Genomic DNA, 71,729 nt, shown 5'->3' with positions numbered 1-71,729 from the left:
GTTATCACTACTATAAGAGCAGTTACTGAACTGGATTGGGCTCTCTATTGAGTGTAGCTTTGAAAGCTGCAATGTTTCTGGTGTTTTGTACTAAAGTATAATGACAACGATTTAATCATTATCTAAGCATAAGCATGTCTTCAAATAAAGAAAAACGATTTTTGCATCTCACTACCACTGAACTTAATCTGCAATATATCAGGAATGAGGAATCAGGAAACATTTATTACCAAAATATGTCAGACATACAAGGAATTGTTGATTATCATGAAAATTATTAAGATGTATTAACAACAGGACAACAGTCCCCAGCAAAACAAGCTATGAAACTCATCATCAAACACTATTTTCCTTTTTAAATTTCCTCACAGAACTTCAAGTATTTCGATCCATCAATGCAAATAACAGCCCGGCACTTAAAGCAGGAGTATATAGGGTAGGAGCCCTGGTGTATTTTAAGATGCTATATAAGATGGTATAAAATGCATGGCAGGATTCAGTATCTTTTCTCCCTGGCCCACTTAGAGTGTAATGTATGGCTTTGTCAAATGCTGTCGAGAGCCGATCAGCTCTGGCTTCTCAATACACTTGATCCCTCTGAAAGACACACAATTTCACATTTCAAAAGATTAGGGACCAGGGAACAAAGCCTTTTCTAGGGTGTCGGAGATAGAAAATTGCTTGAGACTGCTGTTGGAAAAACCCAGGAGGCTTCTCCTGTTCTGTACGTCTCCCTTGGAGAGAGCTTTCACACAGTATATGCTGTTTACACAGTGCTCGCACAATGCTTACAACGTCAAAGCCTCAATTTAAACTTGGAGGTGAGAGGGAGGACTTACTGGGGTGTTAAACTGGGCCAAGACTGCATTAACCGACAGTTGCTAAAGCCCTTTGTGTTAATCTAAAAACGGCATGTTCTTTTATTATCTACTTTCTCTTCCATAGTTAAATTTGGCTTTTTTTTGTGATTTTCATTAACACTTCCAAGTACAAGCTCACATGTGTGAGTGTCTTTGTATGCTAAACAACAGTGGTTGTTTAGTTGCCCCTCAGACCCTTGCTGGCATGGCTTTAATTGGGAATGGCAAGAGTATTTTTCGCGTTTTTTTAAAACTTACAGACCGGGTCAATTGCCCACTTTCAAAGCAGCAGTGGAGTGAGATCACTGTTGTTTTTGCCCTGGCACGCACGTTCTCCCGCCGCGTCTCTGTCTGGCTCTCTTGCTTTATCTCTGTGTGCCTGTGCCTTTCCTCATCTCTTCATCTCTGTCACTTGTTTGCAGAATGAAAAACACAGGATGCATTACAACAAGCTCCCCTGTGATACTGCAGCTCGTACTTACAAGTTTAGTCTTATCCCAAACGGATATGACATTCTGAGTTTACTATGTCAAAACTTTAGCTCAAGGGACCCATTCACATCAAGGTGCAAGGTGCACACGGAAGATCACATGACATTAGACATTAAAAGTAATTAGTGGCCAAAGGCTCTCTCCAAAGCAGGGGTGTCAAACTAATTTTAGGTCTGGGCCGGTTGGTGCACACTTTGATCTCAAATATTATTGTGCAGGCCAAAGATAACTCCACCGTGGGCCGGATTTGGCCTTGAGTTTGACATATGTGCTGTAGAGTGGCAGAGAACTGTAGGCCCGTGGTATCTGCCGATCAGCCCCACCATAATTACCAGGTAATAAAGAGTTGATGACAAATATGTGAATGAATTGTCGGTGTCCGGGGAAACAGTTGGTGGCATTGACGGGAAGAGCTGGAATTCAAAGAGATCAAAACATGATCACCCAAAAAAGAATAATCATTGAATCCCTCAGCAAAACTAGCAGTGTTATAAATTGAGTTATAAATGAAGTAGTAGACATAAAGTCTAAAAGATCCTTTGTTTTTTTGTATTCGAAGCAGATTTATACGGTTTCAGATTTGTCGGATTTGTAAGCACATTACTTCAAATGAATTACTTGTTGAAGTAAGCTTGGATGTTTTGTAAAAAGGCAGAATTACAATGTAGGTTGAGCAGTCTGTCCATCATTCTAGGTTTGCCCGACCTGGTTCCTGATCCCAACTATGTGCAGGCCTCCACATATATCCAGAGAGCCCACATGTACTCTCTCCGCTGTGCTGCTGAAGAAAAATGTCTTTCAAGGTAAGCCCACTTCTGGATGTCTTTTGCCGTCTTGGGGCCATTCTACGGTGGTATACCTGATTCATTTTGGGGTATATAATAACATCTAAAAGAAATAATGAAAAACGTTGATCAACAACACAATATATCTGAGTGGAATACCGGTCACCTAACAGGATGGACACTGTTGTTGTTGTTGTTGTTATGGATAGCGTCCCATGAGCCCTGAGCCTGGGCCCTTCCACTGCATCCTTACTAAAGGCACTATTTAAATGTTCTTCCCCAACACAAGCACAGCCATCCCTCAAAGCCTTTTCATATCCTGTCTGAGTTTGCAGCAATCACCGACAGATGGCCTCTTGTGATTTATAATACACTCCAATGTCAACAACGGCCACAAGATGAACCTATTAGATCCTTACTGGTGTTGTGAACTTGAGCTTGTTCCTCCTTTTTCACCCCAAAAAAGTTAATCGCGCAACAGCATGTTCCCTCTCACTGTGTTGAAACTATGTATGAGGAGAGATGGTTTTTATTTCTGTAGAATGAAATATTTAGTAGATACTCGAGTGCCTCCAGTCCTGTTTTTTTTTCTTTGGTGTTTCTTTGGACATTCTTTTTGCAGCTAGTTGTCCATTTTTGTCCACCATTCAGCTCTGCCTATGGCCCCGATATCACAGACTACGATCTAAGGGTCTTGCTGCGATTCCCTCAGAGGGTGAAGAACAGGGGGACTGCCGACTTCATGCCCAACAGGCCACGTCAGACCTGGGAGTGGCACAGCTGTCACCAGTAAGTACTTAATGCAAAACACATTTCACCCTCTCAGAAAATAATGCTGTGTTATCCGGTTTGGTAACCAGGGAGATAACGTAGCATCATTATCTGATTTATCTTACAGACTGTTTTGTTTATGTAATTAATATCTGAAAACATAAGCTGGTATACATGGATATCCACATAAGACGTTTGCAGCTATATCACAAATTAGCGGGATATTATTATTTATGATTTATGATTCGAAAAGTTGTAAAGGTCCCGATCAAGCGGAATTTGTGAGTCAAAATATTTCAGTGTATATTTATATACACTCACCTAAAGGATTATTAGGAACACCTGTTCAATTTCTCATTAATACAATTATTTAATCAACCAATCACATGGCAGTTGCTTCAATGCATTTAAGGGTGTGGTCCTGGTCAAGACTATCTCCTGAACTCCAAACTGAATGTCAGAATGGGAAAGAAAGGTGATTTAAGCAATTTTGAGCGTGGCATGGTTGTTGGTGCCAGATGGGCCGGTCTGAGTATTTCACAATCTGCTCAGTCACTGGGATTTTCATGTACAACCATTTCCAGGGTTTACAAAGAATGGTGTGAAAAGGGAAAAAAATCCAGTATGCGGCAGTCCTGTGGGCGAAAATGCCTTGTTGATGCTAGAGGTCAGAGGAGAATGGGCCGACTGATTCAAGCTGATAGAAGAGCAACTTTGACTGAAATAACCACTCGTTACAACCGAGGTGTGCAGCAAAGCATTTGTGAAGCCACAACACGCAAAACCTTGAGGCGGATGGGCTACAACAGCAGAAGACCCCACCGGGTACCACTCATCTCCACTACAAATAGGAAAAAGAGGCTACAATTTGCAAGAGCTCACCAAAATTGGACAGTTGAAGACTGGAAAAATGTTGCCTGGTCCGACGAGTCTCGATTTCTGTTGAGACGTTCAGATTGTAGAGTCAGAATTTGGGGTAAACAGATTGAGAACATGGATCCATCTTGCCTTGTTACCACTGTGCAGGCTGGTGGTGGTGATGTAATGGTGTGGGGGATGTTTTCTTGGCACACTTTAGGCCCCTTAGTGCCAATTGGGCATCGTTTACATGCCATGGCCTACCTGAGCATTGTTTCTGACCATGTCCATCCCTTTATGGCCACCGTGTACCCATCCTCTGATGGCTACTTCCAGCACGATGATGCACCATGCCACAAAGCTCGAATCATTTCAAATTGGTTTCTTGAACATGACAATGAGTTCACTGTACTAAAACGGCCCCCACAGTCACCAGATCTCAACCCAATAGAGCATCTTTGGGATGTGGTGGAACGGGAGCTTCGTGCCCTGGATGTGCATCCAACAAATCTCCATCCTATCAATATGGGCCAACATGTCCAAAGAATGCTTTCAGCACCTTGTTGAATCAATGCCACGTATAATTAAGGCAGTTCAGAAGGCGAAAGGGGGTCAAACACAGTATTAGTATGGTGTTCCTAATAATCTTTTCGGTGAGTGTATATAGACACGTATACATATGTGGGATGCATTATTAAAAAAAACAACAGGACAAAATACTCAACATTTCATGAAAATTAATTTTACACAGTTTTTGGGGTTTGAAACCGCCTCTTCGGGCAGATAATAGTTGATTTAGCAAGCCAGTTGTGGCTGTGGGGGACTGCTGATTAGAGGGTTTCGTCAGTGTTTTATGACAATTTATTCTATAGACTGGCTTTTATCTCAATTGTGGTGCCAGGCCCGACTTTACTATCCTCATCTTAGAAGAATGTTGACTGGCCGTTAGGAGATTGGCAGTGTTGTTTCTGTCTGGCATCAGTCTGCATCTACACTGTGGTTCCCAGGAGGCACAAAGCCAAGACAATCATTCCACCGGCTGTGTGATTGGAATGAAAAATCAATCCATTTCTCCTGTCGATGAGTGACACCAGATCACACAGCTGCTAAATTATGATGGCATGGATATGGGTTACTAGGACAGAGTGTTAACAAAGAATTCTCTTTAGTGGAAGAAAATCTCCAGTTCACATTCTCACAATAAACTTCCCTGGCCTACATTTCTGTTGAATAAGCTGTGTAGTTGACAGTTTTGCTTTTCATTACTTTCTCCCCCTTCTTTCTCACTGGAGTATTAGAAGAAGGGAAGGGAACAGCATCCTCTTGAGAATCATGGTGCTGTGAAAATGTTGGAATTCTATTTATTTTTTTACGCAAACAAGAACACAGAATTACATTAATCTGATTTTTCTATTCCCTTCCATGTGGGAAACAAGTGGAAGTCATTAAAACACTGCTTATTTGGCATAACTTCCTTGTCCGATGAAGAATAATGTTCTCTTATCTTTTTGTCCCTTATGTTACAACTTTATTGAAGTCCGGGACCTTAGCGGTCAGAGTTCATGGCCGCTAGTTGTTCAGGGGCTTAGAAGCATATCTTCATATCTTTTTTTTTTTTGTGGAGTGCAGATCTCGGGCCAGCGCTAAATAGTTCTCAAAGAACCTGCTTTAGTTCTTTGTGTTTTACAACACAGCACAGTATGTTTGTTGCTACAAGGGTGGAAAATGACTCACTACTTCAAAAAGGATTGGATTGTTTTGAATTGTATTGCAACCTACAATTGCAAATAAGTCTTGTTAAATCCCGTACTTGTCCTTCCAACACTACGTTCACTATAGTTGACATAGTCAGCGACGGGATCCAGGCAGGGGACTCTTCCAGGAACCTTCATAATCCAGCACCTCCCATTCTCACCCTTTCTCCTTGCTTCCCACACTGTTTCTTTTGATTTCCCACACACATACAGTATACTGGTGATAATCATCTCAAGACTGCAACTGAAACAAACGCCACTTCTGAGAATACAAAGACTGTGTTTCAACCTTTTGAGGCCCTCCTGCCCTGGTTCATGGTTTATGTATAGATGTGTGAATACATACTCATATGTGCCCCATATAGAATACGCCCCTGAACCCACTCAGTCGTGTTTATTTTCATGTTAATCAGAATGTAGATAGTGTTCTGCAGCAGATAAAAACCGACAGGTTTTAAATCTGAGAGGCGCTCATAATCGCTGGCCTCCGCTATGGAAAAAAGGAGTTCTCGAATGGCCATTTGCTCCATCAGTGCAAAGTACCCACGTTTCCTTCCAAGTCATCCTTCAATCTTTAATCACTGTTCCAGTAAAAGATGTTACGTTTTAAAATGGGCTATGAAGTAAGGCCGATATTTATATAATCTGAGTTTGTGTGAGTTCAGGAGATTCAGTGCTTACCTCGCCTGCTTCATCAACTAAAGTCAACACCTCTAAAATATACTGTATGGAGTAATCTAAGAAGCAGAGGATGAATAAATGGAAATAAATACTGTAATTGATTATTATATTAAGTGCTGAAATCTGATGGGATCACAATCCTACAGACAATCTTACATACCTGCATTCCACACTGAATACACACCTGCCTCAAGACCTCAAAATCATCCTTGTCCCCAAGAAAACAAGGTTCACAGGACTTAATGACTAAAGGCCCATCTCCCTGAGCTTTGTCTTTTGAACGCCTGGGCTTGTCCCGACTCAAAACCATCACCAACCCTGTCCTGGACCCCCTTCAGTTTTTCCACAAAGCCAAGAGGTCTGTAGATGATGTCAACCTGGCCCTTCCCTTCCTCCTCCAGCATCTGGACACCTCAACAACCCACGTCCTGCTTGTAGAATTCAGCTCAGCCTTCAACACGATTATCCCTTCTACGTGGCAGGAAAAACACCAAATTGAACGTGTCCAGCTCCACCGGCAAGTGGATCGCAGACTTCCTGCCTGACAGGAAACTATGCAAACATGTCTAAGTCTCTCAGACCATCAGCATTGGTTCTCCCGAGGCTGCATTCTTTCTCCGCTGCTCTTTTTCCCGTATACCAACATCAACAATTGCTGATAAAAGATGGACTGGTTTGAGCCAACCTTTTTCCTTCTCCATACCATCTGTTACGTATCATTCATTCTGCGTGATTGCAATCTGAGTTCAATCCGTAACCAAGAACCCACTCCACTAATACAGGTTCTTCCCATTTGCAGTTGGGGTCATCGATAAAGCCGGGGAACGCCACTGACTCACACACTTCCATACCCAGGCCGACTCATTACAGTTACACACCTTTCCACAGACTTTCTCTATGAATATATACTCCAAACGGTAATACTATATCCATTGTAGCATACCGTATGTGTCTGTTTTGGTTTGGTTTAGCGTCCAGGCTCCCTTGGATATTTGGAAGAGGTACTAGTCATACAGCTGTTAATATTGCAGATGATTTAAAACAGACCAGCTCTCTGACAAAGTCACTCGCTTCGTACTGCGGCTCAGCTGAGATGATCAGTGGCCATGAGCATCCAAGCTTCCCTAAGCCGCTGAAGCTGTGCAAACAAACACACCGCAAACAGCGCACAAATACACCTACACTGTGAAACACGCGCACATCTGTGCTTGTCTGCATGAAAATAGCCCCACTTGTACACACATACATAAATGCATAAACACCAACGCATACACTATCACACACAAACACTTCTGATCTTGCGAATGATCCAAGCTAATTAACAAGATTCATACATCATTAGGGTGTTAATGTCGTGCTTCAGCAATACTTTATTGTTGCCATTAATTTGCATCCATTGTCCTTTGGTACTTCATAATGTGTTCAGTCAAGGTGCAACATCACTTGTTAACAGATGAGTTCAACAGTTCAGTCATTTCACTGATGGCCTTTGAAGTTACAATTCAACTTGGATAGGCTGAATTTCAACAAAACGGCAATGTAATTAACAAACTAATGAACACGTGTGTTACATTTTCTGCCCAGATACTCACATGGCATAACGGATAACACTGTTTGACTTTTGGTGACATTCACAGTTTTTGCTTCTTCCTGCAGGCACTACCACAGTATGGATGAGTTCAGCCACTATGATTTACTGGAGGTCAGTACTGGCCGTAAAGTGGCTGAGGGGCACAAGGCTAGCTTCTGTCTGGAGGACACCACTTGTGACTTTGGCCATCTGAAGCGCTATGCCTGTACCACTCACACTCAGGTAACTCAGCAAACTAAAACACAAAATTAGGAATGTCAGCGTCCTGGTAGAACTGTTTGTGACTGATCAGTATGATCAGTGGTGATGTGAGCATCTTTCCTCCACACTGTTTCTCCAGGGTCTGAGCCCTGGCTGCTACGACACGTACAACGCTGATATCGACTGCCAATGGATCGATATTACAGACATCCAGCCGGGAAAATACATACTAAAGGTAAGTGTCATGTGACACCCATCCTCTTGTCTTATCCTCATGTACACACTATGTGCTTAGTTTGGCTTGACACACAAAAGAAATTTCCATTATAGTGTTCAAATGACCAATCAGTTGTTTATTGATTATGGCGAGTTGTAATGTGCCTTCCACGCTTTGTGTCACAGCTCCAGGTTAATCCCAAATTCTTGGTGCTGGAATCAGACTTCACCAACAATGTGGTCAGGTGTAACATACACTACACGGGACGGTTTGTTACAACAAACAACTGCAAGATAACACAGTAAGTGAGACTGAACGGACACTATTTTAACACAATGCTTTCAGATGTTTTGTTTTTGTTATGGTTAACCAAAGGCACAGTGTCATGTTCTCATATTGTTTCACTGAACAAAGTGTAAAAAACATAGGCATGTTTTAGGCTCTTCATAAGACGTCTTTTACTTAGCAGATTTTATGGGTTTCTGGCTGAAAATATTTGATGATTAAATGAATTATGTTCTCTGAAACTTTCATTTTCTCCTTCAATGGGAAATGAAGGAGTGTTGAACTCAATGGTGTTTTAGGAGGTGTATCATTGCACTTAGAATTACTATAATATCCTCTTGAAAAGACTTTATATAGAGTGAGTGTATATCATCATTAGGTTCAAGTGCGGTCTCTGTGCGGAACTCGTATAAAAATATACACTTAAAAATATGTTTGCCAAAGCATTTTCGGAGTTAATGAAAGCTGAATAACTTTAGTTAGTAAGTGATGCCAATGAGATAATTATATTAGCAGATGCCACAAGCTTTATTTCCATCATTAATATCTGATATTTGAAAAAATTCAATATTTGAAAAAGAATCCATTAACATTATGTTAATGTATGTAATTATACCGACACTAATTATGGTTACACACATTGCCTGCCCAAATTAAAGTCAAATAATCGTTATCATCATTGAATATGAATGTAATACGTTAAAATGTCAAACAAAAGAGCCTACAAAATTGGCATAAAAAATAATGGGAACAGAATATATTTCAAAGACAGCTGCAAACCTTTTCTGAGCAGTTGTTCAGTTTGTCCAGTATCTCATGTTACATGAGCCTGGAATGTTAAGGTTCTTTAAGGTTCATTTTGTCTGTTTATTTTGCAGGTCTTGATCAGTCACTGGAAGACTACAACACTAAAGGGACCTTGATTGCGATTCCATTGAAATGTGAATGGAATCCATTTGTTGTCGGTTCATTGTTGTTTGTCTTAAATCGTATCCTGGTTGCCTATAGCAAACAATTTACAGTTTCCACAGGCACTGAAAATAATGTGGAGGTTTCGAATTGACGTGCACACACACATACAATGTTATATATCACATCATTTCCTCTTGAAATCCCAATAATGACCAAATTACATTCCTTCAATGTACGTACCTCACAAAATTGTCGTACCAACTATATTTCTCGTATTGCATCTCTACCAGTTGGTTTTTGTTGGTGTTGGAATACATTTGATGACTTAAAAAAAAAGGTGTTTACTGTATCTGCACACAAACATAGGCACAGCTTTTGTCTGAGTGGCTGTGATTGAATTATAAATAAAGTGTGAAACGGTGGTGGTGCTGAAATAAGTGGTCCCAGACAAGTCAGGGTTCAGCTGCGATCCAACAAATAAAATTAAGGGACAAAGTCTTCCCAGGTGCATTCATCCGTGCCTTATGGGGACAGACAGAGATGCCCAGTGACTCAGAAGAACTATAATGTGTGTTAGTTTTTCTTTTCTTTTTTTTCACCGCCTCAGTGGGTCACGCTGGGTTACTGTGATTCTCAGAGCACATCCAGTTTCATGTTGTGTTAACAGCAATAGGACGACAGCAGGGCATATTTGCATTTGTCAAATCCATCAAATTTGAAGGCAACATAAAAACAGAGCTTTAATACGTGTTGCTGTCTTCCTCTAAATCCTCTTATGTTTTTTTGGCCTTTCTTGGCCTTTGTTATTTCGGTAAAACATGAACAGGAAGCTCGGCAGAAAACCAGACTCACACTATGTAAAGCTGTATATTTACACTGTTTGGGGTCTCTTCTTCAACCATCAACACTGGCCAGATGGAACACAGGTCATCTTTACCATTTGAAGAACGTAGATATAAATATCCAAGTGATGCATGACTTTAATAATGTACTGTAGATCATTTTACTCTTTTATCCAGTTTGACCTGTTACTGTAATTTGTCAATTTCAATGACCTTGTTTTTTTTCTTTGATAGTATTAATTATTCAAATGGATCTATATACTGTGGCTACAGAAATAAGCATCATAACCCAGAGCATTAGAAAGCCATCTCTACCTCTCCAACTGAGTGAGCTGTTACCTGTTAAGTGTTTGGTTTCCATTTGGAAATCCCTGCAATGGTTCTCTATGGTCACCTACCACTGTACTGAATCACAAAGCTAAAGAATTATTCCATTGAACATATCAAAGATCAAACAATGTTGAGATGCAAACAATCAGGGAGTAATATCCCAAAACACAAGTAACAATCCTTAAGATTTCACATCTGTGGTTACAGATAGGCAAATGTGGTGTAATGTTTAATCATACACTCCTTGAGTAGCAACTTTGTAAGTAGCAGTACATCCGAAGAGCAAGGCATTTATCTGTTTACAGCGGAACCAAACATTTCCAAGTTTTATTAAAGAAGTCAGGCAATAATTGGACTTCCTCCATCATGCAATGGGCAACTGTGATGTGATTTCCTAGTATTCCACTCAGCAGCGGGGCACAGTAACAGAAGTGGTTATCTTGCTGAAAAGTTGGAGGTGTATAGCAATGTTACCTGCAGCTCCTCATCAACAGCTCACTGTGACTCACTTCTTGTTCCATCAATGCCGGCAATATTTAAGACAGTTCCGCTGCAAACTTGCTGACATTGTAGTTTACACTAATCGTGGGGAGAAAAGGATTCCTAGGACTGCTTTTCAATTAAAGCCCACCCCCCCCAATTTTTAAAACTAGCAGCCGTAGGCCATATTTGTGTGCCTTAATGCAGTTGTATAACGATATAACAATTTATATTACTGGAAAGTGGGTTTGAGTTTTTCTTTTCTTTTTTTAAAACAAAGTTCTCTCAATGCATAATAAACATGGTCGTTGGTATTCAAATCATTGCTAAATTGACTGTAAATATTCAGTTCTTTAATTAGATCTGTATTTTTGTCATGTGGGTAGCGCATGATCATACTACACGCTTATTGACGAAATGCAACATCATGTGATTCTGAGATTCAGTGGAACACAACAAGTGTGGGTGACACCATCTTTGGCATCTTCAAAAATGTCTTATACAATAAATGCATTTACACATCTGTTGTGTGCACTCAATGGAATATGAAGATTATGCGGCAGCCGTGGATTGCCATGCTCCACATGAGGTTCACATAGAATACTTACCAGCAGATTGAGGAAATGCTGTGTGACAGGTGTGACAAGTTACTAAAATAATCCCCTTCATAAGAGATTAGGTGTAATATGTTTAATTCATTAAGGCATCTTCGCAGCCACGTTGTTTCATTTGTCATGCACGATTCGGGCAGGGTTTCACATCTGAACTCTATGAGAACAGAACAACACACACTGCATATAAGATGCATGCAAACACCAAACAGTGAACCCAACAACTGTGCGTTGGCACTGGTGCTGTGCATAAATGAATATGTTGATTTAGCGATTATCTTTGTCTACATACTGCAAAATGTTTGGACATCCTGGAAAACAATCTGCTTCGGTCACATGGTGTCACCAAAGATACATTCATTTCATCATGTTTTAGTTTTTAATTACAATTAAAGGGAACATGACATAATCTGGCAGCAGTGAGAGGAGTTTATAACGTTTTTGAGCTCAACATAGAACTACACAAAAATAAATATTCTCATTTTTTCAGAGAAAGTAAATGATTTATTTACAATCTTTGTATTATTTTTCTTCTACCTTGTTACAAAGTTCTCATAATCATTTAGTGGACAACAAATACTGGAAAAATTGTTGATATTATTCCTCATTGTCACGGTGGAATGGGAGTGGTATTTTGGATCTATATACCGTGATAACATGCTTTTCACAGTGTGGGTTTCTGTACTGTGACAGGTGTCTTCTACTCCATCAAGCACCACAGTAACCGGCTATTAGATGTGGTGCATGCATGTACCCAGGTGTCTAGGCATTACTCCTCGGAAGAAAAACACCTCCCCTCCCACATTCGCTGTTCGTCTATTCATTAGATTTCACACCCTCAGCAGCTGCACATTGGCTGCATGGTGCAGGGAGGTTCACAATGTGCAAGGGCAACCAACTACAGGCCCGTTTTAAAAGAGGCTATCAATTCTGATTTCTGCTTATTCTGTCAGCTCCTACCACTGTTATGAACAGTTAGTTGGGGAAATCAGTCAGTAATACGTATATGTTGATTTATGTTGGCTGTTTGCATGTGTGTGGGTTATGCGTGAGCCTTTTCAATATTTGTTTCTTTTGTTTGGTAGGAGGGGTGGTTGTCATGAGCCCATATTCTGCTTAATTGCAGACACAGCTTGTGTGATGATGTGATTATCTGTGAGGAGGATTTGCATTTGCAAGAAATTTTGAGGTTTTTTTTTTCTTTCAACTGCGCTCACACCCGCAATGCTGTTTGCTCTAAAAAGTGAATGCCTTGTTTTGGTTTCAGAGCTGAACATTATCATAAGTATATGTGTAGTGATAGAAGAAGGAGAGAGAGTTGGGCAGGTAGTTTGATTTTTGTCCTGACAATGGAAGGGATGGTCAGGGGGTGGGGTCAGTCAGGGTTCAGTATCAATTGAGATAAAACTGAATTTTAAATCTGGTCTTTTAAGTCAACAGTCTAAATATTAAATGCAATTGCACAGCTGTAATATTCCATTCATATGTGAGGTGTACCTAATGAACTGGTAATTCAGTTGCGAAATATGACATTAATAATAAGACATTTCCCCTAAAGGTATTTCCTGCCCTAACCCCCAAGGGGAGTGATAATCTATTATCTAGTTGTTTTTATACACTGTTCTCTCTCATATTTGGCCTGTCCTAACTAAAGCCTGACCCCCTGGATGGGACTTCCTTTATGTATGGGATGTTTGTTCAGGCTCTCCACATGAAATCACCCCATTGCAGCTCTCTATGCACCGTTACAATGTTTAGTTAAAGTGCTAAGAGAGAGAAGAAATATATGTAACTCCTAATGATGGGGAGATAATGCAATGGATGTGATTAATCGCCTTTTCCAGAAAAACAATGGACAGTTTTTGCCTGTCTTGTTGAAAAGTTTTACTGTTATATATCTGTTTTTGATAACCAGCCTCTTTATTCATGTGTTCCTGTCCAGCTTCTGGTTGAGCAGTCTTAAATGAAGTCTTATGACCCTGTGTTGGGTTCAGGCAGCAACGCTGAATGTGCTTCGGGAGCCTCTTTTACAGTGCAGCAATTCCTTCCATTTATTAAATGATTTAGATAAATTTCTTGCAACAAATGCATATGCAATTGCATTTCTCAGGAATATGCTAGAGGGTGTTTCCCCAGTGAATCCAAACTGTGTGCAGTTCTGAGTGGAGCACACAAAGTCACCCTAAGGGGTGTATGAAACCAGATCCCACAGACCCTATTGTATCGCTGAGATATGGAATATACACGATGCACAATGCTGGATAACTACAGCAGGAGGAGACATGGATGATACATTAGCATAACAAGCTGCATGTAGTAGGAGGAAGAGTTTGTATAAATGTTCAGAACAGCTTGATCTTAAAAGTCAAATGGTTCTGATGAGCTGGCAAAATGCAAACCGTTGCCTTTTCTCCCCGAGCCAATAGTTCAACTTAAACCATGTGGCATAAAACATCCTGTGATCGGTGCTCCATCCCAAGAGGATTCAACAAGCAGAAAAAAATATTTAAAACTACCTCCATAGCTATACTTGAAGATGGAGACGGCATGTTGTAATTCCCTTTGGGTTCCAGCAAGTTTGCAGAGAACTATCAATCAAAGGAATATGTGGTAATAGTATCCAGAAAAAAAGGGAACCAGTCATACAGGATAGGTTGCAACGTGACAAGAGCAAATCTATTACATATGTAAAGGCTTGGCTTTAGGCAGGAAAATGTTAATGCCTGATCGTCGATAAGCAGAGGATCTGTATTACAACCGGCGCGTTTCGCAGCAAACGTATGTTAAGCAACAATTAATTTTGCAGCTGCAAGCTTGCAACCTAATTGAGGAAACAGATCCAGTGAAGTGAAACAAGACTGATTAGATCTTCCAGCATTCTCGGTGGCGAGACGTCATTGAATACACAGAACCAAAGACCACGAGGAAACACCTTTTGATCATTTGAGTTTGTCATTCACGACCGACTGAGGGCTTGCCATCATGAAATGGCTTTTGGCTTAAATTTCTGGCATTAACGATAAAGCATCATGATGGCGGGCTATTACAGTCGCGCTGCCTGCGCAGTGATGAAGCAGAAAAAGGTCGGACCATTGGGATCGGTGATGAGGACAGGCAGATTGTGGTGGTTGTTATTCCTGTCATGGCAAGTTTGACCTATCATTATTAATTGAGTGCAGTCGCTTTCCAACATTCATCACATCTTTGCAAAACCATAATCACTATGTCACCCGAGGCAAGTGGTGAGAATGATGTTGAACACCAAATAATTACACAAATACAGTTAATAAAAGGAAGAAAAAAAAAAACAAGCTTGATCTCCTTACAACTTTTCCCGTTAATTTGAGAAAGATACGATTACAAAATGGCATTTCTGCTCCCATCTTATTCATCATCTCCCCCCCCCCACCCACGCAATAGTTTTGTTGATCTGACATTTATTTCACTCTTGCAGCGCATAATCATAATTTCGGGGTGACACTGATGACAAGGTGAAAACATTCAGCTTCAGTAATTTGCCCACCCTCAATGGCCCCGGCTCATTTTGGCCACAGCGTGTGTATTAATTCATGCGGCGGTCATGTCATGAGGAAATAATTGTTATTTGTGTTTAATCAGACTTTTTGTCTGGGGAGCTTTGCCTTAATGCTCTGCATGTAGCCTGTGAAAGAGCTTAATCAAGCTACTCGAAGCAAAACATCATTTATTAGTAGTTTAGACTATTTCTCAGATCAGTTTGTTTTTCATAGTATTTGATTTATACATGCAATCTTAAATACATTTTCCCCTCTCAAGCGAGTGCTCAGTTCACTAACTCCCTCTTTGTCCAGCACATTTACAGAGTATTCTAGACATTGGTGAGACATTCCCCCCCATTTCAATTCAAAGACTAACAAAGCCTCAAACCCCTCAATCGTCAGCAGCTGGCAAAGGGCTAAAACATACATGACTTAAGACTTTCACGCTTCACTCCAGCAGGTTTATGTGAGGATAATTGAATTTAGTAGAAAGAGAGAATAGGGACTAGCTCGTGAGCAGACATCAGCCAAAAAGCCCACATCCAGACTTGAGGACTAATTTTCTGCTCAGCATATTGTGTAGAAATTCTGTGGCACAATATCAAGGCCACAGGTAATTCATCTTCTGGCTTTAGTTTTACTTTGCAACCTAATTAAACGAACAAGGATGTGAAGAAATCTTCATTTCCGTAGGGGTAAACACACTGCTGCATGGGAAAGGTAAGAGGAATGGTTGGCTTTCTGAAAGCAGAATAAAGGCAGATTAAGAACCGCATGCTGGGAGATAGTGAATGGCTGACGACACTTGAATAGCGTAGGGGATACGAAACTGTGTTCTGCTTTACATGGAGCAGTTGCTGGCTTGTTTGTTTTAATAATACCTCATCCTGTGCATACTTCTATACAAAACTGATTGCACAATGTGCTGTGTATCTGAGTTAACAAACATTTCCCCGCTTGTGTTAACACTCCACATCGAAAGCGTTGGGCGTTACAGGACACAAAGAGGCAGCTTGTGTCATAGACACAAGACACACTTGAGTGAACCGCCTGACAGTTTAAATACCGCCCGATTCATCACTGGAACATCTGGCTTGTGTTTGGTGTTGGCTGTAAAAAAATAAAAAAAAGCCTCTCCTACAGCTTAGTTTGCTCACTTTCATCAATTTTAAAGTGAATGCAAATGGATGATTCCTTCAGTATCCCTAAGAGTCCGCACGGTTGCACCAACAGGGCAATAAATTCTCATTAAGGCCTTCCTTCCTTGAAAGGCAGAAATTGAAGTTGGGATATCCGTGTTTATAGTTCCAAGCAATTGGAAGAAATGATGAGATCTTGTGTAAGGGAAAATAGGCTTCCAGTCTTAATAGGATCCCTGCAAAAAGCCCCTCAACCACCCACCCACCCGCTCCTCAACTGGTTCCATGGGGAGTGTCAATGATGAAGTCAGTCACGGGGAGTGACGGCATCACTGTGCAAAGGCCACTCTGACAGGCCCATATTTCTCCAGACTCCGTCTTCAACCTGCACTGTGGCCACTTCGTGTGTTGTCAGGGGGACCACTTCCATCATCAGATCTGTGATTCACAAGCCGGTGGCAGCAGCAGCACTATGCTCCCTCGCTGTGGCTGACTAACATGCTCCAGACAGCTGGGTGACCCCTCCTTAGTCGCTGGCTGGATGCTCTGACTCCTCTCATTGTGGACGTGTAAAGACAATCTTGGGTGTGGGGGTTTTCCTTTGTTCATTTTTTTGCTGGATGATGCTTTTGGGAGTGTCAATACAAATATCAGAGTCAGCTCGGACTACACCCTTATTTGGACAACACCAAAAAACACATTATTTTGAGTTTTGGACTAATAATGACTGATTCTCATAAAGTGCCATCCATCTTTTCATGTACTGTATCTATTTGTCTTCCAACATTTGGAAATGGTTTCTTTTGGGTTAAAAGTATCCATATTTTCACTGTGTAACCATGCATTTTACTATTCTTGGTCAAACTTCAGTAGTATGCATACGTGCATCCCGGACTAGACTTTAAGTGCGATGTCCATATGTACTGTGATACAATGAAACATGATTCAAAGTTGAATTATATTTTTATATAATAACATTATAATATATATAATTTAGCATCTTCCATTAACACGTGTCAACCTTTCATCAGTCTGACATTTGACTAATTCAAGTCACAGCAAACTTTTGATTGTCTTAGTAAAATGATTTGATTATGTTACTAATGACGTCTTGCAGTGTGATTGCACAAAAACAAGGCTTTTTTGGGTCACCAGCTTTAAGGGCTTCAATTAACAGAAACCACTTTCAGTGAAGCAAATGGGTGATTCTAAAAACAATTATGAACATCATTATTTGTCTCTCTCTTTTAGTTTTTATTCTATTCTAAGCCATCTTGATCATTAACTGCTTGATGTGCAAAACCTCAGGCAGTGGATGCGCATTCACTGGGGCAGAGGTAAATGACTCGACTATGAGACATTGATTCCATTCGTTACTTGTAAATCGCTTAACTCAATTAGAATATTTGGTTCAGATCATGAGGGGGAGGAGGAATTTTTGTCAATTTGCCTGGTGGAGGTCACTGAGGTAGTCAAACAACTCCGCAGTGGCAATGCCCCGGGGATTGATGAGATTCGTCCAGAGATGCTAAAAGCAATGGGTGTTGAAGGGTTGTCTTGGATGACACGCCTCTTCAACATTGCGTGGAAGTCTGGGACAGTGCCAAAAGAGTGGCAGACCGGGGTGGTGGTACCTCTCTTCAAAAAGGGGGACCAGAGAGTGTGTGCCAATTACAGGGGTATCACACTACTCAGCCTACCTGGTAGAGTCTACTCCAAGGTGCTGGAAAGGAGGGTTCGTCCGATAGTCGAACCAAGGATTGAAGAGGAGCAATGCGGTTTTCGTCCTGGTTGTGGAACGACGGACCAGCTCTTTACTTTTTCATAAATCTTGGAGGGGCCCTGGGAGTATGCTCACCCAGTCTACATGTGTTTTGTGGATCTGGAGAAGGCGTATGACCGCGTCCCCCGAGAGCAAATGTGGGAGGTGATGCGGGAGTATGGGGTGAGAGGGTCCTTACTTCCCTGCCATCCAATCCCTGTACGCCCCAAAGCGAGAGCTGTGTTCGGGGGCTTGGCAGCAAGTCGGAGTTGGGGGGGTTGGCTTTCGCCAGGGCTGCGCCTTATCACCAATCTTGTTTGTGGTTTTCATGGACAGGATATTGAGGCGTAGTCGGGGGAAGGAGGGTCTACAGTTTGGGGGGCAGCGGATTTCTGCACTGGCCTGGGAACGCCTTGGGATCCCCCAGTCAGAGTTGGTAGATGTGGCCCGGGAAAGGGAAGTTTGGGGTCCCCTGCTGGAGCTGTTGCCCCCGTGATCCGACCCCGGATAAGCGGTTGAAGATGGATGGATGGATGGATGGATGGATGGTTGGTTCAGATCATGAGCTCACCATTAGTCTTATTCAACTTTTCCTCCCCTACTCCAGAGCAAAGTTTGAACAGGATTTGAATGACTGTGTTTGGCATAGAGCTCTTCCCACCTTGCCTCTTTCCTCAGCCCAACTCTGTTGCACATCATCCACGGGAAGTCTGGGAGTTTTATAGGATACATGTTGAGAGGGGGGTGGGCCCCCAGGTTCATGTGCACATGTGTAGGTCTATCTGGGTGTGATACACAAGCATAAATACGTGCCTTTGTGAGAGCATGAACTTATGTCTGTGTAGCTTTGTCCAGATGGTAAGGTGTGTGTGTTTAACAGCCTGAAAGGGCACTCTATCTCCATCTCCCCCTGAGAAACGTAACAAAGGGCCTCTGTGCTCTGGCCACTTTAGGTCATACTGTGCCCTTTATGTGGACTTCACCTCCTTCTTCCTCTAACCTCACTGTTCTCTCCTGTTAAGCTATAATGAGGAGGAGTGGTGTATCAGATCATTCTTACCGGTGTAAATGTTACATTAAAACTAGGACAGGCGTTTTTATTTTAGAAGCATTTATGCTGATATTTGTTGAAATTCTCTTTACCTCCTGGCAGCAATGACAGCTCCTGTCCCCAACACTCAATCGTGGACTCGCCCTCCAGCAGTAGTCTGGCACTGCGAGTTCATGTGTTTTGTTTAAGTAGCTTGGGAGGGAGGGGCAGGGACATTTTTTTTTTACTCTCACTTGTTTCTACAAAGTTGACTGCTCAAACTTTAAAGATGCTAATTATCCAAATTCATAGCCGATAGCCTCCAAAGGGCTCTCAATAGCTCGCGGCTAACAGCATAACAACACCAACAGCTAAAAATCTTTACCTGGTGGGTCACTAGAGGATGGGCCTAGGCTTCCGAAACAGCGCTGAAGGACGGGACTTGGCTATCATTTGTAATTGGAGTATTGTGAGCTAAAAGGTGCTGCGCACTCAAATGCGCTAACATGCTAATTGCCCCAGTATGGCTGTTTGGTTCAGCTTACAAAATGTCTGAGTAAAAGATGCGTAACAGCTGTCGGATGCCAGCGAGATCAAAGTTTACGAAAAGTGCGCTAAGACAAAACTAAAAGCGTTATTACATAGCACAAGTGAAACAGCAGACAGTGTGGTGTGACTTTTGCTTTCTTCTGAACCCTAACACAAAAAATGCTGGGTCAAAAACAAGCCAGTGCAGCACACCCAAAACACGTGTGGGTAATAAAGGATCATATTACACATTATCAGATCTTCATTATTGTTCCAGCCAGATTTAAAAGATGAGCGGCATGCAGTTTATTGTTTTACACCCATGTTTTACAAGTAGACATAATTTAATTTAAAAATGTGCAGATCTGTGCAGTCTGGATTCGTTACGAATCATTGATTGTATTCTGTTGTTGACAGCAAGTCACATATACCTGAAGGCACAAGTCTTTGCTGTCACCACTTGTCACAAGAGATTTCCATGTCTATAGCAATTACAGTGTTTGTTGGTGGCTACCGTTTGGTCCTCTGGGTATGTATATCGCTGTATAATTTAATTCCATTCTCCATGGAGTGATTCCATCACTCTCACAGCACAGGACGGGGCAGACTGTGGGGAAGAGGAGGTCCACAGATTTGTCTATTTAAAGTGTATTTTGAGTCAGATATGTGATGGCCAGAGGTATCATGCTGTCATGGGAGAGAGAAATTTTTAATGAACAAAATATTAATCAGGCAAATCGTATCAATCACTGTATCTCCGATGTCTCGTGCATGTGTACAGATCATATGAATAGATCACTGACAAGAAAAAAGGTTATGTAGTGCCCCTTGTGGACAATCAGTGTGAACACGAGACAACTTTAGAGAACCAACACTACCACCTGAAGGCAAAGTGTGTGCCTGCTATTCTAATTTAAATATGGCTGCAGTGCCATTTGCAGTGAGTTGGGAACTATTCAAAATCACATTTTGATGATGCATTTTGAGCTGCTATGAAGACCAACTGCAGAGTAATAACATTATTAATCTCAACTGCTCAATCTTTGAGTCTTCAATTTAGCAGCTCCCTTTTTTGTGATTTTATGTGAATAATCCCTGATATCAAGTCAAGCATTAAGTGGTGACATTAGAATAGAGGTAAGGGTACCGTAGGTAAAAAAAAAAAAAAAAAGAAACATCATAAAAACAGAATATTATCTGTGAAGGATGAATGAAGGTAATCTGTAAATGTTGGAGCTTTTTATTTCACACTAAAAACCATCAGTGCCTCTCTGTGGTCAAATACCTACACTGCAAGAGAAAAGTTTTCTTAAAATTGCATCACAGGTCTTGTACATCTTTTCTACTTGTTTCTAATAGAGGCATTACGCCTGAGATATTTCATATGTGAAGTATAAGTGATGTTATGAGAGCAGATGTCAGCAAGAAAAAAAGTCTTGATCAACTAACTGAACTTTCTGTTGTTTTGTTCTAGCTCAGATCTTACATAATATTGTTGCTTATTGTGGCACAGACCAACTTTTGTTCAAGATTACACAGCAACCATCAATAAACCGTATAGAAATATGCTGAAATACTACTGAGCTCAAGTTAGGTAGCATCATTTAAACTAGAGGGACAGGAATACATAGAATCTTTGGTTTACCTTTGAATTCAAAATACAATACAAACTACACCCACCTAACAATGTATCATTCTAATAGTGCATTTGTAAATGACTAAATGAATGAATCTTTATCAAAATAAAAGTTATTGTACATCAAAAATAATCAGTTTGCTTTCTTTTGTAGAAATTGCAAAAAAAATACTGTCATTACCACTAAAGTAACACATTCAAAACTAATTCCATTGTTACCTCCCAAACAGGAAGAAAACATGACATTTTATAAAACACTACAAATAATCAATATGCCCTTTAATACAGGAAGACAACAACCAGAAACCCACAAATATAAGAGCTATTAAAATTATGAAATTGCTGACAATTTTATTTCATCAGTAACTTTTCCTAAACAATGGAAATGGTGAGTTATGAAAGTGTTTTTAACATAATAATCAACAATATTGTGGGGAGTTTCCTAACCCTGTTGATCTTGCTTTGGCATAACTGATTTCTTTGAGAGGCTATATCTGGTTGTCGTTATATTGTGGGCTGGAGGACTGATCCTGCATGGCCCCAGCGGCGGCCCCCATGGCGGCCTGCTGGGCCGCCGCTTGGACGTGAGGGCTTTTCCAGGCTCCCGTGGTCCACTCCTCCTGAGCTTTGGACATGCTGGCCCCACTGCCACGGTAGAAATTATGGATCTGTAAGCCAGGCGGTTTTTACAAGTCATCATCTACATGCATAGACGTGAGGAAGGTAAGCGGTTTTTTTTTACAACAGCAAAGGATTAAAAGAAATTCTGGCATTGATAAATATAAACCTAACAATCCAACTTTGTTCATGTTACAAATCCTGGACAGACAAAGCCTTGAAACATTCTATTCATTTCTATTAAACATAACCACAATGAAATATTTTTGTATTTTGGCAAAATACATCATAAAGGTTGTAATAACAAAACATATTTTAAGAAGTTTTCTGTCTACATTTCCTTTTCAATAAATGCACAACTTTAATTCTTACCCGAGTGAGGGCAATGAAGGACAGTGAGGCCACTGCAGTAAACATAATAGTAGGGACCAACATGATGAGCGCAATGAAAATATTATAGCTGAAGAAGGACAGGGTAGCCAACCAACCGCTGAAAAAGAGACAGATGACAATCAACACAATTTGAATAAAACTTTTAAATGATGAAGAAAAACATGAACCATAATGATCTGTAATTGGATTGAATGTTGTTCCTCGTCATGATACCACCACTGAACATCTGGATGTTAAATGCTATCATTTTTTGTGGACTTTAGGTACTGCAATATAATGTTTAAAAGTTGTATAGATCATCCACAAGAATATCCTTTTGCACATGGTGACATTTCCTAACTTTGTGGAGGCTGTCGAAATTTGAAATTTCTGATCATCTGCCATAGCGAGGTGACATTTTGAGGATCGCTTTAACAGCCTCTCAGGACTATCATAAAAGTTATATGAGGGCCATATCTGATGCTCCATCACTCTCGTGTTAATGAAAGCAGCGCACACGGTCTTTAAAATATGGATGTATATAGCCCTCCTGACAGGACGTAATGCTCGACTTTAAAACATTTAATCATTACTAGATTTTGTTGCTTGATTTAACTTCTGATATTTAATGTTGCATAACAATTAATTAATGAAATATAAACACTCATGGCGATAGCTAACCTTTAACAATGACTGTGGTATTTGAGTGGCATTAGATTGGGTGGCTCTCTATGTATGAGTCTCTATACCTTCTCACTTCACTTCACTTTTTAAGTCAGGATTCAACATAAATTAACATGAAAAATATCTGACTTTAAATCTCGTATCCTATTAAAATAATGGGATTTTTGCAATGCATTTCTCTGATTCTCACCATACCCCCCATCCAGGGATGCCTATGCTTTGGATGATGCTGATGGCAACTTGGGCCATGAAGACAAAAAAGAACTGCATGAAGTTGAAGGAGCTGTCGCTCCTAAGCAAAAAAGAAAAGAAAAGAGAAAAGGTGATCAATAATTATGGACATTTGCGTCAAATATTGTATGCACATATTGTATTAATGTTATACATTTGGTTTAAAGCCCACATTGTGCTATGGGTCATTCCACTCTGCACCATGAGGAGAGTTCAGACAGGCTTCCCTCCAATGTGGCTTTAACGTGACTTATCTCAAGGAATACACAAGCTGCTCAATCAACGGTCTGGTTTAATCTTCACTAGAGAGAAGACCCACAATTTAGCATCAGTGCATCATCTACTGTGCTACACAAAAACATGTCAAGAAGGAGACAATTAAAACACTAAATGTAACAACTGATGAGATTTGAAACAATGTTGTGGGAAGTTTCCTAACCCTGTTGATCTTGCTTTGGCATAACTGATTTCGTTCAAAACGCGTACGCTCATAAGACAAAGTAATTATTGGATACTGCCCTTGAGTGCATGTTTGAATGTGGTAGTGGTAGTTCTTAGGAAATGTCCTCTGATTTACTAAATTCCCAATTATTTTAGCATGTTCATATATAAACCACCAAAAGCCCAACGAATAAGACTCAGCAATGATAACTGCAGTGCTCACACCTGTAATGAAAGTCAAAGAAATCATGTTTTATACAACAGCTATTGTCTCTGTTGTGTGGAACAATACACAAGGCAACTTTTAAATTCATCCCCAAGAACTTTAAATTGCAATGTAACACATTAGTACATTAGTACTATGCCGTATGTGCCATTTATAATCAAAGCTATTCCTTGTATTGCTTTTTACTTTAAACAGCTATTACAGTTTTGCCAGAAACATTCAGCAACGAAACCCATTTTCCTGAGTGAGCACTGGAGTCCTGGACAATATTGATATAATGTCACTACTTCATATTTGACTCACTTGAAGGCCTTGTAGATGGCCCTGAACCAGCAGACATAAGAGCAGGGAGTGAACATGATTAGCCAGATGATAGCCAGTCCAAAGTTGGTGACGCCGCCGCCCCCAAACATCCAAGCAAAGCAGCCGATGAGATTCACAGCGAGAGTAGCGGTATTCACTGAAAGACCACAACACTGTTACACACTGCTCAATTCATTAGGCAGGCATGAACATGCCGAAAAGTGTCGATATGTGGATTTGAGGATATGAGAGCAAAATTTCCTTGAGTACTTCTTTGGGCCTCATTCTCTATTAATTGTGAGTAATGCTACGAGGCTACAGTGCTCCCCGCTTAAGATGCACTTGGTTTTAATTGTAGCTCCGTGCATTTGTCCTATCTATCTTTTCTAAACGAGCAAAGAAGGAAATCAGCTTTACATTTTGGTTTACAAGAGGATTATAATGCCAAACACAGCTGCAACATGACACTGATTAAGGAACACAAGTAATACTAATTATTTTCAGAAAAAAAATGACATGCTGACTAACATACAAATATGAAATTAATGCGCACGCCATGCATACAGAAAATTGGTGTAGGAAAAGAGATTAAAAAGACATGCAAAAGCAGACTGGGAGTTTGAATACCTGCTTATGTTTATCGTTTACTATATAAGACGATACCTGCAGAGAGAGAAAAATGTAGTCGCTCGTTTAGAGTAACATGTCAAATGCTGTGTCTAAATGATCATTTAAAATGAATAAAAAAAGATGGTGTTCTCATTTCTAAGCAACGCAAACACATATTGGAGTGAAGAGGCACCTAAAACCTTGTCGAGCCTTTGACTTCTCCGCTTTGTTTCCATTACACTGTATATTGACTCATGGGCCAACTCTTAGCTGCACCTATGCGTAAATGTTGCAGCAGCTTTGAGTTGCTCCGTGCACTCTACCGCGCCTGCCTTCATGCCCGGGCAGGGAGCTTCCGGACCGGAGCAATATCACAAACATCATTGTTCCGCTTGTTTATAGTGTAATAAACTTTGATGAAAGTGCCTCCGGATGCCTGAAATTGTCTAACACAATCTCAATGTTAACTGCTCTGCCCAAACCAAGGCCATCTGGTCAGCGCTATGACTCATTAGCAAATAAACCAGTCAGAATAACAAAGTCACAGCCAATAGATTGAATATATTTTTGGACCAAAGCAACCCTCGTAAAACCGTTGCCCTTCTGTTACATAGTTCTTATTAACCACAGAGGTGAACACAGTTTATGGAAACTCCCGGGAAATCCTGGCATCTGTGTTATTGGAGAGTTAGGCATTAAAAAGTCAGTTTAATAAAGTTTCATTGGGGAAATTTAAGGTCCAACGTTCATGTATTGTAGCCTGATGTAGGGACTACATAGGGACTAGGGAAGGGACATCACCCTAAGCATGCACTTACGTATCCACAGGTGGTACATTTTCTTGCACATGCTGCGGTGGTGTTCGGGGATCTCATCAAAGTCCTGGTAGAAGCAAGGCTTCAGTGGAATGAATCCCGGCAGCGGGGGGAAGTTGGGCTCTGAGACAAATAATTCCAGTTAGACAATTAGACATAGCAGCTTGGGGATGGTGATGCTTTGCTTTTTAATCTCTGACCTTCCATGTGGATAAGGTTTGGAGTCCGCTGGTTAGAGTTACTCCTCCCTCAGTGCCTTCAGTCTGAAGAAAGGGGATATTAGGACCTAGTGGTTGGTACTGACTTATTTATCTCGCCTTTGTTAAACCCAGAAAACCTTAAATCCTAAAGGGTCTGCTCCTGAAGGTTACTTTCACAAAAGCTTTTGTTACCTATAAGTTCCAACTCATTCCGCTCTCGAACGGACGGACGTGTGGAGCAAACAGTAGTGAGGGTTGTACCGGGTAGGACCCCCTCTCAGCAGAATTTAGCAGCGGGCCCCTGGGGGTCGGGGTCTGGCTTCAAATATTGCTCATCACCCGCGTGTTGATGAGGAGCTGATTTGTCACATTTCTACCTCATAATATCTGGCCGCTTAGTAGGTGATTTCTAATTAACTTTTGTGGAAACCAGGTGAGGTAGAGAGAGAGAGAGAGAGTAAAGACATACGAGCTCGAGACGTAACCCGATTGACTTTGCATGTCCCAAAAGGTGTGGGGGCGTTGAGCCATTCAAAGAAACACGGAGCACGCTGTAAGTAAGCGTCGCCGTCCACGCGTTTCCCCGGGGGATTTAATATGTGAGCCTCCTCCGGGCCATAATCAGAAAAAAAACCCGCAAACCCCGGGGGGAGACCGTTCGCACACGGTGGTTGCGACCAATCGCCAACTCGCGTATTTCTGGACAGAGAGCTGATCAACGCGGTGAGGAATTACGGATTCCACAGGACACGTAATCTTCTTACCTCCTTCCAAAGAAAACTGCTTCTCGGTCTGAAGATGCAGCTGCGTGGGGGGAAAGCGCGGGACTGTCGATCGGACGATATTTGCGAGCAATCTAACAGACCATTATAATGCTTTCACCCCTATTGACCAAGGCAAATAATTCCTAAATCCTGACCTTCCACCAATCATCGCGCGGCAATGCAGATTACTAGGCAGATTACCCTAATCCTTGACGTTGTGGGTTTTTTTGAGCCAATCATCGTGCAGCTCTCTGTCCATGGTGCTGAAGCCGGTCCACCGGCGGAATATGAGAGGTAGAAATAAGTCTGGTTGATTACATTACATGTCTTTTTTTAATTATTAAATAGTAGGCTATAATTCCCATTGCATTGATAAAACGCAGCCATGCCGCACCTTACTTGGTTAGAACCCAAGACTTGACCTAAGTTGACCCCCGGGTTCTTGCTTCGCTGCAGGGAGAGACGGGGAATCTCTTGCCAGTGTGGTGGGGTTGGGAAAGGAGCCTTTCGGCTGGCTCCTCCGCAACCAAACGGCCAATTAGTGGCAGGCCTTAAAAAGCACCTGCCGTCATGGCCTCAGTCCCCCTTGTGCTGTACAGGTATGTTTGGTTGCATGTTGTGTTGTGTGTTGGTGTTAAATTGTATGTCTTAAATTCTGTATACTAACACTAAGCCTCCCCCTTTGGTCCTGCTGCTGTTTTGCCACTTTTATATTTTGGAATTTTGTGTTTTCTTCGGTTTACTTTTTGCTGTTTTCCTCAGTTGTTTTGTTTGCTGTGTTCAACTTACCTGGTGTTTATCATCTTAACCCCCTGCTTTAGTGATTTGCACCTATCTTGGTTTTATTGTTTTCTCTAATAAAAAAAATAAATCAAACAAGCATCTCTGCCTAACCCACAGTAACGTGTTTGCGTGCCTTGGGTATCTAAAGTTGTATTTCTTGGGGTGTAAGTTCCCAGGTGGCGTTGTTGGTTCTTCCCCTAAAGCCCTGTCACACCAGTGATTGTTGGCATACTTGGGTTTCTTAAGAAGGCGTATGTTCATCAACAGAATTTAGAGTATAATTCTAGTTGAAAATCACAAGTATCATAGTTGAAAAAGTAAGTGGCTAGTTTGACGAGCGTACATACAACCAGTGGTGAAGAAGGTATTTGCATGATTTACTTAAGAAGAATAGCAATACCACTGTGAAGAAAGAGTAAGGCATGCATTTAAAATGTACTTATATAAACAAGTATTGCCATCAATACATACTTCATATAATGATGTGTAGCCTGAAAGTATATCACTTTACTTTCATTTTGATCAATCACCGATTTAGCCGTCCGCCTTCCAATTTAGGGTCCATTTCTTTCACTTTTAATATTAATTAGGGCACAACAAACTCAATTTATGTTTAAAACTTGAACACATGGGTGCTGGATCCTTAGTGTAAATTATGAAAAACGACAATGACAGTGGTCAGGAAATTGTCACAACATGCGCTGACTTTGGGTGTGTTCCCAACATTTGCTTGCAGCATTATTAAAAAGTACAATTGGAGTACTGTCCTAATCTTTTCTATATGAATTTTTTTATTTCTATAATGCCACTTTATTTTACAAAATATTCACTAAGATTACAGGTTACTGTACGGATCCAGGGTGTCCAGAGTTATTTTTTCATTCATTAGGAATGAGTGATGAATACAGTGGTTAAATGAGTGTGAAAGCTGGGAGTTAATGCGTTGCGGAGTTGCAAATCAGTATTGTGTTTTAGATATTGACTAACCCTGATTGTTTATTCATGAGGTATAGCTTTGCATCAGGTTCAGTTTTTATAATGCAGATCATCTAATCCCGTCCCATATGAAATTCAGCAGTGCAACGTATTCTTTAGTAAGTTTTGTCACTACAACAATATTCTTTTAAAAACATTTTTTTTAAATATCCATCAAATATCCGCTCATGGGTTTAGATGGTAAAAATGACCTTACCTCACATTGTCACTCCAGATCCCTTGTTTTCTCTCTCCTCACTCTGGTGGTATTTACATTACATCTGGCAGGCTGTTTTAAGGTCACTATTATATGGGCATTAGATATAAGGCCTGTCGTTCCCCTCCCATTTCAGCTCAACAACAATCCTTCACTCTGCAAATTTTAGAATTGTAAAGTCACATTTTCCTGTGCGCTTTCCCAACACACCTAAAGTCAGCGCATGTTGTTACAATTTCCTGAGCACTGTCATTGTTGTTTTTTGATGCAAAACAATGAGTCTTTTCTGGGTCTTCCATTCTGTGTACATTGTCATATTCCTAGATGGCATGTAGACAGAAGGCATATTAAGTATTCCATAAAACAGTGAGGGAATGAGAGGGGTTGGGGGGGCAATGTTTAGAAGGGAAAAATAAAATGGAGAATAAGCGATGGGTCTGACACATTGGCATCAACATTGGAGGGATAGTGTATTTTCATTACTTTTGTGTAAAACATTTACTTTGGCTGTGAAAATTAAAAGCAAAAGTGCACATTTTTTATGTCCTCCCTCACTTGTTAAACCACAAATAATCCATAAATTATTCAACTGAGTACGTTTATTATTTGCTAAGGATCTATGTTCATGATCACGTTAAATCTTATCCTATTACTGTTTTAAGAAGAAGATTTAAGAAGTCAGTTAAATCTAGGGTTACAACACCACACAAACACACCGACTGACGTTAGTTTACTTGTTTTGCATTTCGAGCAGAGTATTTATCTTCTTCATAAGTTGTATTAATGCATTTCAAATGAGAAAAAATGTGCAACACTCTAAACCCCTGCTTGATGTTCTCAATTGTGGCACAGCACCAGTGCACCGCAGTGTCATTATCCCCCAAAAGAAAACCACATTTGCCAAATCGTCCTCTGAGCCCATGTGCCACCGTTGTCTTGGTTTCTATGGAGACGCTTTCCTGCAGACCAAGCATGTGGAGGGCACCCCTCCAGTGGAGGGAGGTGGAATGACATTGTGGCGAAGTAATTATACACCCACCTCATTTACATATTCAAACATGGACCCTGGACCGTGGCAGACGGTGTTTGTTGACTAAACATTTCACATAAGTGATTAAACCCAGATGCATATGGAGCCCAGATATGGTATTTTTATGCTTTTTTAAAAATTTATAGCAAGATTGGGTTTACCCGCTGAGCAAAAGAAAAAGAAAGTTAAAGTAAAACACCATTTTTTCCTCAGAATTTAGAGAACATCTGCCAATACACACTCTGTTTGCTCAGTATTCAGGTCACTGTTGCTGCCTTTGTACTGTGGAGATGAATGATGCATGCTTGTATCTGAACCTTCTGTGGCGACTTCCATGCGTCTCCAGCTGGGGGCGCTGTATCATCCGTCCCTCAGTGATGCAGGAGGCGCTCTGCTGTCAGATGGAGCTTTGTCTCTGACCTTGGGGAAGATCAAAGACAGTCACTACAGAGGCAACTGTACTAAGAATTCAAATTCACAGACCGCTTGTTGGCCGAGAGTCAAAGAAACAAACAAAGAGGCAACAAATGACTTATTTGGGCGTTGTTTTCAAATAAAAACAACAACTTATTTTAGCTGACATGAAAAAATGAATCTGATTAAAGAATATATCAGAAAACAGGATATTTTTCTTACTTATAAAATGGAAAGCTTCCCTGGTGGATAGTCTGAATTGAAACAAAAGAAACAGGAATGCAGCTAATCGTCATTTGCATATTTCCTTGTGGGTGTAATTAGGTGAGCGCCACAATGGGTTCTATATAATCCAGCACGGAATTAGGCAGTGGAATCCCACACTGTAAGGATGCTTTTAATAAAAGTCAGTAAAATGCTGCTTTCCAACTCCTTGATATGGCACAAAAACACACAATCATAAACCAATTTCTTAATTCTAATTTGAAATCACATATTCAACACATAAAGGATATATGTATTGCCTTGGCATGAGAACACTTAAAATCCCTGCAAAACATACACTAATGAATCTTATAATGACATCATTCATATACATTTCTTTACACATCCACAGCAAAATACACTCATCTAATCATCCAACATATATGTTGCTTTGCGTCTTAGGGAAATGGTTGTAATGTATCACTAAGCATATGTGTTCATTTACAATGGCGGTAATGACCAATAACTGTGTGTTTATCATCATGAGACAGCCCACTTAATGTGCTATTAGCTGGAAAGGATTTGAACTATTAATGTCATTGTGTTATCAGTGCAAACACTGATAAAATGATGTGCCCCGATACATTCATTTAAAAAAGGAACAAAATGTTGTTTAGTCTGTTTAAAGTAGTAGTTCAGACGCTTTTGTTGAACAAAACACTAATTTTGGATGTTCAAATTTTCCGCTAGCAGAAGCTCAAGTTGATCCACCACTATGGTCAAGATTTGACCCAGCAGAACCAGAAACGCCTTTGCCACAACTATTAAAAACAACTTCGGGGTTAAGTTCTCCTCTGGAGCAGCAACATCTTGCAGGCTTTCAAAGGATTAAAATGGGGATAATTACAGAGTGCATAGTCCCCAGAGAGTCATTACTGTATGCAAGGGTTAGACAAACAGTGAGTGGGCTAGTGAGTCTAAATTGCTGTAGAGAGGAGAGATGGATGAAAAACCTGTTTTAACATCGGAGCATTACCATCCACCCCATCACAAAAAAGCTGGTAAAGCATATTGGTGATAACCAAATGAGGGACGCTTTATTCATCGTTTCTACCTGTGTCGAATAGGAGCGTTGGCTGAGATCAATGGACCAGCATGCCGTCCTACTCATGGTGCGGCAGTTTCACCAGTTCAGGCTCTAAATAGGGGAAATGGGTTCTCAGCTGCTGAGAGTTGTGGCTAGAGGCGGATGGAGGGCTGGAATGTTTTCAACCTCTCCTGATCGACACTCCCAAAGAGAAGGATGAGCACTGCCTGCTTCCGGGCGAGGTGAGAGCAGCAGCAGAGGAGTAGAGGTCATGCGAGATGGTTGTTCAGCGTGGTGCCTTGTGGGACAACATGCTGGAGAGGTAGTCTGAGCGGTGCAAAACAGACCCCCGATGCATCAAGTTACTTGGACCTTCAACTGAAGAACTTGAGGGATCTTCAGGGTATATTCTGAGTTGCTGCCGCAAGGGGAATCGAAGGGGGGTTCCCTCGGTGTCATGGCCAAGTCCTGAAGGTATACAACAACTACAGAAACCATCGGCACCAGAGTTGAAAGAAACGAGCAGTTCCGCCTCTCAAACCAGGCCTTCCATTGCAGGACTTGGGCATCCTAAAGCCGACGACGGATTTGGAGAAACAGATCAAGTTCAGTCAGCACTTGACAGTCACTACTTTGAGACCTGAAAATGATTGTCATGTCTTGATCCTCCAGGCAAGTTGCCATTTTGGAGCTAAAAGCCCCCCGGGAAAGATTGCAAACTTTGGCTTGCTTTTGAGATTAGGCTTACCAACTATGAGGATTTGGTAAAACGGTGCTTCCAGGCTGATATTGAACGCAGCGCGATCGTTGGCCAGGACCTACAGCGCGGAAGGGTCAAGGCAAGCCAAGCGAGTTTTATTTATATAGCCCAATATTACAAATTCACCTCAAGGGCTTTACAATCTGTATTCAACACTCTCTGTCCTAAGACTCTCGATTCCGACGAGAAAAGCCTCCCGGACATAAAAACTTTCTCATTGAAAAATAGTAACACTCCAGGAAGGGCAACTGAGGAGGACTTTCTCTCCCAATATTAACTAAATCAATGTTGTGTGCAGCCATCCGCACAACAGATTTGGCAGAGGGAGTATCAAAATGACTCAAGAGAGTGTAACCACGGGGCGAGTAGATAACCATCTCGACACAATGTTGCCCGGCTGCTGGCCAACCAATTACAATATAAAAGCCCATTTTTTAAAGAAAAACAGCAACACCAATGTACCGTTTACTGCCAGGAGATAACACTAAAACGTATTGTTTGACTCAAGACAGACGTGTTAACTCTCCTAATTGGTCGCATCAAATGTGTAAATATTTTTTCTCCACACTTCGCCTGCTTTATTGTCGGGTGTCCTGGATTTCCGTCTTTGAGCGGTTCCTGTTGAAAATACACTCACCGGCCACTCTATTAGGTACACCTTTCCAACTGCTCGTTAACACTTAATTTCTAAGCAGCCAATCACATGGCGGCAACTCAGTGCATTTAGGCATGTAGACATTGTCAAGACAATCTCCTGCAGTTCAAACCGAGCATCAGTATGGGGAAGAAAGGTGATTTGAGTGACTTTGAACGTGGCATGATTGTTGGTGCCAGAAGGGCTGGTCTGAGTATTTCAGAAACTGCTAATCTACTGGGATTTTCACGCACAACCATCTCTAGGGTTTACAGAGAATTGTCCGAAAAAGAAAAAACATCCAGTGAGCGGCAGTTCTGTGGGCGGAAATGCCTTGTTGATGCCAGAGGTCAGAGGAGAATGGCCAGACTGGTTCGAGCTGATAGAAGGGCAACAGTTACTCAAATAACCACCCGTTACAACCAAGGTGGGCATAAGAGCATCTCTGAACGCACAGTACGTCGAACTTTGAGGCAGATGGGCTACAGCAGCAGAAGACCACACCGGGTGCCACTCCTTTCAGCTAAGAACAGGAAACTGAGGCTACAATTTGCACAAGCTCATCGAAATTGGACAATAGAAGATTGGGAAAACGTTGCCTGGTCTGATGAGTCTCGATTTCTGCTGCGACATTCGGATGGTAGGGTCAGAATTTGGCGTCTACAACATGAAAGCATGGATCCATCCTGCCTTGTATCAACGGTTCAGGCTGGTGGTGGTGGTGTCATGGTGTGGGGAATATTTTCTTGGCACTCTTTGGGCCCCTTGGTACCAATTGAGCATCGTTGCAACGCCACAGCCTACCTGAGTATTGTTGCTGACCATGTCCATCCCATTATGACCACAATGTACCCAACTTCTGATGGCTACTTTCAGCAGGATAATGCGCCATGTCATAAAGCTGGAATCATCTCAGACTGGTTTCTTGAACATGACAATGAGTTCGCTGTACTCAAATGGCCTCCACAATCACCAGATCTCAATCCAATAGAGCATCTTTGGGATGTGGTGGAACGGGAGATTCGCATCATGGATGTGCAGCCGACAAATCTGCGGCAACTGTGTGATGCCATCATGTCAATATGGACCAAACTCCCTGAGGAATGCTTCCAGCACCTTGTTGAATCTATGCCACGAAGAATTGAGGCAGTTCTGAAGGCAAAAGGGGGTCCAACCCGTTACTAGCATGGGGTACCTAATAAAGTGGCCGGTGAGTGTATATTGGGTCATTTTTTTTTTTAAACAAATTGCTTTAAGTATAGTTATCAGAGACCAACGTTGACATCACAGAGCCAATCTTGGGGATTTGACTGTTGCATGCAGCATGTTCAGTGAAATTGTGTTTTAGGGGACACTTTGTATTTTAACTATATTGTAGAGCAGCACACACATACACACGAGTGTGATGGATGGGTAAATGGTGTCGACATTCTATAACAAAGCTGAACTGATGTTATTTATTATATATTTTTGCATTTAGATCATGGACATTTTTTTTACAGGGATTTTCGAGCAGGGAGCGGGGGAGGAAAAAAAAAAAGATGAGCAGGGAAATTACAACTTGACCACAATCACAGAGGACACAGCAATGCTAATAGTTTTCCAATGCAATCACATAATCCGATGGGCCGGACATTTGCTTTAATCAGACACTCGGAAAATGCATCCATCCCATTTCATTTCATCAGCTCAAATCATTCTCATTGCACCATTCAATGAAAACGCAGAGATGAGAAATCGGGGCGGACAAGATAGTATTACAAAAGGGAACCCCTGCATTACTGACTTTTACGATTAGCTGTATACAGCAGTATCCTACTCCTGCATATTGTAAACCCATTTGAAAAAAAATCCCAGTTTGAAACTTGAAATAAACAATGTTTTTTTGTCATTCCAAGCTCAGATATATTTTCTAGATTAATATATATGGCCACTCTTTTGCCATATTGGACTGGTTAAGGCTTGTGGGTTTCTCCTCTCCTGCTTGTTGTAGAACGTGCTGCTGGTGTCAGTGATGCTGAGTGCAGCAGTGCTGCTCGAGGGGAGTCTTTGTCTGCTCTGGGAAGGCTGGGCGCCAGCTGGCCCCCGCTATGTGCAAAAGTCACTGGGTCCGTCAGCACTCAGTGCAGGCCGCGAGCTGGTTGATTGATTGGGATGCCCCCCCCCGCCCACCCCTGCCCCCCAAACCCTCTTTTCCCACCTCCTCCTCATTTTGCCTGTTTTTTTTTTGCTCAGGGAACACATGTGTCTCCCCAACTCTTCTTTTTTTCAAACCAAGACCCGCTTTATTACACAAATATTCATGCAGTCTGTGCATGTGTATAAACAAAGGTGCGTGCCCCCCCACCCCTCTCTCTCTCTCTCCACCTTTTACACACACGCACACACATAAAACGGTTATCTTGACTAAACCGTGTGAATGAATGGGTGTAGCCGTTTCAGGATGAGAGGCTTTTCGCTGCAGCGTGTGTGCGGTGAGAGCTCATTAAAAACATCCCGTGTCTGCAACATTGGGCTCACGCAAGGAAAAACACATTTGCAGTCATTACGGATAACTGGCAAGCCGGAGCATTCTCCACACTCTCGCGTGGGATCCCTGACGAATTGATCGCTCCATACAGACAGAAAGAGAGCGCCTGGGGTCCAATCTGTTTATTTTGTTTTACATATTTGGTATTAAAAAAAAGTGTTTCTGCAGACGCGTTCGCTTCACGTGGATTGTCCCGAACCTCTGTGCAAAAAGCATGGAGTTGGACATAAAGAGGCAGATGGGGGGGGGGGGGTGTTGGAAATCACCGACAGCTTTTCAGGACTCCGATGACTAGCCAGCCAGTGTCTTGTGAACATGCGTGTGTGCACATTCACGCGTATTTGGGTGTGCGCGCGCGCGTGTGTGTACGAGAGGGAGAGAGAGAAAGAGAGAGAGAGTACACTAGCAGCTAACACACACACACACACACACGCGCACACACACACACTTTTCTCGCAACATGGCGTTGAAGCGCCGAGAGACGACGGCTCTCCCCCGACTAAAGCGAGCCCATTAGGGAAGCCAGAGGACGGTTTACCGGAGAGAGGGGGACATCCGCGCGGACGGACTCCGTTACGCACCGGCGGAGACAACAACGGATTCCAGCGTATGCATGTGGCTGTGAGGGAATAGCCGGCCGTGGACGTGTGCTGCTGCCCCGCTGGTGGGAAATCAAAAGGGCTGTACATGGCGGTGGAGAGCACAATCTGGCTGTTCTGTCTCCTCTCGCTGTTCTGTGGCCCCTCGAAGCAAGGTAAAGCGCACTCTTTAATCGCCCGCATGTTTTATTTTTCTTTCTGTTTTGGCACTGTAGGGTGTAAAGGGGGGTGGGGGGCGCGTCGGGGGGGGGGGGGGGGTAGGGGGGCACGTGAGGTGCAGCGGGCCACTCGTGTTGCACTGAAGTGCAGTTACTCAGAACACAAGTGGGCTGATATAAACGATAGGACGTGAGATACCAGGGGATCTCACCCCCCCCCCCCCCCTCCTCCCGCCCCATGCTGTGTATGTGTTCACCTCATGTGGCCTCACCGGTTCGGGGGGTGGGTGGGGGGTGTGGATGTACTTGTCGGGGTTCTCTGTCGGGACGCTTCCGATATAAAACATGGTGATGCGGCTGCGTTAGAAGACACGTGGGCTCTAGGCCTTAGTGTTTCAATTAAAGAGGGTCGCCCACACTCTAATGTGTCGACGGCGTTGACGTTTCTTTTCTTTTTAAATCAAGTTGTGTCACTTCTTCCCCCCCCCCGGTTTGATCACCGGGAGCGAGCGGACACACGGGAGACCCGGGTCTCCGAGAGTTGAGCGAATAGGACTCTGCGGAAAACGTCCAAAAGAAAGAAAGAAAGAAAAAAAGACGTGGCTTAACTTTAGCGTCAATGTGCGTCAATGCCGTCACCTGCGTCGCATTTCTCTCCTTAAAGCCTCCTCTAAAAAGGCTTTACTCCCATGTTGTGACATCTTCTTTCATGGGCTGTGGAATGAACCCCAACAGTGAATACCCCCCCCCCCCCCCCCCTTCAGGTCATCTTCATAGATAGTGAGTGAAAACACAGCTAAAGAATGCACCACTTGACTCGCATGTGTATGTAACGGGTCATAACTCCATGCAGTCTGAGGCACAACGCATGAACAGGCTGCTATTTACCAGTGAAGTCTCCAGGAGGTGGCATTCATGTTCAGACTGGGGCAAACTGTAGGATTAAATAACTGCTGAAAACACACACTTGGTTCCACCATGCCGACAAATGTCCCCCCCGAGTCTTTAAATAAGTGTTGCCTCTCTTCCTGTAACACATAAAACACGCCAATCGAATGGTGAACTTTGCTTACCCTAGCACTTTGCCCCACTCAATAGCCAGTGGAGTTGTGTTTAGTGCCACCCATTATGTGTTAATATAGTGTGTAGTGTGCTGTATAATTGAGGTTTTTCACGTGTGCTTGTGCTGCTCCAGTACGACACACCCTGCAGTAATTCCCATCAGCACCATGCTAAGAAATAAAGGAATGTCGTGCATGTTGGGGTTGAATGGCGGTGAAAAGTGAAGTGTGGCAGAATGGATACAGCAGAACCTCGAGAGTTCTTTTGCACATCCATCTACACGCCACCTTCCTCTGAGATATACTGTAATTTTATCAAGAGTCCCATTATTCATCTTCTAATGATGCATATAAAAGGACTTGAAAGCGAGGTAACTCGAGGTATTCCTCCTTGACTTTCATCTGATGTAATGGTAGAAGGTCCGGCGATGCAATTTATATGGAGTTAAATTATGATACCCTGCAGACTCCTGTAAGGAATTTACTCCCCTTGAGATCCTCCCGACAGGAGAGTGAGTGCCACACTGGGGGCGGTCATATTCGGATGATGAAATCTCATGCCGGTAAATGGCGCCTGTGATGGAGGTTATCGGTGATACGAGTGAAATGGAATTTGATTCATCCGCACTGTGAGATTTAAAGTTGGCATTAAACTGTTTTCAAATGTGTTTCGCGGTCCAAAAAGCATCTGAATAAATAAAACATCTCATTTACGAAATAACAAAATAACACGAAAACAAATTGTAGCCTAACATCAGTTTGGTCGTCTGAATGTGCTTTTCTCTTGAGGAGAGACCACAACACCAACAGCAGTGCCATGCATACATTATCACTAAATAATTACAGTCAATTGTTATCATTCATCAACATCAGTAAACAACAGTCCTTAAGCCAGACTCTGCCAGCATTTTGTCGGGTTCAGAAAGTGGAGCATGAATGCTGTGGGTGTCGGTGGTTGTGGCAACCGAGGCTGGTGGGCGGGGCCAGGGGGTGATTCTGGGACACGGCTGAATTAGCGGGTGCTGGGGGGTGGGGGGGGGGCAAAATTGAGAGCAGGGGCCATTGCTACATCCACAAACAAAGAGCTTGTTTTGTCCATTTCGAAGACCAAATGAAAGTATGTCAACTTCATTTAACATATCACAAGTGAATTAATGAAATAAAGTCCAGCAGTGGCGCCCCCAGTGATGTTTCACGGAGGGGTGGGGGCACATTGGGGCTGAAACTGAAAGTCTTAGAGCAGCACACCATAATGAGTGGAGGGAAATACTGTTTGCTTTTTTAATTATGTCAATATGAGGGTTCAGGAATTGCACACTGGATGTTTATTTTACAGTTAATGTTACTAATTGTCTGCTTCTCAACACCAGCTCTGTTAACAATTTGAGCTCCACTACATCTGTGGATGTAGTGGATTATTATGTTTAATCTAATCTGTATTATATGTTGTAGAATGTGTTCTTTAAATAGGATTGTTGTCTTGAAAAATACAAAAACATACCTTTAATTACAAGGAGTACATTGACGCTAGGAAACACAACAACTACTGAGAACACACCTACTGCATGTTTAGAAATAACACACAGAAACCTCTCACAGTAAGCTGATATGACCTGTCCGGTTCACACTCTGCAGTTATTAATTGTCATAATAAAAGAAAACATCTGCAACACCCGAGCACTTTATGAGCAAATTAATCCGATTATTGTGATGCCTTTGACCTTTTTAAATGCTCGTAAAAATGGTAAACACAGCAGTTTCACGGTGGAGCACTGGTTGACAATATCACATGATCATTTTCCATTGATGAACCCAATTAGTATTTATGGTTTGCATTAACATGCTGACAGTTACGCGAACTCTTTGCAGTAGCGATTGTTGATTGTTTGTCTAGTGAGGAGTTGCAGGGCAACAGTCTCCACCAATTCCACTGGAGCGGCATAGTGTGAAATGTATTGATTTAAAGGAAAAGCACTTCCCATTAATTTATATCACTCTAGCAAGTACCATCTATTCCTTTAGCTGCTTATTCTGCATTTCAAACCACTACACCTGCAGGAAAGCATCTCAGCAGATACAAACAGGACATACAAAATCCACATAGGAAGGCACCGTGGTGCCCATTTTCAGGCTGATTCTCAAAAATCCTGGGAGGTCTCATTGATTAAACACCAGGAAGAAGAAACTAAGCTGAAGCATTTTTAAATAGCAGTTTGAGTAGAACTATGTGTTCCAATTGGTGAATGGGGATGGGGAGTGTGGTTTCATTTCTCAGGGTTGCAAGCAGGGGCCAGGGTTCACATGGGTTCAAACGAGAAAAAGATTGACAGTGGCCCACCTTGGTGCTGTTTTATGCATAGCAAGGTCACTTGCAATTAGACTACCGATGATTCCTCAGTCAGTATCATGACCCTTTCGTTGTAATGTTTCTTATAATCTCTCCTGGCATAAATAGAACGTTTTTTTAAAAACAACAATCAAAATTAGTTGTGAACACGATATTGACATATCGTCCTTAAATTTGATGTTGCAAACGGCTTCCTATTGACATCAGTAATGAAGCAATTAACTGCGGTGACTGGGGCAAGATAAGTGTATGAACTTTGTAGGAATCTATAGATAAAAGTAAATACAAGAGGACAAATGGCTAACTAAATATTTAGTTACAGCTTCAGCCGAAACCAAATGTTATTACGCTAATATTCTCAGGTCATCTCCACAGTTTTTATCCAACACAGTTAATATTTTGACTGGAAACATGAGGGGCACTGCCCGTAGGAAACAAACTGCCTAGGACCCTTTTGTAATATTAGACGTGGTGGGAGGGAAACTTTTTTTTGAGGCAACCATTTATTCCCCAAGCTAAAAGGGCACTGTGGGTCAAAGTCCACTCCCTGGCTTCAACACAGTGGAGGCATGAAGTTGCACAACGAGTTACCTTTTTGGTGAACCAAGTGCTTTTTTTGTTTCAACTTTGCTTCTCTGTCTGTTGGCCACAATTAGCCATCCAGAAATGGAGAAACATTCTAGCTTGGAAAAATCCACATTTCTTTAGAATCTTGTGTTTTCGATGCCCTGGTTGTCTCCCGGCTGACTGTTTCTTTCACGTCAGTCCAGAAGTCAGTTGTCTCGTGGTATTTGTGGAGGTCACCCGTCATTCTGCAGCTTCACATACTTGGTTTTAAAGTGGCATCATAATTGAAAAGGTCCAAGGTCCAGTTTCCAGTCAAGTATGCATGCATAAAGAAAGATATGTCACTGTCTCTTACTGTGATTAAGATAGATAGATAGAAACGTTTGTGATATAGAAGCGAATACGCAGCCCCTGGTAATCTGAACTTCCCTATCCACTGGACGAAGATGGAGTCAATGTTGCCCTTTACCTTAAGTCCTCTGAGAGTTGACATCCATGTCTCCTGTGAACTCTTCTGTTGATCTGTAGGCTAATGTTTAAAATGTGTTCAGCTGCACTTGTTGTGTCTACAGTAGAGGGCCAGCTGTTCCTTCCGTATAGTGGCAGCTACGGAATATTAAACGTTGAATTTGTGCACGGATGTATGCTGCCTGTAAAAGCACTTTAGCCTCTGTTGTTGCCCATATGTCTTATATTAGTCTGTAACGTCTGAGGTCACCGACAATATTTCTGTGAAGGTCTTATTTGTTGGTCCAATGTTAAGTGCAGTGCGGAGGAAAATACATTATACTATATACTTCTATGTATGAGATTAACCGATCGTCTCTTTGGTGACTTGCATTCTTAATTGAATGAAGGTATCATCGGTGTACTTTTAAATGTTATGTTTTGTTTGCCTCGTCTGAACACAAAATAATGGCAGATTTTTAGTGTTTCTGTGATCATATGCACAGATATCTCTTGAGACATAAAGCCAGAGTTAGTTGGACAGCAGTGCCTGTGTGGAAAAGCTCATTACGCATTAGCGGCAAAACAAGTATGTTTGTGAAAGTGCACTCACTCCGTGTGCTTGCCTGCATGCTTGCGTGTGTGTGTGTGTGTGTGTGTGTGCGCGCGGGTGTGTCAGCTGTGTTTTGTGAGTGCATCCTTATCCCCTCCCCAGAGACTCCATGCTAAATTAGGATGCATATTATTTAAAGATGCCCTGGGCTGAGTTTCAGCTGGGTGTGTTTGTGCAGGGAATATGTTGATTTTTATGGTGCCCTGTGTGTACCTATTCATGCTGGCGGGGAGACAATCTTAAGAACTGAAGTGTTTGTTATGAAAAGAGAGGACTTCTTGAGCTTGGTTTTGTCCGCAATGGATTCAAATGATTTGTTCTATTAGGGTGTTTCAAAGTGCTGTGTTGTATTTATTTTTTATTTTTTTTCCCAGGGGTAAATGCAACCCCTTACAAATATCTGAAATTAAAACCATATGAGCTAACAAGTTGCATTTTGTAGTACAAGCATACTGTACATTTATGTATTCAGAATTAGCCTGGGTTGGATCTTTAGTTTTGTTTATCTAAAACCTTCTGTTTCTTATTGTATTGTCATATTATAAACTATGTTTAAGTATAGAACATCTCATGGGTAGTCTGTGCTTAAATAAGATATTTTGGCATTCACACGTAAGTAAAGAAAATTCCAAATTCCATGGTATTTGGAATTTGGCCCTGATGACGAGCTAGGTACCAAGGTGAGATGTTTTGAATTCCCATGTGCTGCTAATCTATCTTGACTTTGCCAGCACACTGATTTCCAACAATTATTTATAAAAGTAGTGTATCTTTCATTGCTCAGAGGCAAAAACCTCCCCTCAAATTTCCAGTTTGCGCTTTGTACACAAAAACGCACTCTAATCTTGAGTGCGCCTTTACCAGCATTGTTACTCTCTTTGTTAACCCTTGAGGCGTTGCAAAGAATTCCTTAAGGGACTTGAAGCAATGTCCTCCCATTGCATCTTTTGTTGCACCTCTATTGCATACGGAGATGAAACGTTTCCAAGTCTTTAGTCACTTAGGTGGCTGTTAAGTCTTTGATCACAGCAGCACAAATACGGTGGATAGTTCTGCTGCTGCTGCAATGACACAACTCAGATGGGTTGTTCTATTTCCTCCTGTTGGCTCACCAGGTCATTGAGATGGGCCTCATAGTGTAACTGGTAACACTACATCATGGGATTGGGGCGGATGCTCAGAGTTGGGTCTCATCTGTACAGAATATTTCATACAGTATTTTATCCAAGCAAGCCAGCACTAATAATGATCTCATATGAATTCATTCGTGGTTGACAGCGGCGGAAGTATTGGGCGTCATATGAACAGAACACCAAAGGGAGGCCGACGACCAGAGTGGATATTCTATCATCCCGCAGATGCTCTAGCATTTTTCTGAAAACAGCATTCAGTCCCCACTAAGTCAATTTATCTCAAGCAAGATCTATACACCTGGTACAACTTGTTCTCTCCCTTGACTTCATTTGGTGGGCTTTCAATCTTCCAGTTTAGCTTTGTCTTCTTATGTGCGTGAGTCCTTTGTGAAAGACGCAGCAGTCTGGTGGCGCCCACTTGGTCAGCTAACCTGCGTTCGCATTCCTTCCATTCCTCTGCTTGCTCAAATGAGTGCAGAGGGGTTAGACTGAAGCTGGCCATGCAGGTGGGAACACGTGGCTAAATATGGCAATTCCACTCCCCATTGGTAGTTTAGCTTTAGAGTTATGCTATATTGATGAGTAAGTACTGCAGAGGGAAAAGGCATTACAGGGAATTTCAATGCATAGAAGTCAAAAGAGGATTGGCTAATTTAGATCACTAGATTGTACCTTAGTCCCCGGACGACTCATATTTCATCTAAGGGTCTAACGGAATCATTTGTGTCTTCATGCAGAGTAAAGTGGCCCTTTAATTTTCACTCAGATGCAGAATGTTCAATGAAGATCGCAGCACAACTATCTCACATCAGTGATGGAACTTATCCCCGTTGTGAGCATAATAATATGTACCGCAGTAAGCAAGCTTGAGTACTAGTACCAGGTGGTGTCTCAAAGCATTCCCATTCATCATTCTGACCTTGGGGAGATGCAACCCTGACCCCTCGCATAATAACTGTACTGTACAACGTGCCTCACCTCAAAGAGCAGAGTCGAGTAGCAGGATCATTTTTACCATGTAACACCTACCAGTGGGTCCTGTCGTCCTGCTTTTATCTCCACATACTGGGAAACCTTCACATGTTCAGCGTACCGTCACATGCACCATGTGCATTCATTGTGCTGCTGAATGAACATATACGGATCTCTGCTCTCGATCTACAGCCTTACTCCCATGTTCATTTTATTGTCCGCTTTGTTGACTCATGCATGTGGGCCTGCCTATTGAGATGGCCATGTGGAGGCCCCATGCTGCCTAGGGCGGGAGGGGGCTGCATGAAAGGGAAAGCCAACCCCCTCACCCCTCTCATTGCCCGTCCCTCTTTCACGGCTCCCTTTCTCCCCTCCTCTTGTTCACACACATTTAGTGGGACACAGGAGCCATGCTCGCCTGACCACAACCCTAAGCTTTGTTGAGCTGTCTAATTGTAGCGTGAGAAGTGCAAGGACAGGTTGACGGATACAATGCTTCACTTTTTAGTTACATTATGGATCCATTGAATTGAAAACAAAGAGCGTACCCGGTGCATATACACAGATCCCCAAAATTGCAAAGGCCGAGCCGGCGGCTCGCAGATGACGATGCAAACAGTGCAAACAGTGGCAACAGTGCCATTGCAGTGCACACAAACTCCACAGTGTGAGAGTGACTTTATTCTCTGCTTAGGTATACACTAATACAGTATTTGTTGGAGGAAACCGTTGATTGATGCTATAGTTATTCTCTAACTATCATATAGATAGTTTTGGGAGGTAATTAGAAGATAATAATTTTAATATGTTGTTGTTTCTCAAAAACGTCTCATTTAGAAAAAGGTTTTCTGGTAGAGAAATTCATCTCTCCAATGCAAGTCAAGAGTAAAACCTTTGATTCATTGAATCAGCTTTCTGACAGGGAAAGTGTGCTTGTGTGTGTGTGTGTGTGTGTGTGTGTTTGTGGTTAAGAAGACGGGGTGTGAGAAGAACCCTGCTGTACAGTCATGGGAGGAAACACAGCTCGACCGGTTAACACCTGACACGGCAGCTGTTCAGATCGTCGAGTGAGTCACAGGCTCACTGTGGATTCAGTGAAATGTTGAGCACTGTGTAAAAACCATTGCTTGAGAGTAAACGATTGCAATCCCAGTAAACAAAGAGTTTTATTTGCCATCACAGCAATTTAAGACTCTTAAGAGGGTTGATTGTGTAGCAGGCTTTCCCTTTTTCACATTTTTTTATATGGAACGAGATGAAGCGCACCTGATCAAATCCTAATTATTTTGTTAGTGGTGAGGCGCCTCCATCAGTCATATTTCTGGATAGTACACCTGGGAGCCCCCCATCGACCTGCAGGGTTTGTTGCTACTTGCTGCTGCTTTGTTCGGATGTGGCTTCAAAATATTGATTAAGCCTCACAGGATAGATTTCAACCACAAGCATGTGTAAGTGCCATCCTTTTTACCTGGTCGCAATTAATGTAAGGGGATTAAATTAGAAAACACAGGCTGCAGAGAAACAACAGATGAGCACTAGTTGAGCTTAAGTTGTAGCTTGTGGCAAGCAGACCCCCCCCCCACACACACATTGGAGCTACCCTGCTGTATTCAAACCATTGTCCCCGTCCACTCAGCCTGTAGTTGGCTCTCAGGGCATTAGGATGTCCTACAACACTGTGTGACAGGCAACTACTACAAGACATCTCGCTGCTCTCTGTCAATTTAGTTGCGAGACCTTCTCTTATCTGAACTGTTCAGCGCGTACTTCGTTCTTGTCTTTGACGCCTTTAGGCCTACTTGGTAATTGTTATTGCTCGACTGTACTAGTCTTCCTCGTACCCGTTTTTGGCCCGCAGCACAAGAATATAATAACAAGCCCAGAACTAGAATTTTTCTGTGAAAATGAGGCAAATAAATGAATATATGAAGCACTGCTCTGGAATCTTATGTCTAAGCCTTTGTTTGGTTATAGTATGTAGTCCTTGAAAGGCCCATGGTAAGGTTTAGGACCTTAGAAACCTGAACTGTCCTCGTTGACAGTGAGCAGGGACGGTTGAAATATTCACTCGCCTCCCACTACTTCTCCACCTCTTCTTAGTTATAGCAGAAGGTACACTAAACATGTGATTTAATGACCATTGTATTCTTAATCTACATTACTGTTGAAAAGGATATTACAAATCCAGATAAGCCGTCAAAAAAGTTAACTGATTGCCGACAGGCATAAAAAATATGTGTGTATCGCTGGTCTTGTTTGTGTGAGTCAGAGCTGCAAACGGTTTTCCTGGAGACAACGTCTGTAGCAGAACCACGGCAACAATTGGGTGTGACAGATTTTGTTCCTACAATAGTTGTCAAAACCGTGCAAAACTGTTTAAGCTCAAGCTGAAGGCAGTTTAAAGACAGTTGTGGTCCGAAACAAGTGGGAAGTTGTGAGTGCGAGTTTGGGTCATCGCGGTCGGCCGGGTTCCCGCGTTTGTGACTCCAGTGATTCCATCAGCAAGATGCTCCCTAGTGTGTTTGTCTCCTGTTGTCCGTCACGCTTTGTTTCGTCCCCTCCTTTTCGTAAACCACTGTCCTCTGTCTGTCTACTTAGAGGAAGCGATGAGCCTCTCGGGCTCAGTGCCATTACAATCCATTCGCTAGAGCTCAGAGAAACCGCACAGCTGTCACTATGTCCCAGAGTCCACCCTGCCCTTTCCAGCAGCTCCCGCTTTCACGGTAAAATGGCAGCTTCACACCCACCCACCCCCCCCCCCCCCCCCGCGCCACAATGTGTCCTTATGAGACATTGGCACTTACTCTGTGGCCCTGCACGTTTGTGTGTGTGTGTGTGTGTGTTGTACTGGGCGTACACATCAGGGTGTGAATTTGTGTGTTTGCTGCTCATATCCACACATCTAGGGCACGTCAAGGTTTATGGGGCAAATGTGTGTCTCAGTATCAAGTGTTTTTATCCCAAGATGGAAATACTTGAACCACGATGTGCATAACATTGCTCGTCTGTTTTTATCTTTTATCTTACACGGTTTAAGGTGTCTTAAGTGAGTGTTTTTTTACTGTTGTTTTCTATTTGCATGTTCCTCATCACACATCGACACCGATTCTGGCTTCCAATGCTGAATGGTGCCAGAAAAGTGAAACCATCGGCAGTAAGCTGGCAAATGTCTCTTAATGTTTAAATGACTTAATGAGACCTAATTAGTTGAAATGGGAGTAAGAGGAGCTGGGGGGGGCTGATCTTTGTCTGTGTGTGTCGGCATGCTCACGAGATTGTGTTTTAGTGTTCCTCATGTGTCTCTGTGTATGGGGTTTGGGTCCACGTGTGTATAAAGCATATTTATGTTTTCTTGTCTCCACAGCGTGTGTGTGTGTGTGAGCGCTGTGCAGTGTCTCAGTGTTACCCATGCTCTTCATCAGGAAGTGAACCCCCGGTCAAGCCTCATTTAATCAAGGGAAAAAAAAATCCTTCTCCCATTAACTTAATTAATCCAATGCTGGAGAAAGCTGAACGGAATGTGTGTGTGCATGCGTGCGCGTGTGTGTGTGCACATGTAAGTGAGAAAATTGTGTTTCTAACTTGGATTAAAGAAGAGGTTCGTTGAATTGAATGTAGTTTGCACGTGTATGGAAAAAATATTTGATGTCACATAACAATAATGTATAATATTTGGCAGCTATACGGCACGGACGTAAACAACGTTGCTTTTAAATCAACCAAGTCATTGCCATCTACCCCCCCCAAGTCCGTTTACTTTGGTGCAGTTGGAATTTTTTCTGGTCGGCGACGGTCTGAAAGCCGCGCATTCAAAACCTCAACGTAGAGCTGCGTTTCAAAGGGAACGATGTTTGTGATGATCTCATGAAGTCATTTTCGTTGCTTCGTCTTCTGATGCCAAACGGCCTTTTTTCATCTATAATTAACTACAGACCCGTCTGTCAAGTTTCAGCTCTTTCATCTCCCATTGTCCCATTCCCTCTTGATATTTCCTATTCTTTTCACGCACTCTTTTCCTCCAAGATCTGTCATCTCGTTCTTCAAAGAACTGAAGGTTAAAAAAATATAGCAAAGAAACGCGGAAAACGAGTTTTTAGCAGGGTTACGGTGGTGTGGTCAAACAACAACAACAACAACAACAGCGTCTCCTTTGAGAAGCACTCTGCTCACATCACACCAGCTCATCAGCCTCTCACTCCAGGACCTCCCCTCGCTCTCACAGTCTTTAATGTCCATGTGCTGACATACAAATACCTTCAACACCACTGCAACCAGTTCCTTCTTCTCTTCCCCCCTCTTGTGAGTCCGGCCTCTTCTCAGTGCCCCGAAACACCCCTTCCCCTGGAAGGCACTACCCACACGCTGGCAGCACCGTTGGTTCTATTGAAGTTATGCTATAAAATGGCGAACTGCCAAGCGCTGAAATTGAAAAAGTACAGAACAATTGCCAGAAATGACAAACACGCAGATGTGTGAAAAATTGGATCGACAAAGGAGAAAAGGGCAGCATGTAGTTCATGGTTTGGCTGTCATTGTGTTTACAGAGCAGTGAAGTGGTTCCCGCAGAGGTGTACACAGAAATACATTTTTTCTTCTTCTTTTTTGTTTTTTAAAAGAAGACCTAAAACAAAAGAAATCTCAGTTTCTCCAATTACGGTTAAAATTCAGTCTCATTTATTCCAACTTCTCCATCTATATGATCACATCTCACGCATCCTACTCATTTTTTTTGGAATTGATTTCAAGAGGTTGTTGATAACTTGCAAATCCCTGAAAGGACTTGCACCAAATTGTCTATCAGATTTATTTTCATCCCTGTGCAGCTTCCCGCACCCTGATATCCTCCTGTTGTTGTGTTTAGTGGTTTTTGGCTTTCAGTTGGTCCCATTCACTTTTTAAAAATTATTATTATTGTGCACAAATAACACATGCATTGGAAGGGGAACATTTGGGACAGATACAAAAAAAAACAGCTACATTGAATGTAACATACTTTGTCGCAGGTGCATGGTTAACAAACCTTTGTGTGTTTTTCCCCACACAGCAAAGCCTGTTTCGGTGGAGCTGAGCTGCGGGGCCGGGCCCAGCCATGTAGTGCTGGAGACGGGTTCGCCCCTGCTGCTGGACTGCAACCTCGGGGCCAGCGATACGCCTTTCAACATCACCTGGGTTAAGGATGGCCAGCCTCTGCCTCTGGAGGGCGGCGACTTCCTGCAGCATCTGGCCAACGGATCCCTCCTCCTGCTGCCGACCGCTAAGGATGGGCGGCCTCCTCGGGGTGTGGAGGGGGGCTACAGCTGCGTGAGTGGCAGCGCCCTCGGAGCCCTGACCAGCCGGACTGTGAATGTTCTCCTAGCAAGTAGGTGACCAGCAGATACATTTTGCGAGTCCTGCAGTTGGTTTCGATTAGAGGGCAATAAGTAAAGAAATAAATAAAAATACAAAAAGGTTGCCTGCCCAAATAGTCAGTCTGGTTTCTTTGTTTCTATAGGCGTGATATACTGGTGGTCTGTCCAGCATGTGGAACAGTTTACAATCCCTAAATGTAGTTCATGGTTAAATGTAGATGGATATTTGATTGAAGCAGAGCTACTTTAAAAACACAAATAATGAATAATCAAGAAGAATTCACACTATTAGTAAATTAATTGATTAGGTAACCAACAGAAAACATGCATTAGTGATTAGAGCTATTTTTGTAGTGTGTCTGAGATTTCCTGGTTCTAGCTCCTGTGCTAGTGAATTGCAAATATTTATGTTTCTTTTACTCTTAGTTGGGCAAAACAAGACATTTGGACGTATTTATTTTATTAAAAATAATAGAAAACTGAGACCTATGGTCACTAGGGTTAGATTACGGCACAAAAGCTCCTCAAAATTCATCATATCATGTATGAAAATACTGGATTCTCCAGCTATACATTATTGCCATCGAACATGTGCTGGTGTGTCTGTATGCGTCAGGCCAGTCAAAAAGCTTGAAATTGCGGAGGAAGTAGGTTGCAGCATCGCTTATGTTCTTAAACAAAACATTTGATTTATTCATTCATCCATCCATTTAATGTATTCAGTTGGGTGAACACTCACACACACACACACATACACACAGCGAGGCAAATGGGATTTCTTATACTGGTATATTTTTCCTTGCATTGGGTTTAGATGAACTTGGTTCCCCCTCGGCATCAGATAGGAGACTTATCCTTTGGTCCAGCGCTAACAAGGGTCCTTGGAACAGGTTCCCTTTCAAACTGAAGACTGTTAAAAAACACACAAAGCAAAGGAGGAAATGTGGGGGAAATGAACAGGAAGATATGGGTGTGAGGGACACGCTGCAGCTTTCTAAATCGCGCCCTCCAAGGGGGCCTCTTTCTCTCTCACTCATAAGTGGTAGTCTTTATTTAGTCATTAGCTTTGTGTAAAATGAGACAGTATCCTTTGTGGATGCCCCAGCTTTTGTCATCTGTCCCATGTCTATTTATGAGGATCTCTTGTTTGGGGGACAATAAGGACTAAAGGAGCGGGAGGGGGCATGTGGGGTGAGTGGTGAAAAGGCTGGAGAGAGTTTGCAGGAGATGGTGAAAGGAGAGACTGAAGAGACCATTAAGAATGACCTTCAGTTTGCGCTCGTGTATGCGTGCGCGGACGCGTGCGCAGCTTTTTGCATTAAATCACCGAGCGGAGCCTCCGAGATAGATGTGACCAGTGAGCGGGGGGGGGGGGGGGGTCGGGGCCGAAGCGCCTCAACGTTGACATTGAACGGACATTCTCATTTCCTACTGCGCCTCCCTCCGCCTGCGAAAGCAGCAGAGATCACATCTGTGAAAACACATTACGAAGCACACCTGCTCCAGTTTCCTGGGCGCAGTACATGATGCAAGTGGTGGTGTGAATGTGTTGTAAAGGGAGAGGCACGGTGAAAGTGATATGGAGATATTTCATTCTCTAACCGAGACTTCTGTTTACCAAACACAACAACGGGTGGCATACAGTTTGCACGTTCCATACGGTAAATGATGATGAATTTAAAAAAATAAAAATAAATGATGCCATAATAATAAAAAGTGGGCGATGTCCTCCATACAAACATGTTACGTGTGCTTACCACGTTTGGGCTTTTGCGCTTCTTTTAAAAAAGACATCATGAAAAAATGTACTTTCAAGCTACAGAGAGTGATATATTGCACATGTTTTCTGATCTTGCATCTTGGTGTTTACAATACGGTCTACTGCGGTTTCTTTTTTTTTTTTAGCTCATATGGTTTTAGTGATTTGCATGTAATCTTTAAACTCAAAATGTCCACCTCTATGCAGACAGTGCCTTTGGAAAAATGAATTAGATTAGATAGGATAGATAGGATGAGATTTCCTTTTCCTAAAACCAAAGAATTACTGTAATCAGCTTCCTTTTGGCATTTTTTTCATTGTTATCCTTACATGAATGCAAAAACTAATGGAATTTTGTAAATCTGAAAAGAGAAGTGTAGGCTACTGTAAATGGAAAATCTGCTGTCAAATATGGGTATTTGACAGCAAATGCTCAATGGGTATGCTCAATGGGTTCTCCCACTAAAAGGTGGGTAGCATAGAGGTGAAATGATCTGCTTGCACGAGGGGAGGGTAAAAACACTGCAAACTGATAGCTATGGGGTCAAAGAGTGGGCCATCGGCAGAGCGACAGTCTGGGGTAAAGTCGAGGGCAGAAACAAGGGAGGCAATGGAAAAAGATAAATGAGAGTGAGCAAAGAAAAGGAAGACGGGGAGATTTTTTGTGTCCGACACTGATGGTTGAGACACTTTTCATAGAGCTCTTGTTGCTAGGAAACAATTGGATATATTGTTGAGCCCCGTGGCTTGATATGTCACCTTTTGTTGAGAGTGTTCCTTTGGATGAAAACGGCAAAGTGGCGGGGCTGTTCTGTCGTGGCATCTCATTGCGAGGGGCTCTCTTAGAGGCGGGGGGGGGGGAAAGGACTAACATGGTGATGCGTGTCAGATCAGAGTTGGAGGCCCACTCCGTCGCCAATAGTCCATCACAGCATTGACAAAGTGTCTTTTTCAAACACTGCCCGCCTCCTTTGCGTCCAAGTGTGCTCTCCCCAGATGTTGTTTACCCCTTACGTACAACACCCCCCCCCCCCCCCACCCCACCAACACTCACGCACCCGCCCACCCCCGCTGCGGCCCCGCCCCAACACTAGTGCACTTCGACACACACACACCGTGATCCAGTAATGTAATCACCAGTAGTCCATGTACAAGCACACCCCCCCCCCCCCCACTAGAGTAGATACTGAGTAGATGGGGACACATGGACCAATTTAGACACACACACACACACTGTTTTAGGAACTATCTGGCAAGGTTACAGGCGGCGTGATAACGCGGGGGCATCTTTCCGTGTAAGGGCAAGAGTTTGCGCGGGTTAATCATCGACTCCCCCCGCGAAGCTTTCTGCAAATCAAATGCCCTCTGCTACTGTTCCCTCGTGGAAAAGCGGCGTTCCCTCCGTGCAGCAGGAGAACACAGATGGCCGTGTTGTTGCCATGACTAACCGTTGGCGTGACAGGGGTTAGGGTCGTCTCGGATAGTCCACCCTTTGTCTCCTCAAGTCTATCGTGGTCCAGAGGAAGATGTTGTCCGAAAAATAGGGGTCCATGTGATTGGCTGAAAGTTTGAAAACACCCCCCCAACCCCCCTTCATTTTCAAGCATGTTGGAAAACTATGGTGATAGTTATCTTTAGGATTTAATACAACAAGAAGCATTTTATCATGACTTCTTCACCAAAGCCACAGTTAATGTTTGCTTTAATGCTTTAAACTATGTACACACATGCGTGATTCCCAGGTGATTTGTCCAAATGACTCTGCTGACCCCTGATATGTTTTAGTAGATTCCCAATAAGGCTTAACACTGGACTATTTAATATATACAGACCTTAAACTACAGTAAAACAGAATGAAGAGCATTGTGTTGCCAATAGAAAAACACTTTCACAATCAGTTGGATTTAGTCTATTATCAATGATATGGGAATGACATGTTACACTTAGTTTAGAACCAATGTGTGAAAACATATTCTTAAGAAGCTGTCCAATTTGTTCACACTTAATCCATTGGGTAATGCAATACTTTTTCTTTTTTTCATAGCTCTATTTCTAGCCTACTTCTGTCAGTTTCTTTCTCTGTTACCTTCCCGCTTTTTTTGTTGCCTTCTCTGTGTTCTTCCTCGGCGCTGTCCTTTGATCCCCTCCACCCCCCCTCACCCCCCCCACACTCTCTACGCCTCAGTCAGAGCTACAGGCGAAGTAGCTGGGACATGAAACTGTTTTGTTCTTCTCCACCAACAGTCTGTCGGGGTCAGAGGTTAGAGGCCCCTCAGACGGGGCCCTCTGCTGCCCCCCTCGGTGCTCACAGTGATCTGTTAGGAGGAAGCTTTCCCCGTGTGTGTGAATGTGTTAAGGCTGTGAAAATTGGAGTCCTGCCAAAATTCCACCTGGAGAGAGAACTGATCTGGCCGAGCCTGACTAAATCCCCATTTTTGAAGAAGCGTTGAAGAAAGAACAAGTCTTTAATAAAATGTAAATATTTTAAAACCGTGTCTATTAGAATCCCTAAAATGGTGTGAAAAACCTATTCAGTATCACCAAGCTCTGAACGTAATAAGCATTTTGTTGAGAATAAACCATGTGACAAATTGGATTTGTGTTGTTTATTGTGTTATATTCAAAAGGTTTGACAATTAGTAAGTGTATCGAATCCTTTTTCTTTCTTTCTTTCTTTCTTTCCTTTGGGCCACTTAATGCATCTGTCCTATGATAAATCAAATCACCAAGTCTGCTTCGATAGATACCCCCCTGATCGCATGCGTGTCTATGCCCCCAGGTCTGTCCAAGTTACATCAGGAGCCGTCCCCTCAAACGGTGGCGGTTGGGGGAGTGGCTCGCTTTGGGTGCCAGATTGAGGGAGTGCCCACACCTGTTATCACCTGGGAAAAGGACACTGTGGCGGTCCCTGAGGAGACAAGGTAACCCACTCATGTTCTTAGTGTTACGGCTGACTCAAGGCCGCAACAAAAGAGGGGAGACCATGCCACGAGCAACGGTGCCAAACATAAGTTTATTGTGCCTCAAACACAACTTTAAACAACAAAACCAACGATGAGGTGTGAACGGCAGTATCAGTGGTGTAAAGCAAGTGTAGGGATGTGTTGTATGTGTGGGAGCAAGTGTTGGTTGTAAAAATAAAAGACATAACCGTAAATAAACTTAAATGTGCATCTGTCACGTCCTTGGAGCCCCAAGCGAGGTATGGAGCCGGACGGGCCAACCGAGCGGCATCTGATCCTCCCGTCTTCAGACCAGCGCAGGAAGAAGAACCTCATGCAGCAGAGAACCTCCCATTTAACCCCCATCGTCCCAGGTGTCCGCAATTAGGCCTGAAACGAGAGGAGGGGCAGGAGAACGACCAGAAACAGGCCAAGGGCCGTAACACTTAGAATCTCAATGGAACAACGATGTGATTGGATTGCAATTTAAATCCAATAGTCTGATACAAAAATGTTTTTTTAACCACAATACTTTGCCATGGGATTTCCAGATTAAAAAGTGTATGCTCTTCTTATATATCCTTTCATCCTTCGATGCCATACAGGCGTTAGTGGAAATGTATTCTTAAATCACATTGTTTTAGAATCCCATTTGAACTACAACCAGGGTTCCATGGAGAAGTTGATTGTCGATTACATTTGAGCTTTTAAGTGTCCTTTTGAATCCCCCTCACGCTGTTAGCACCCAGCTGTGGGTTGAGTGTGCCTTCAGCTGATGATTTTCAATTACGCAACGCCTGTTATGAATTTATTGCATGTCTCTTGCTTCATTTCTTTCTCGGCCGATGCTTCAATGGCTTTTTGTAGGGGATCAAATTCTAAACATACATCTGGTTTTATGGTTGGATGAATGCAATTTGTGGTGCGGTTTAGGGATGCAATGATTCGTTGGTATTTTGACGACTTCCTTCAGCCTTTGAGCCAATAAGACCAGATTCGCCGATTATCACAAAAAGGTATTCCAGAATCTCCTTGAGGTTATAACAAACAACATTTTCTAACTACACCTGCTCCACCATCTCTCACCCATCTCTCTCTTTCATCCCACTCTCAATAACAGTCCCATTTACAGGCCTACTTAACGATATTGACATTTCAGTGCGACTCTAATGGCTGCGGGTGCCTTGGAATTTGTTTCCGGCCTTATCGCCCAGAATTACGTGCTAATGGCTGCTGTATACCTGCGTGACCCGCAAACAGCTGGCTGCCCCCATGAGGTCTTATTGCTGGAATGTGGTCCTCCCACCTCAGGCGCCGTTAATGGCCTCACAACAACGAGTCTGCGCCTTTCTCCTCTCGCTGTTCTGTCTCGCTCTAATGGGCCCTTTTCTCCCTTTGGCCTCTGTGTCATCTCATGCTCTTTTTCTTCACTATCATCCCCTTTACATCCATGTCTGTCACAATTTATTGCTCTCTTTCTTTTTTTTTTTATTCCTGGTGTTTGTTACCCACTGCCTCTTTATTCCCCATCCGTCTCTTTATCACCTGCTCTTCCCATTCCTCTGAACAGGCCACTGCGATAGCCCTGAGGGCTTTGGGAATTAGTCAAGAACATTGCTTTCATAAGAGAGTAAAGTAGAGTTTGTGAAGATCAAGAGCACAAATAAAGATTTCAAAATGAGTGTATTTTAAGTTTTGTAATTAAGTCACGTTTTATGTTGTGTGACTGGTAATTGCCACCTTTCATTGTAGCGGTTGTCCACTTGCTTCTCCCCAAATAAAGAAGGATGGGGTCCTGTGAGGACCCGTCACTATCCATGTGAAGTTCAGCCGTATCATTCACGCTGCCGGGCACTAAGCAATTTATTTAGTTCATCTGTCACTTGCCTTCTTACAGTCTCTCCTCTGCTTTTCTCTCTGTAAAATCAGGTTCATTTCCCTTCTCAACGGCGTGCTCCAGATTCTTGAGGTGACCAAGGAGGACGAGGGCGCCTACCGCTGTGTCGCGTCCAACTCGGCCAGGAGAGAGATCTCTCATGAAGCCAGGCTCACCGTCACCACAGGTGAGCTCTGTTGTGGTGCTTCATGGCTCCACTGGGAGCTGCCAGGCCATCATCCGAAAATCCATTGCGGGTTTGATGACCCGATGCTTTAAATGTCTCGCCATATCAGGGATTGCACTGCAACAGGAAACAGTGACTCTGAATACATTTGTGGGTGTTTTGTTACCTCTTGAGTATTCCAGCTGTCGGAATAATTGATGCTCAGATAGATGCTTTTATTAAATTCTAAAGTACTGCAATAATGCAGCTGGACGGCAGATGCAAACAGGTTTTGACAGAAACTGAACAACAGCTCCGAAGCATCCATCTTTCAACTCAATTCATTGAATACAATTAGGAAAAAGGTCAAAGCCAAAAGCTTGTCATACAGGGTCATCTGATAGCTACTCACCTAATCACTTAATTAGTAAGAAACAAAAAGGTAAGCAGAGTTCAGTTATGGGATTACTTCACATTTAATAAAGATCGGGGACTTTTCTCAACTGTACTATTTGCGATTGAAATAAATTGCCTTTTTAATCCGAGTTAAACTTCAGTGAACCTTTTGTCCTTTGTGCAATGTTATTGCGGTACATTTCCCACTCATTTCTTGGTAAAAGGGTTCATTTTATGCAAAGCTCTTTGAGCTTCTAATAAATGTATTAAATGAGAGTGCTGTGCAATTACATTTCCTTTCCTTCAGACTTCATTGTCTGCAACACGTACAGATTCACGAAAAAAGTTCTGACTGCCAGCTTTCAAATTAGCCTTCTGTGCTCAGCCCTCTTTTGTTCATCCCTTCATCCACAGGACTCATTTCCCCCTCGTACGGTGAAACGCCTGCACGTTATTTTCAATGTTTAAATTCTGTGACTTAAAATAAGCATGACACGAGTTATGCAATTCAGAAACAAACAGTCTTTATTATTGTAAGGAATCCATTTATGTATGTATGTATTTATATAGGATTTCCTTAATTGCATTATTGTTAGGGTCGGTTAAGCAGACACGGAGACCGCGTTGGTGAATATGGTTTTTAATGGACGATGGTTTTCAGGAGTTGGGGGGGGGTGTCCTGCGGTGGCTGGATTGCGGCAAGGGAGCCTTAGGCACAGGAGGCCGTTCGACAAATCATCCGTAACGTTTCGTAAATACGTTTCGAGCTTCAACTACGGCGAGGAAACTGGAGCTCTTAAGCAGCGAGTGTTGATTGCCAGCAGGTGTGGGGATGCGCCAGGCGATGCAAGCTGCGCCCAGTTTCACACGACGAGAAAAGAGGGAGGAGTGGCGGAAATCACGTCAGTGACAATTATAGTTGTATAGGATCCACCTCATTTTCTGCCAAATAATCAGAATCTCTCATCACTGATCATTTTTTACAAACCTAGAGGCATTTTGTCAGGAGCCAAGGCTCAATCTCTACTACTTTACTAATAAATTATAACACATTTTGATAAGACAAATAAAATTGTGTGGCAACAACCAAGTGCTTCGCATGAAATCATTAAAGCATCAGAACGCAAAAGAAAAGGAAATTTAAAAACAATTAAGGACATTAAGCAAAAAAAAAATACAGTAGTAAAATGTGAATTAAAGGCAGCTGCAAACCGAACAGTCGTCAATCCTAATTTGAAGCAGCTGAGAGTCTCCACCGACCTGCAGATTTCTGGGAGTTTTTTTCCAGATACCTGAAGCAGTAAAACTGAGTGCTGCTTCGCCATGTTTGGTTCTTACTCTGGGAACACAGAGGAAGGGTCGGGGTGGTTCATGTGGTAGCAACAGAGCACAAACGTGTTTTGGTGATTCACTTTCTTGGTCTTAATGAGCACTTGACTGGCTGTAATTGTGCCGATGTCTGTACTGAAGTGGAAGTCGTTGAAAACGCACAGCGCCTCGACCTTCTCTTGTCTCTATTCTGACCCAGCGTGGCCCTTCTCCAAGGAGATCGTTGCTTACCGGAGACTACCTTCACTTCAGCAAGTGCAATGACATTTCTAACTTTAGAAACAAAATAAAATATTTTAGCACCTGCGGCAGGCGATCATTTTGAACCTTTTACCCGCAGCCTGGGCCCAAGAGCCACGCACTCAGCTGGTCATAAACTCATCACAGGGCCGCGCGGCAAATGGAATGCACAGTTAATTTTAAAAGGGTTTTCAAAGCGCTCATGACAAGGAGGCTCGTGATCATGGTGCCCCCCCCCCCCCAGTCTCTTTTGCTGCCGTTGTGGAACCCAAGAAGGAAACTACTGACGGTCTATTGCGAGCGTTTACACTACACGTGCGTTAGATCAAAAGCCACCACTTGACAATCCTACGAATAAAATGGCACATCACTTTTTGCCAAAGCTTTCTGAGGCTTGACGTCGATGCACTCATGTCCATGTACTTATGTGCACCGGCTCTTTGAATTGGCTAGTTTATACTTCCTTACATTACCTTGAGTTTTCTACACGCTTTATGCCCACACTCATCACGCCCACGTTAGAAGCCTATGACGGCTCTCCCAGGAGTGCAGTCCTCTCCAAGGCAAATTTATGCATAACCAAGGATTGCTGTATGAAATCTCAATGTTTAATTCATAACGCGCCTACAGAATGCCCGGCCCCTCTCTGGAGGTAATTTGCATGATGTGCTGCTGAGCCATACTTTGGGTACTAATTCAACAAAAAATAGTTTCTGGTGCCCTCAACCCATGATTAATATGTGTTGTATAACATTCTCATTTGCTAAAGAGCAGAGATGTGCCTCAATTCCATTATTGACCAAGTAGAAAGATTGTGTCCTTTTTTTTTTCTCCCTCTTGCTCTCGTATCCATAACCCCTATGTTCTTCATGTGTTTCTTGCCATATAGAAACATCAGCTCCTCTCTCTCTAACACACCATGTCCTTGCAGGCAGCCTTTTGGGTTATTTATTCATGTGTGTGTGTCTAAAGCCGGTTGAGTCAGATGTGCCCTGCTACCTGTTATTAAAATACGCTGAACGGCACGTTTCCTTGCAAAACCAGTCTGATCAACTATTCGGGTCATAATCACCATCCACTAAGAGTTGCTCTCGGTCACAAACCAATTACCCAACTACTGGTTTGTTTTGATGATGTGAGTTACTTACTGTGTTTTTAAAGTGGTTGAATCTGTTATCTGATCTTGGGGGTAATCTAGCAAATTGCTAACAGAAATCTGTATTCAAGTTGTCATCTGCAGCTCTCTGAGTAGGTCAGAGAGTCAGTTGTTCCCTAAGCGCCTTAATCGGCTTTGTGTTTTAGCAGCTACGATGAGGTGCAAATATTATTGTATTATTTTTTTAAACAGAGTATTTTATGTTGGCAGTTTACATGTAATGATGATTGGAGAGGTGGGATATTACCAAGGCCATATCATCTGACTGAATAGCCAATTTGTTTTGACTTTATTTGTGATGAAGTATTTTAATAGCTGGAAATAACAGAAGTCAGGACCAGGCCGCCAACATCTCTCATTCAATCGAAAGATTCCAACAGGCAACTCTGCAGCTGCTACCACAAAAGCACAAAACTATTCCATTGTCCCCAATACCAAAGTATACCTACCTTTTCTTTCTTATAGACTCTACTGAAGCCCTGAATGGAGTTGCCATTGTTTCCCCCCCTCAGAATGCAACTGTCGTGCTGGGCCGCCCCGCTGTGATGGAGTGCATGGCACAAGGCCAGCCGAAGCCACTGGTGTCCTGGAGCAGACAAGGTAACACTCGACAATGCTCTTCGGCTTCCATCGTTCTTCTCCTATTTAGATTTTGTGTGTGTGTGTTGTTTTTTTTTAAACTACGTCTCCTCTCAACTAGTCCCAAAGTTTTATGTTTCGCACGCACAAACACACAGACAGTCTTGGCGGCGATAATGTCATGCGAAACAAATCCTTCCCACATTAGCGTTTAACATTTCCTTTATCAGATGCCAAAAACGTAACATGCATAAATGCATTTTACATACAGCATTTAACAATAGGACAATATGACAGAGAAGCTAAATAGTGTGAGCAGTGAAGGATTTTAAAACCCATTGCAGACACCTCAGTCAACCCGTGACAAAACGCCACAGAGTCCTCTGTCGGTCAACCTACGGGATTACAGGTCAAATCCTCTGCTTCATACGCTGCTTTTGTGCTGTTACTCCGGCAACTCAAAGCCTGAGAAATATGTTTCTTCTGTTGTGATCTGAGACCGTGGTTCTCTGCTGCGTTCTCCTTTTGATCAGACGGAAAGCCCATTTCCACCGACGTGGTTGTCCTCGCAACAAACCTGGTGATTAGGGACACGAGGCGTCACCATGCCGGCATCTATGTGTGCCGGGCTAACAAGCCCAAGACCAGAGAATTCATCAACGCTGCTGCCGAGCTGCATGTGCCTGGTAGGAGACCTGTTTTTTTTGTTTTCTATATAATAGTGGATTAAACATCTCGTGCTGCTTCATGGAGAGTAGTCTCTATTGCCAGCTTACCTCGGACATCTGTTGCTGCATGTAGCAGGTTGCATTGATTGGAAGCTGCATATTTTTGCGTTGGCGAAATAGAGGAAATGAAGGAAGCATCATTACGTTTAAGCAGAAAATACAACCCACTTAATACAAATGTATTTTTTGCTAAGAAAGCCTTTAATGCATTATTAACTCATTTTGAAACATTTCATAAACAGCAATCACACAATGACAAACATCGCCCTTCTGGGCCCCGGTTGTCTCTTCCAGGTTGTCTTTGACTCCAGAGCAGGTCTCCAGCATTCCTCTGTCCCAGTGACGAGGAAAAATGTCACACACATTTCTCAGTCGTTGCGTTGTTATTGGTGACATTATCCATAAAAGTATCCACGTTGATGGCACAATGGTTCTGTTTCTGTTGCTACGAGAAGGTGATTTGAGCAAAAGGCACCACCAGCTCGCGTCAGCTCATGTTCTCCCCCCGTCCATGTCCTCCTAGCTGCACCTGCTCTGTTGATTTGCCTCCTTTGGAGTATCGGAGCGAGCCAAAACACTGTAAATGTGCACTGTAATTTTCATCTTTTGTAATATTCCCTACCCACACATATTTTGGGATGCTATTTTTTTTGTCGGTGGAAACCTAACTAAATTTCATCAGGGTGTCCCTTTCAATTTAAAAGTGCAAATACAATCCGATTCGCCTGTAAATGGAGGATTTGTTTCCTTCTCCCAACAGCCCCTCCAGTGATTCTCCAGCCCCCGGAGACCGTGTCCCTCTCCCGGGGAAACACAGCCAGGTTTGTGTGCAACAGCTCTGGGGAGCCTCCCCCAGTGTTGCACTGGCTCAAGGACGGTCGGCCCATCAAGCCGTTTCGACGAGTCAAAACCCAAAGCCCTGGAGTCCTGCTCATCAACCAGCTGGCGCTGGAGGACGAGGGCTACTACCAGTGCATCGCGGACAACGGGCTGGGCACGGCCTGCGCCACCGCCAAGCTGACGGTCATCGTGAGGGAAGGTCTGCCCAGCCCTCCCCGCCAGCTGGCCGCCACGCCCTCCAGCACGAGCGCCCGGCTCACCTGGGAGAAACCCGAGTACAACTCGGAGCAAATCATCGGCTACTCTGTGCACTGCCAGCGTGCCGCGGGTGTGTCTCCATTTGGTTGTGATTGTGTGTGTGTGTGTGTGCGCGCTTGTGGGTATGTTCACACGTGTCCAACACGTTTCTGTTTTGATTTGAATATTTTCATTGGTTCCAGGCTCGGATAACGAGGAGTACCAGTTCGCCATGAACAACGACACCACGGAATATCACGTCAAAGAGCTTCTCCCCCACACCGCTTACACATTCTTTGTGGTGGCTTACTCTCCCATGGGTGCCAGTCGCCCGTCCCTGCCCGTTACTGTAGACATGCTCGAGGATGGTACGTTGGATTAAGAGTTTGAGTAAACCGTGTCGGCCGTTCATTTACATTTTAAAGACTCATTAGTGCGACAGGACTAAACCACACGTCCAACCCGACACTGATTGAGATGTTTTTAGGTGACCAAAGAGAGAAGTTCCATTGTTTGTTAATCACAACACACGTTGTAGGAGAACTACAAATCAGTTTAACATTTTTTTTTTGTGTGAAATCCGCATTTTGTTAAGAGGGCCGCCAGTAACTGTGCACATCTATAGCATACGCCTTAAATGTGCATTATCAAACCGCTCAGTATGTCCTTCTATTCCCTCCTTCAGTACCAAGTGCGCCTCCTCAGCTGTCCATAGTCAGCACCTCCCCCACAGACATCAGGCTGATGTGGCATCCGTTGTCCTCGCAGCACAGCAGAGGGTCGGTCACCCGCTACCGCATTGAGTACAGCACTCTGGATCAGGGTGAGTGACCCCTGCATCAAGTTGACCTGACGGCGACAGCCCAACACAGTGACTCGTGGTGTTATTCAGTAGACAGTAGCCAGTTTTGCTTTCTTCACTCAAGTTATTCATTAAAGCTGCATACTAATGTCCTATGGTTCTGTTCCGTTTCTTATTATAGTTGAGATTGGCTTAATAATGAAGATGCTCAGAACCCATGGAACCATTTTCAAAAGCTGACATATTTAAAGTGCGTAATGTGTTCCCCCAGTGGACACCGTGTTCTCTGTGGAAGTAAGGGGTAACGAGACTCAGTTCACGCTGAAAGAGCTGCAGGCCAACCAGGCCTACCGACTGAGGATAGCAGCTGGGACAGGCGTTGGCTTCGGGGTTCCCTCTGAGTGGGCCCAGCACCAAACGTTCGCCCACTACAGCTTCAGCAACCACAGCACGGGTAAGGAACCCGACGCACTCGGCATTTGTTCATTCCTAAAATTCCCGTTTAGTTTCAGGCAGATTTCCGGCTTGTGTTGTAGTGTCCTCGGGAATGACGTGGGGGGGTTTTTCACAGCTCTAATCCACGGAGGGCACATCGCTTTTCGCCGTGAAGTTACCATTTACTCGCTTAGTAGACCTATGACATTTAGGCCAACAGGTCAACATTCATTTTTGTTTAATTTTTTCAAACTTTTTCAGTGATTTTTGCCCCCACTGAGCTGAAAGTCAGAGCCAGAGCGGACTCACTCAATGTCACATGGCATCCCTCGCCGAATCACACAGCGGCGTCTGGTTACAAGCTGTCTTGTCGAGAGGCGGAGGCCGATGAGTCAGACAATGGAGAAAAGGCGACGCAGACCCACACCATAAGGCTCCGTAAGAAGGCCAGGTATCATCTCCTCAAAGGGCTCGGTAAGCTTTTGACCTCTCCGAATGTCACACGCTTTAAGTGGATCCTGCTTCAATTCATTTTCAATTCATCTACTTGTGACTAAATAAGAACTCAATTCAACAAAAAGTATTCCGCTGTTTTTGCAAGTATACTAAGCTTTTGGGAGAGCCCTGAGGGAGAGAGAGAGAGAGAGGCTTTTTTACCGCTGTCTTTTCCAGGCAGTGTAGTATTTCATTTAAAGTTGCTTTGACAAGCACTTACTTGAAAAAAAGTAACGGAAATACACAGACGGCTCTCATGTAAAGTATTTAATAATTTTGCTGTGTGTGTGTGTGTGTCAGTCCCTGATCGGCAGTATGAGGTAAGGGTTTGGGCATTCAACAAGCAATTAGAAGGAGCAGCTGCAGTGTGGAAAGGAAGGACGGACAAAGCCCTGGACAGAGGTAACATTCATCTTGCTGCATGTGTGTGTTCTTGAGCGTCTTGTCCAAAAATAAAAAAGGCATCGAGGCTAACAATGCAGAACGTGTGTGTGTGTCAAAAGCCTCGTCATGGCTGCCGCCCATTCGCCCCCCTCCGTTGCCCCCGAGCAGCATCCGGGCCGTGGCCAACAGCTCCACCTCCATCTGGCTGCGCTGGGAGAAGCCGCGGTTCAGCAATGTGCGCATCATCAACTACACGGTGCGCTGCAGTCCAGCAGGAACCACTAACGCCTCCCTGGTTTCCTACTACACCAGGTAAAGGGAAAACGACGGAAACTCTACCATGGCCTTTTTGATTTTCGGAGGTTTGAACATCTCAAAAACTGATCACCGTAGGTTGCGGTCAATGTTTTAGGAATACTGGTGCGTATTTTTAAAGGTCAATCCATCTTAACAGTGTTTCTGTGTGAAGTCGTCTTCAGTTATTAAACAAACCTGAACTGCGAGAAAAGAACACCTTAAGAATGATATTATTCATAAGTATAAAGCAGCAGGCCTCAGGAACTGCCCTGAGTTGTGTTGTTTGTGAGGTAGCTTTATGAGAAACTCATTCATACAGTAATCAAAATGAAGCATGCTAAATGATATATATGCCGTGTATTCTTCCTGTCCTCCCCATCCCTGTCATATTTATTCCAAAAGTCTCTTTAGTAAGGATATGCAGTTCTTTGGATAAACATGTGCCACAATAATAAACACAGTAGAGTACATGCTTGCCAAATAGAATGCAGGTGATAAAAGCCAATATCAAAGTAATGTATATTGAGCGCTAGAGGGGTTCAACAGGCTGTACAAAGGCAGCCAGCCCTGGACACAGATCACATACACTGACCTCACTCTCGGGACTCTCCCGTGCTGTTGCGTGTTGCAGCTCTGCTCAGGAGATACTGCTCGGAGCGCTGAGGCCCTTCACCCGCTATAAAATAGCGGTGCAGTCTAATGGAGTGGACGAGGTGGGACCCTTCAGCGGCACAGTGGAGGAGTCGACCTTGTCCGACCGTGAGTCTCTGCTGGGCTGCTCTTAATGCACTTATTGAATTGTATTTTTGTGACCTTTATGACATGCTTATAACAGAATACTTGACTTTTCATTTATTGTATTTGCTTTTATTAGCTTGTCATGGGAAAGCACCTTGTAACTCTGTTTTAGAACGGCGCTGTATAAATAAACAAATTAATTAATAGGGGAAGGAATGGAGACTTGCAGAGCAATGCTATCTACCTGGTTTGGAAACTTCTCAAATCTCTTTTTACTTACTTGATAAAGGAATCCCTCACAAACAACTCGAGGGCAACTACGCCATGCGAAAAACACACAGAACAGTGTAGTTCTACTCGGACGTGAGGCCTCAGAGTTGTAACCTGTTCCTTCTTGGGTAAACAGCTGCTTCTTATATTGGCCAGTCGTTGGGCCTGAGAGCCAAGTATGGCTCGCATAGTGGGCCGCTTTTAATGACATTATTATTATTATCACCAGTCACTCCGTTGGGCTCTCCACTGCCATGTATCGTCCCCGCTCTCTTGTACCGCAGATGGTTGTCACACGACATGTCAAATCCCCCCCCCACCCCCCCCCGCCAAGACCATATACATTATGCAGCTGTGAGGCCTCATGTCTGGGCCCTAGTTACTGACCCGGTCGTCCTCTCGCCTCCAGGGCCCTCCACGCCTCCCGAGGAGCTGCAGCTGAGCGCCGTGGACTCCTCTTCCGTGGTGGCGAGCTGGCGCCCCCCGCTGGAGCCCAACGGCATCATCCTCAGCTACAAGATCTTGTTCAGCGGGAACCTCAGCCAGCCTGAGCACACGTGGGAAAACCTCTCTCAGGACGGTAGGCGTTGGACACAAATCCCTGAGCCGTTTACGATCCCGTTAAAAAGCTCCGATGGGAAACCTGTGATTTACACCCGGCGTCCACGGTGTTCTGTCCGTCTGTCCCAGGGAGCACCACCAGTGTGGAAGTCCGGGGTTTGTCCAGCGGCACCCGTTACTTTTTCAAGCTGGGAGCGTCGACCGAGGTGGGGCCGGGGCCTTTTTCACCCGTAAAGGATGTTCACACCCCCCTTCAGAATTATGGTAATTGCAGTGGACACTACGGGGACTATTGATGCACAATATGGTATTTCAAGACGACACCGACCTTTTCTGTTTAAAAAGTTCGTACATGTTCTAAGCTAAAATGAAGGCGGCAGTTTACAGATTGCCTCTTCAATTATTCGAAGGTTTAAAATTTCACAACCGTTTTGGCTTCCATAAATAGGCACAAGTCTCACCATGCATTCTCACATAGTGACACGCAACCACATGCACGTTTCTATTGATGTAAAGTGGGTAATTCGTCACTGCCAGCAGAGAAAGTGTAGCTCGGCAGGACGCTATTATTTGTAAGCCATCGGGAGGAGGATTGTGGGTATCAAAGTGGCGGACTCATCGGCCGCCCCCAAGGGAGACCTTTTGAATTGATGCTCTTTGTGCCGAGCAGAATTGCTGTCAAAAGCACTTTCTTTACTTTCATGTCACTTGGATTAAGCATTCAATCTCATTATACCCATTTTAATTCCAACAGGCAGCATTTCACCTTTTACTTTTAATTATTAGATACTCTTTTTATTATTTAAACACAAATACTATTCTGTAAACTATTATCCACGACGAGCCAGTCAAACTCCCCGTACTTACAAACCCATTTGTTCATCAACAAAATAATCACTATTTCTTTGCCCATCTGACTATTTAATCCTTTTTTTTGTTATTATTGGTGTGAAAATGCTGTCCTCCAACCTGTAGATCAATTTTTTGAAATATCTGAAAAAACCAAACTTTCCTGATGCAATAAGCATTGAACATGTGTTTTTGTTCTACCCATATCCCGAATAAGAGAGAGAGAGAGAGAGAGAGAGAGAGTAACAGGTTTATTTTGTTCACGTAGGCTGTAATAGTGTTGCCAGTGGGAATGGGAGTGAGGTGGCTGCTGGGTGGTTGAGATCTCCAGCCATCTGTTTCCTCTCGTTACATGTCCACGCTGCCAAAGATACCTAGCATAAATGAATATCAATGAAGGTCTGCTGTCCCTGGCTGAATGTCGCCTCGTGTTTCTTCATCATTGTAACTTTGTCTTAGACGAAGGTCTCAATATGTAGTCTCATAACATCAGGCCTGAGCCAAATGGTATTTCAAGCTAGACATGCATTTTGTCTTAGCTTTTACACCTCCACCTTCAAAAAAAGTTAATTCTAATAGTGCTGTTATCCCTTTGCATTTTCTCTGGCATTTGAACAGAGCTGGACATCCACGCGGTGACAGGCATCATAGTTGGCGTGTGCCTGGGACTGATATGCATCCTCCTCTGCATGTGTTTCAGCTTTCGTAACAGCAAACCACGGTAGGTTTACTCACGCCTCTGTGCACGCTGTATTTTGTTTAACGGTTCACTTACATACAGCTGCTTTCTTACTAGCTAAAAAGCCAAATCCAGGTTGTTTGTACTAACGTTCAGACCACTATCCCTCATTACGTGTCCTAACAGGGAGGCGTCTAGGGGCCTGGAGTCCGCAGCTGTGACCCCCCAGTACAGACGAGGAGGCTGCACCATTCCCTCCGACGTGCCAGAGTGCGGCGATAGCCACGAGCTGGAGACGCTGATGCCCCGGGGGGGCGTCCCAGGGTCTGGCCCGCTGCCAGACGAGGCCCCCGAGGAGCAGAGCCTGATGGCAAGTGCTAATCCGGGTGAAGGGGAAGATGCCCCAGCACCTGATCCCAAGGTCAAAAACCTGCGAGCGCGGGAGCTCTTCTCCTGTCGGGCTCTGGATATTCTGTTTTTTTTTGTTTGTTTGTTTTTTGACGTGTTGATGGAGGGATATTAGTTGTAATTTGGTACGTCCACTGTCTTACAGGCTGCATGGAATGGTTCTGTGAGTCATGACTGGGCCAACAGAATCACTAGATACAGAGACACCATGACAGAAGACTCTCCAACACTCATTAATGGAGCTCCCAACATGCAAATTATTGATAATTGCACGGTAAACAAATGAACTGAATTCTATGAGAAATCTGTTTTGGTTAAAAACCTGTCTTGGAGCAGCAATTTCCGCTGTACGTCGCAAATCTCAAATGACATTTTCTAATTGACTGTTTGCTAAACAAACCCCGTATTTACTGTTGCCATGGCTGCTCAGCTTTCGTATCCTCTCTCAAACAATGAGAGTCATCAGGGCAGATTTACCACCTGAAATGAATGTTTATGTTCTAAACATCAGCTCCTTGATTACAGTAATGGGTTAAAAAAAGAAAAACCTGGTGTAGTTTCATGGTTCCTAGATATGCACTTGATGGCTTCATATATGAAGATGCAGGCTTAGGATGCATGTCCCAACAAATTGGATGATATCCAACCCAAATTTAATAAAGCAAAAGATTTTTCCCTGGATTCTGTTAACAAACCGCCTTTCAGTTATTTTGGAAACCGCCACACACATGGATTGTGACCAGTTTTTTTGTCATCACATCCAACCTCACACACTAATGCAACCTCTGCTTGGGATGCGCTCTTTATTGAGGGCAGTAACACTTACTACACTGACACTAAGTCAGTTGGACATGATAATAGTTAAAGCTTAGAATTAAAGAGTTGATAGAAACACAGCTCAATTATACTTTTGCACTTTGTTCTTGAAAAGGAAAAAAATACACATCACTCACCTTTTTGGTCATGTGCGAAATCCACACAGTTAGTTACTAAGCTGTGACTTGCCCATCGGTGTTGGTGGAGGGTTTTAGCAAACAGTCAGTTCTGATTATTGCTGATATTTTTGTAAACTTCCGTCACACGCTGTACCCAAAAACATGAAATGTTTATGTGATCTGGGTGGATCAACTACTAGAACAACCTCAAAGTGAAAGTGACGGGTTTTTTGTTGTTGTTGCAGGACATGGAAGATCATCATGGTACATCCGTGTCCAGCAACCAGGTGGAGGCAGAAGTCATTGTTCACTCGGAGCTGGCGGACCCAGAAAGAGAGAAAGAGGAGGAGGAGGGCAGCGAAGGGGAGGATTCGACCACCACCGGGGGACCCTCATTATCAGAGGACAGACGTTCCCCCTCGAGTCACCCAGACGCACCAGGCGAAGAGAACGTTTTAGAAAAACTATCGCCGGCCAAAGGCCCCGGGAGCCCCCCCTCGATAAACCGGGAGCAGCCACGGGGCGCGGGCAAAGAACCACACAAGGACACGGGGCTAACCAATGGCTTCCACTCCCCAAAGAGTGTGCGTTCCGCTCTGAAGTCGGAGCGTTCGGAGAACGGGGAGCCCGGGCGCTGCCCTTTGGCACCAGGGAAGGCCGTCTCTGGTAGGATGTCCTCCGCCCCGTTTGTCAGCTCCGGCCTTGTCCACTCTACCTCAGCAGCACACAGTTATCTGTGCCCGTAGCAGCCGCCCCTACACACACACACACACACACACACACATATCGGACTGATTTATTTTTCTTACCCAGGTAGAATCCCTAGGGATTATTTTGTTATGCGCCTCATTATTGGATTCCTTTCTCTTCCGTGGAAAGTTTTGATACGGTCCTTGAATTCATTGTTTCATTGGTTGGCACACGCCGTATATTTTTATCCTGTGTATGGTGATGCATTATCTAGCAATGCGACCATCTTTTCCTCTGGGTTTTTTTCATCCTGTCTTTGGGAAAGAAAAAGATTTAACTTAACCAAGCAGATGGAAGTGGATTAAAGGAGGCTACTCCCACTGGGTCGCACGTGGATTCATTCTATGACGGAGCCCGGGATGTGTTGATGAGTGAGGGAGACGAGTTGCCATCGTGCAGAATCTGAAACGCGGGCTCCATAGATTTCCCTCCGGGCTTTGCCGTGCGGATGCTACTTTTAACGGGGCACTGAGGGAGAAGCCTTAAAGAAAATCCGCACACTCCGCAGTGCAGAACACCTGTGTCTGGTAGCAGCCGACTGCTGTCTCAGGGTCCTCCCGCAAACGGACACACACACACACACACACTCACTCGGAAAGCTCAAGTGACCCGGAAACACACACATTCCCTGACTGTAGTGTGGGGGTCTCAGGTGCCTAATTATTGGGGGTGCATTTATGACCTATGGATGTTTCTATGGATATTTAGTGCAAGTACAAAACACCTGTTCAACTGAAGGTAAAAACACTTCAAATGCAAAAAGAAACGTATACCGATTTGGTACATAGGTACAAAGTATTCTTCTCCAAAATGAAGTGTATCCAAGTTGTAATAGTTTTTCTTCACAAAGGTCTCTTATTGAAAAGTAAAAAAAAAAAAAAAACTGGTTCATTGGTGTATATCCCACTTTGGAATCAAAGTATTTGCGTGTTTATGTTGGTACTGGTCTGATTATGTTGGTGGGGGAACTAGAGCAAATGTTACGACAACGCAGGTAGACCATCTCCTAATTAGGGAAGTACTAATGTGATACTGTGCCAATAGTTGTCATTTAAACCTGGTATGATCATTTGCCAATGGGAACAGCTATCCATGTTTTCAATTTGATTCATACACAACTTGACTCTAGTTGTATGAGGATATTTGTTCAACTGTGCTCTTGCTACAGTGCAAGACATGATATATCACACATTTCTGCATACCTTCGATAAAAAAAACAAATTTAAATATTGTTCAATTTTGTTCTACACTGACCCCAAAGTTGATCAGATTGCTTCCCATAATTGACTGCCTCAGTATTGTTTTTGGCCGTGTAAACGGGGAACCGGTGCATCCCTACTGCTTATCAACAACACTACCTCATTTCCTTTCAGGACAGTTCCCAGTGTGGTTTTATTACTTCTATGTAACTCGCACCTTGTGTAATCATTCCGTAACACTAATTCTACAGCCTTTTGTACTTGCATTCGTACGTTCTTGTGTTATATCAAAGGAATTTTCCGTTGCTTTAATGTATTGCGGATTCCTCTCGGATCTGTGGTTTTCACTGTTAAATCCCTACAGAAAAACCTGAACACTCAATGTCCTTGACACAAAGTCTGTTAGATGACATGCAGCACGCACCATGGGCAAGAAAAGTAGCCGCCTCAGCAATAGGACACTTGTGCCACCTCCCTGCAACGAGTGCTACTTCTATCTTTAATCTTTAATTTACAGGATCTATTGATTTGCGGCGCTCATTGAAGACGGAGGCAGACGTGTTCAAATTACAGCAGTTTCACGTTTATCGTGACGAAAAAAGGAGTTTGAGTTAGTTCCAAAAAGTCTAAAAGAAAACACTAACATACTATAACTCATTTCACAAAGGATGAAGGTATCTCTGGATGAGAGTGAAATGATGTTGTGCATCAGTATGGCTTTGAGACATTTGCCAATTTGCCATAGTTGGGATCACGCAACAATAAGAACACTATTGATTTCAGAGTGAGGGAGTCAAGCAGAGCATCGAGTCCATCCCTGGTGTACGTGACGTCTCGTCTTCTCTCAGGTGGCTTTCTTGTCATCCAGCAGCGAAAAAGGGAATGGATGACTCCCAGCGTGCTGCCCCCATGTTTTCTACTCATGTCTGGGTCAAGCGACAAAATCTCACCAGCTCAACTCAATCACATCAGCAACAAAAATGTAAATGGTTCCTTGTGACGTGCACGAGAGAAATGTTTCTCACCAACATAACTGTCTTTTGTAAAAACTCGTGTCGTTCTTGATTTTCTTAACAAAATGCATGGTTGGTACCTCAAAGAGTTATTTTTTTAACCTTACCGTGTATGTACTCACCTTCCCAACGGGATTAACACGTTTGTTTTGCTGCAAATAGGGACCGTATTGAATGTGTTTAAGCAAACCTTGGCCAAACATTAATTGCAAGATCTTTTAGGGGATAGATGAGTAAGATTTGGAGAATCTGGAGATTTAACCACCTCCCAATGACACACAGCTCAACGATGGCAGAAAACTCATCAATCTAAAGGGAAAATGTTCAAATAAGTGAAAAAAAATGTACTTGGATGACAATTGAATTGTAAGAAAGATAATTTTCCCTTTTACATGCAGTAAGCTAAAAGAAACCACCAAAACAAAGTGTTTATATTTTTGATCCAGGTTCTCTGTTGACACTCTTCTATATTTCTGTTTTTCTTATCATCCTCAAAAGTGTGTATGTTCTGAATCCAGAAATAAGCATAATATTCTCACAAGCATTCCAGGTTGATACCTCAAACATACCTCTCTCAGACCAGGTCAGCCATGCTGATGAACCTTTTAGGGGGAGAAGTGAAGTTCCTGCTCCGCTCTGATCGACCTGTGCTCGGTTCTTCCGTTGATCATTTGCAGAAGCTGAAGCCTGAGCAAAGCTCATTGGGACGACAGCAAAGCGGATGGAGCTCACTGAATCGTGAGCCTTTAATATAACGTTCCAAGTAAGTTGTCACTGTGCCGAAAAATTAAATTGACCTCCCGTTTGTGAAGGTCTAAATATTTTGAGTACAAAGTGTGTGAGGTGGTCTCTCTCATCCAACACAGCCATTTTAGAAAGACAATAATTTCCAAAGTTTTACTTTTGTAAGTATATTTCTATAAAGATACAGCAAAGGGTTTCCCTTCCGCTATGGAAGGTTCTCATTTGTCACTGAAAAACGGACACAACTATTCGGCAGTGAAGTAGACAATAAGACAAATGTGATGCATGAGTTGGATTTCGTGACCATGTAGCTGTCAAAATCGAATGGTACCGTGTAGAAACATCCGGTCTTGATGCAGTAAAACCTGCCTGCAGCATAAAGGATGTATGCTCTCCTCACAGGAGCTGTATTAACTGTCTTTTTATGACATGTAAATCACCATGTTTTGTTTGTCTTGTTGTTGGCTAGAACAATCCAATATTTTGGGAGGAATAATA

The 71,729-nt window shown here is 43.1% G+C and overlaps 3 protein-coding genes across 5 annotated transcripts in view; 2 read left to right on the top strand and 1 right to left on the bottom strand.

The window, feature by feature from the left end:
* Window positions 1-11,572, top strand: part of loxl1 (lysyl oxidase-like 1) — a 14,875-nt gene extending 3,303 nt beyond the window's left edge. Inside the window, exons 2-7 of the mRNA XM_037456587.2 lie at window positions 2,046-2,154; window positions 2,788-2,925; window positions 7,857-8,013; window positions 8,132-8,227; window positions 8,395-8,510; window positions 9,373-11,572. Coding sequence (XP_037312484.2) covers window positions 2,046-2,154; window positions 2,788-2,925; window positions 7,857-8,013; window positions 8,132-8,227; window positions 8,395-8,510; window positions 9,373-9,379 — 623 coding nt within the window. The 3' untranslated portion in view covers window positions 9,380-11,572. The remainder of the gene's footprint in view (window positions 1-2,045; window positions 2,155-2,787; window positions 2,926-7,856; window positions 8,014-8,131; window positions 8,228-8,394; window positions 8,511-9,372) is intronic.
* Window positions 11,573-20,880: 9,308 nt separating this feature from the next.
* Window positions 20,881-26,882, bottom strand: LOC119199439 (secretory carrier-associated membrane protein 5-like). Its single transcript, XM_037456857.2, has 7 exons — window positions 26,546-26,882; window positions 25,782-25,844; window positions 25,585-25,704; window positions 24,158-24,314; window positions 23,147-23,248; window positions 22,273-22,390; window positions 20,881-21,950 (listed from the first exon to the last, which is right to left on the bottom strand). The coding sequence occupies exons 2-7, from the start codon at window positions 25,786-25,788 to the stop codon at window positions 21,771-21,773; spliced, it is 684 nt and encodes a 227-aa protein (XP_037312754.1). The 5' UTR covers window positions 25,789-25,844; window positions 26,546-26,882; the 3' UTR covers window positions 20,881-21,770.
* Window positions 26,883-35,447: 8,565 nt separating this feature from the next.
* igdcc4 (immunoglobulin superfamily, DCC subclass, member 4) lies at window positions 35,448-69,665 on the top strand. 3 transcript variants are annotated; one of them, XM_037486469.2, is made up of 20 exons: window positions 35,448-35,933; window positions 48,121-48,435; window positions 52,963-53,104; window positions 55,055-55,188; window positions 58,754-58,888; window positions 59,401-59,553; window positions 60,356-60,763; window positions 60,876-61,040; window positions 61,358-61,495; window positions 61,746-61,928; window positions 62,171-62,383; window positions 62,705-62,806; window positions 62,908-63,100; window positions 63,717-63,844; window positions 64,503-64,673; window positions 64,784-64,918; window positions 66,122-66,224; window positions 66,369-66,552; window positions 66,736-66,864; window positions 67,771-69,665. In XM_037486469.2, the coding sequence occupies exons 1-20, from the start codon at window positions 35,867-35,869 to the stop codon at window positions 68,269-68,271; spliced, it is 3,699 nt and encodes a 1,232-aa protein (XP_037342366.2). In that variant the 5' UTR covers window positions 35,448-35,866; the 3' UTR covers window positions 68,272-69,665. The 3 variants fall into 3 exon arrangements, with proteins under 3 accessions (XP_037342366.2, XP_037342357.2, XP_037342384.2); XM_037486460.2 differs by having other exon boundaries at window positions 66,369-66,603; XM_037486487.2 differs by lacking the exons at window positions 35,448-35,933; window positions 48,121-48,435 and having other exon boundaries at window positions 52,980-53,104; window positions 58,801-58,888; window positions 66,369-66,603.
* The last annotated feature ends 2,064 nt before the right edge of the window (window positions 69,666-71,729 follow it).

The sequence above is a fragment of the Pungitius pungitius genome, chromosome 4 (assembly GCF_949316345.1).
Source record: "Pungitius pungitius chromosome 4, fPunPun2.1, whole genome shotgun sequence".
Classification (NCBI taxonomy): domain Eukaryota; kingdom Metazoa; phylum Chordata; class Actinopteri; order Perciformes; family Gasterosteidae; genus Pungitius; species Pungitius pungitius.
This window is presented reverse-complemented; position numbering and strand designations above follow the sequence as displayed.

Bases quoted from the DNA above. Each gene is read 5' to 3' on its own strand.
- LOC119199439 (XM_037456857.2), bottom strand. The intron at 24,315-25,584 runs GTAAGTGCATGC...GTGGTCTTTCAG, and splicing joins AATGTACCACCTGTGGATAC to TGAATACCGCTACTCTCGCT. The intron at 23,249-24,157 runs GTGAGTCAAATA...TTTTTTGCTTAG, and splicing joins GCCATCTACAAGGCCTTCAA to GAGCGACAGCTCCTTCAACT.
- igdcc4 (XM_037486460.2), top strand. From the start codon at position 35,867: ATGGCGGTGGAGAGCACAATCTGGCTGTTCTGTCTCCTCTCGCTGTTC. The intron at 64,919-66,121 runs GTAATTGCAGTG...GCATTTGAACAG, and splicing joins CACCCCCCTTCAGAATTATG to AGCTGGACATCCACGCGGTG. The intron at 66,225-66,368 runs GTAGGTTTACTC...GTGTCCTAACAG, and splicing joins TTTCGTAACAGCAAACCACG to GGAGGCGTCTAGGGGCCTGG.